This window comes from Lissotriton vulgaris, chromosome 1_1 (genome assembly GCF_964263255.1).
Source record: "Lissotriton vulgaris chromosome 1_1, aLisVul1.2, whole genome shotgun sequence".
NCBI lineage: Eukaryota > Metazoa > Chordata > Amphibia > Caudata > Salamandridae > Lissotriton > Lissotriton vulgaris.
This window is the reverse complement of record NC_141685.1, coordinates 1040957014-1041029102: the sequence shown is the minus strand read 5'-3', so window position 1 is coordinate 1041029102 and position 72089 is coordinate 1040957014.

Here is a 72089-nt window from a genome sequence, read left to right as displayed (position 1 = left end):
CAACATCGCCAAGGAATTTTCCAACCCTTCAGCCAACTCCAACGACATCACCCCCTCTCAAGCCCTCTGCAACTCCCTAGCTTCATTCTTCCACAACAAGATCGCAGACATCCACAACAGCTTCGACAACCGACCCGAAGACAAACCCACCCAACCCTCGGCAGAACCTCCACCCCCCTTGAACATCCTCAATGACTGGAACCCAATCTCCACTGAGGACACCATCCGTCTGATGAACTCTATCCACTCAGGATCCCCCACAGACCCATGCCCTCACCACATCTTCAACAAAGCAGACTCCACCATAGCACCGCACCTCCGAGACGTCATCAACTGCTCCCTCAACTCCGCCACCTTCCCGGAAAGCTGGAAACACGCCGAACTCAGCGCCCTTCTGAAAAAACCCACAGCTGACCCCACCGAACTCAAAAACTACCGCCCCATCTCGCTCCTTCCTTTCCCGGCCAAAGTCATCGAGAAAGCTGTCAACAATCAGCTCGCTGCCTTCCTTGAAACCAACAAATCCCTCGACTCCTCACAGTCCGGATTCCGAGCAAAACACAGCACTGAGACCGCACTCATCGCAGCTACAGACGACATTCGTACTCTACTGGACAATGGAGACACAGTCGCCCTCATCCTCCTTGACCTTTCCGCAGCCTTCGACACAGTCTGTCATAGCACCCTGCTACAACGCCTCAGAAACATCGGAATCCAAGGAAAAGCACTGGATTGGATCACCTCGTTCCTTACCGGAAGAACTCAGAGAGTCCGCCTTCCACCATTCAAATCAGAGGCCACTGAAGTCATTTGCGGCGTGCCACAAGGATCTTCACTCAGCCCCACCCTCTTCAACGTATACATGAGCCCCCTCGCGACCATCGCACGCCAACACAACCTCAACATCATCTCCTACGCTGATGACACTCAACTGATCCTCTCACTCACCAAAGACCCAAACACCGCCAAAACCAACCTACATGAAGGAATGAAAGAAGTAGCCGAGTGGATGAAGCACAGCCGTCTGAAACTGAACTCAGACAAAACAGAAGTCCTTATCTTAGGTACCTCCCCCTCCGCCTGGGATGACTCTTGGTGGCCAGAGGCCCTTGGAAAAGCACCCATCCCGACGGACCACGCACGGAACTTGGGCGTCATCCTGGACTCCTCACTCTCGATGAACAGACAAGTCAACGCCGTTTCATCATCTTGCTTCAACATTCTTCGCATGCTCAAAAAAACATTTCGCTGGATTCCCACCGAAACTAGAAAAACGGTCACCCACGCACTGGTCACGAGCCGCCTGGACTACGGAAACACCCTTTACGCCGGTACCACCGCAAAAAATCAGAAAAAACTCCAACGCATGCAGAACGCATCATCCAGACTCATACCAGACATCCCGTGTAAAGACCACATTTCTAGTCACCTGAAAAACCTCCACTGGCTCCCCGTTAATAAGAGGATAACATTCCGCCTCCTAACCCATGCTCACAAAGCACTTTACGAACTTGGACCCGAATGCCTCAACACACGACTTTCCTTCTACACCCCCTCCCGCCAGCTACGCTCCTCCAACCAAGCCCTTGCTGTTGTACCTCGCATCAACAAAACCACCATGGGAGGAAGATCCTTCTCCTACCTAGCAGCTAAAACCTGGAACTCACTTCCCACCCACCTTCGCCTCACTCAATACCACCCAGCATTCAGAAAGCAACTTAAAACTTGGATTTTCGACCAATAATTCCCCACCCTTCTTCAAGCGCCTTGAGACCCTCTGGGTATGTAGCGCGCTATATAAATTTTCTGACTTGACTTGACTTGACATGTACATTAATCCCCATCTTGTCAGAATGTCATTGTACCACCAAAACATAGGCCTGCATCATGGATGAAGGAGTCCAATCTATGTACATTAACTCATCATTCGGTTCAGTAGCCTATGTAATGGGTAGAGTGACTTGAGGGGCAGTGGACATTCACATCAATCATTGTGTCTTTCATGTCCCCACAGGGCAAACTGGGAACACCAGTGGAAGCAACCAGGACAGCCAGTTCCAGACTCGGGTCGACCAGGAGCTCTCCGGTGTTGAGGTCTCTCAGCCATCTTCGTTCGAGGAGGAACGACCTGCCCATCAGCTGGGGGTCACCCCACAGCACCAGCAGCGACTACCTCAGGATCCTCTGTGACCACTCCCACATCAGCTGACAACACCCACCTGACCCCTACCCTGAAAGACACAGCAGCCCAAGCCCCAACTGACAGCTCAGCAACACAGGGCACTCTGGAGTTGGCGGACAACAACATTCCAGTCAAAGAAGAAGGAGGCTCAGTGTTGACTGCGCAAAAACTAACTGTGCCTACTCGGGAGGGTAGGGGTGGTAGAAGGGGATTTGCGGACCTGCGCCGTCATGCAGCTGGTGCTGCTGATGAAGAGCACCCACACCTATCCAGATTCCTCCACACATATGAGGGTTGCACCAGAGATTTTGGCCAGCTCTTTGGGATCCACAGGACCATGCAACAGCAGCAAGTAGCCCATTTTGAAAAAATGGGCATGTACATGACCAAAATTGATGCTCTGACTGAGGTGCACACGGACATTCTCACCTGCCTCCGCCACGTTGCCACCAACATGTCCACACCTCCTTCTGTGCCCACAAGATCTTGTGCACCAACATCTGTACTAGCCACAGTTTAACCAGCCACAATGGCGGATGCGTTTCCTTGAGGCTCTGGTCACGGGCCAGACAAGCGCCATCCATCGCCAACGTGGGGGCTTCAAAACAGGCTAGAGGGCTCAGGCTGAGTCCATAAATCAATAGGGCACAGACTGGCACCACAACGGCACTCAGTGGAGAAGAGAAAGTGCCCAAACTCACTTAAGCGGCCAAGCGGCAGAGAAGCCTGATCCCAAGATGGTGGCCACTAGGCATGCACAGGTGGCGGCCGCCCAACGCTGACAGGCTCTGGGGCCACAGCATAAACGGTACGTCCTGCCTTCAACAGGTCACGGAAGGCACACTTGACCCCTGAGAGAGATATAGAGGGTCAACTACCAATAGACTCGCCGCAGAGAGTCTGTTGCAGCGCCCTGGTAAAGGAGCAAGAGCCGCGCTTCGAGTGTTGAGACGGAGCGTGATACCACAAACCTGGCCCCTCGCCTCGGAACTATGAGTGAGGACAGAGCGGTAGGAGCGATCCCTGCGGTGCCAAGAGGCCTGGTGACCCCCACTGACAACAATCCGCAATGGAGGAACTACACAAAGACTAGAAAGCGGCAGGGCCGTATGGCCCAAGAGCAACCGGTGGGTCCGGGTCTCTCCCTCTCGGCCTCCCCAGTGTATCCGCCAGCCACCCCCCCCCCAACCTCAACTACTGGAGGGGTCTGAAGCCCAGCAGAGCGTGGATACTGGGGGACCCCCAGGGGTGGCCGTAGGCAATTAAGTGGCATGGAGGCAGGGGGAGAGAAAGGACCCTCATCTCCCTGAGTCTAGCTCTTGCGTCCCGCCATGTAAGACGGGGCCACCAGTGCCCACGCACAGCCACCACCCACAGATCAGGAGCCAAGAAGTTGAGAAGCCCCTACGGACAGCCGCCATTGGTGGGGCAACGAACAGAACAAGGGAGGAAGACCCTCAGCAAATGGACTGTAACCTTCGCACCTGAACAGCAGCACTGGACCATACCAGTGGCGCTGGTCCCCTGTCTGGGAATGCATAGCAACCAAAGACATGTCGAGAGAAACCTGAAAACTATTGCCACTGGGGAGGACCAGGGGGGGCAGGGTACGTGGGCACTCAACCATCCGATCAAGGACCCAATGTCCTACCCCAGAGCTGGGAAAATTCTGATGCGCTAGACCCCCGACGGGAGCGCGCAACAACAGAAGCACATCCAAAAAGGCGCACAGAGGGGCACATTCTCCACTCACATCAAGCACTGGGAGCACGTGATACCACGTGATAAGCACGTGATACCACAAACCCGGCCCCTCACCTCTGAACTAGCAGTGAGGACAAAGCGGTAGGAGCGATCCCTGCAGTGCCGAGAGGCCTGGTGACCCCCGACTGACACCAATCCGCAATGGAGGAACTACACAAAGACTAGAAAGTGGCAGGGCCGTATGGCCCAAGAGCAACCAGTGGGTCTGGGTCTCTCCCTCCCGGCCTCCCAGGTGTATCCGCCAGTTTCCCCAACCTCAACCACTGGAGGGGTCTGAAGCCCAGCAGATCGTGGATACCGGGGGACCCCCAGGGGTGGCCGTAGGCAATTAAGTGGCGTGGGGGAGGGGGAAGAGTAAGGACTCTCATCTCCCTGAGTCTGGCTCCTGCATCCCGCTATGAGAGATGGGGCCACCAATGACCACGCACAGCCACCATCCACAGATCAGGAGCCAAGAAGTGGAGAAGCCCCTACGGACAGCCGCCACTGGTGGGGGCAACGAACAGAATAAGGGAGGAAGACCCTCAGCAAATGGACTGTAACCTTCGCACCTGAACAGCAGCACTGGACCATACCAGTGGCGCTGAGCCCCTGTCTGGGAATACACAGCAACCAAAGACAGGCCGAGAGAAACCTGAAAACTATTGCCACTGGGGTGGACCAGGGGGGGCAGGGTACGTGGGCACTCTACCATCCGATCAAGGACCCAATGCCCAACCCCAGAGCTGGGAAAATTCTGATGCGCTAGACCCCCAACGGGGAGCGCGCAACAACCGGAAGCACATCCAAAAAAGGCACACAGAGGGGCACATACTCCACCCACACCAAGCACTGGGAGGAACACACTCAGAGCTGTTGAGGACGCGGAAGAGGCCCAGCGGAGACCCTATGGCATCATTTGAGGGGCATCCCCCCGTATATCGTCATTGGGGCAAACTGTCTGGTGGACCCAAGCCACTCAGAGGAACCGATCGGCGCCTACCAGTGGCCAGCCATCACTGGGGCTGGGACGCCAACGAGGCATCGCGGACGCCCTGCGCCCGCAGGCCGTAAAGAAGAGTAGCAACCATGCAACCAATACACAACCATGGGACGTACAAAGGCGACAGGAGTACCCCAGCCACCCAACGAGACACGCTTTAAGTCCCCAATCCCGGACAACCAGAACTCAAACTCCAACTCAGCCATTTTGGACAAACTGGACAGGGCTCTGGCAGCCATAGAACACTCACGAGTCACCATGGAGGAGCGCTCCGGCACTCTAGCCACTGACCTCAATCTGCTATGGGACTACCACAGCAGATTGGCGGACAAGGTAGCGGTTGGAGAAAAAGCCCTGTCCTCACTGAAACCTCAGGCCAAAGCACAACAGGACTCCATAAAAGATCTGCAGGCCTGAGTGGCGATACTGGAAATAAAAACAGATGACCTGGAAGGGCGCTCCAGGTGCAGCAACCTGCGCATACTAAATCTGCCGGAAGGAGTGGAAGAGAGAGATCCTATAGAGTACACAGAAGCCTGGCTTTAATCCTTCACACCATGCGAGGAGCTTATCGCCTTTTTCTCGGTCGAGAAAGCACAGTGTGCAGGCAAGACGCCCGCCTCCGGGCTCTCTCCCAAGACCCATGCTAATCAAATTCCCCCATTTTCACGATAGAGACACCATAATCTGGGCAGCAAGGCTGAACAGCCCCATCATAGTGGAGGACAACAGGTCATGCTCTTCCCAGACTATTCCAAGGCAGTACAATGGCGGAGGTCGTTATTTCTGGAAGTTAAAAGGCTGCTGAGAGACAAAAATGTCCAATATTCATTACAGTTCCAGACGGGGGCTCAAAGTCACCCATAATGAGAACAAAGTCTTTATTATGGACCCGAAGGAAGCCCTGGATTGGCTAGAGAGGAACCCACAAATTTATCTAAGCCGGAGGAGCACCCGGACGCAATAGACAAATGCAAGTAGGCCCCCAAGGCAAAGGACAAAGGGCACCCAGAGTCGATCTGGAACACTACCGCAAAATAAGACACTGCAGCCTCCGAACTTAGAGCAAATAATTACGGAGCGGCGAAAGGCTATCCAGGCGAAAGGTGGAACTGGGAACGAATCTCTCAACATCGGACAATGAGAACGGTCTTCACATCTTCTCGGCCGAAGAACATCCAAATGACTTCAGCAGCTCCATTGGAAACTCGGAGACTACAGTCACCCCGCAAACAACAGACACACACATATAGAAAACATTTGCAGCGACTCACACCTTGAACCTCCACACAAGCAGCTCTCCGACTCCATAACCGCTATTACAAAGCGCACAGCATGGACAGCCGCAATACAAGACCACTCTCACCCAAGGCCCCGACGAGCCACACACGCACACCCTTAGGGCTCTTCATCCCCTCCACACAGGAGCCTCTGGGTCATGTGAGAGCCAGGAACACCTCCCCTCACGAAACACTAGAGGGTACAAGTTAGTACCAGTTTGGATGTGCTGTCCGTTGCAGCAGATCCCAAGTATTGGGTCTTCAGCCCGTAGTAGTTACGGTTCAATCCCCCATTACACTACAACCCCACACCCATCCCGATATGTAGGGCTATTACAACCACTGACCAGGGATGTGGAATTCCTATAGCCCGACTCCCGGGACATATTGTTTGGGGTCAAGGGCAACAAGTTTTCAAGTGTATTTTGTCCTTGGGACAAGTAGGCCAAACCCTCTACAGCACAAACCCTTTGGCTGCCAGTTTACAGTATCACTTTATGGATCAGGAAAGGGCAATGTCTGCAGTTAAGGTAATATTGGCTGTTCAAGCTTGTATTTATGGTTCATTAATGCAAAGCCTTTATTATTAGGGTGAGCACTAAAAGTAAACACTGTAAACTCGGCCTGCACTACTGACGGTGGTTTCAGTATAAATGTGTATACACGTTTTAAAAGTTTAGTAATATGAGGCTATGTATAATGCTCCCAGAATGCTCTCTGATTACATGCAAATATTTGCTGAAGCTTCAAAGCAAGAGTGATGATTCTTTGCTTTCAAAATAAAATGTTTAAAAAAATGCAAGTAGGAAAAAAAACATTTTGCTACTGTAAGATTTTAGGTACCATATCTTTGCAGCATCATTTAGCAACATGTTGATGTATGCTTGTATTTCCCAAAAAATATTCATAATGGAAAATCAGTGTAACCAGTTTAAATACGATAACCAGAAACAAAAATAAACAAGTATTGGCAAAGCCAGTAGGTCTGAAATTGGTGGTCAGCCTTTTGGTTTTGTCAATTCGTGACTTGTTCAGGCATGGTTTTTATAAAACCGTATCCGTGTGGGAGCTGCTGGGCCCTCACCATTCTAACAAGCATTGGCAAAAGCAAAAATTGTTTTTGGTCTCAAAAAGCACACATTGCCATAGCAGTTCCGGGCACTGAACAAAACTACTTTGTGTGCCAATATGCTCCTTGTCAAAGAGCAGAATACTGTCACTGACAGTGAAGCCATCTGACAGACGGAGAGAAAAAGAGAGCGAGAGAGAGACATCATTTTATTAAACACAATAGTTCATGGTTAAAGCCAGGCCTAATTAGAAGCCCAATTATTACTGAAAGTCTCAAAAGTGCATCCATGGTATATATCCTTGCATTAAGTGCATATATACAGTTTCCATGAATTCACAAGAATTTACAGAAGTAGGCCAAGAAATAGTACTCCTAGAAATTATTTGTGAACTGCATTTTAGCATGAGCTCATGTGCATGTGTAGATTGTCTCATGTGAAAATCTTAATGTTTCAAGTTCACTTTTCCTCTAACCATTTTTTTCCCAACCCTGGAAGAAGTTTTACGTCTGCGACTGTCAGGAGTAAATTTCCAACCATTTTCAGTACGGGAAAATATTAGAAAAGAGTTGGTGCAACCCAACACGCATGTTAGTAGGTTTGCACAGACTCAAAAGGGCATTCCAACCCTTGAACTATTTCTTACCAATGCCTTCAGCCCAGTATGCAGACCTGCAGAAAGGTGGCAGCATAAGGGAATTGCTAGTATGCAATCCTACTATGGTACGAGTCCTGGCATAATTAGAGAGGTTATATCATAACTCTTATATAATGAGATTGCTGCCGTAATTTGTCGCCGCATTACATGGCACAAAAGGGACAAGTGGATTTTGTTACAGGGCAAGTAGATTTATGAAGCAACCTGCCCCATGGACAAGTAGATATTTTATTAAATTCCACACCCCTGACTGACACACCCAGGACATGCACCAGGCGCAATAGATACCATTCAAGGGACACCAGCCGGGATCCCCTGGTCCCTCCCCCCGCTATGCAATCACAAAACTCCCAAGACGCCCGCAGTAGATATTACATTTCTCACTCTTAAATGCCTGGGCATACACAAAGCTCTGAAGCGTTACACTATTCATGCGTACATCAAGCATCAACAAGCGCAGATCATACTAATAGAGGAGACGCACCTCACAAAGGGGGAACTTGATAAGCTTTAAAAACATTGGCGGGCACCTTTTGTGCTACTACATACTCAGCGTACGCACGTGGGGCACTGATAGGCTTAGACTGGGATCCCCTTTTTAGAAACTAACAGGAAGATAGACACAGAGGGGAGATACGCATCGTTGGAGGGTCTATTAGATGGCCAACCAGTGTTAATCGGCAGTATCTATGCACCTAATACAGAGCAAGCGGCGTTCTGGGAGGCCTTATCTAAGAGCTTAGCTCAATTCATCACCTCACCATGGATCTTAGGAGTGGACTACAATTGCACACTAGACCTCCAATTAGACAGATCCCACCCTCCCATCCCGATCTCACGCGCCCATGAGCAAATAGCTCTCTTCCGCGCATGGTCGAACCACTGGGCGACCTCTGACCCTGACTTCAGGTTAGGTCGCCCCCAAGCCGCTGCCGCCTGCTATCCCTGGGCTCCTGCTGCCTCCTGCCGCCAGTTTTATCCCGCCGCTGCTCCCTGCGGCCCCGCCCCCCGGACCCCCCTGGGTCCCCATTCGCCGCCCCGCTCCCGCCACCCAGCTGCTCCTCCCTCACGTCAGCGCTTTTAAGGAAGGCTTGCAGCAGCGCAGGGAGCGACCTCTGACCCTGACTTCAGGTTAGGTCGCCCCCACCCCGCTGCCGCCTGCTATCCCTGGGCTCCTGCTGCCTCCTGCCGCCAGTTTTTTCCAGCCGCTGCTCCCTGCGGCCCCACCCCCCGGACCCCCCTGGGTCCCCATTCGCCACCACCCAGCAGCTCCTCCATCCCGTCAGCGCTTTTATGCAGACCACAGAGCGACCGCGCAGCGGACGGCGCGCCTAAGGCAAGCCCGTCCACGCCTGGACCGTGCCCAGCACCAGGACCCCTGGCCCCCGACGACACCAGCCAACGCAACGTACTTACGTTGCCGCCACCCTCAACGCCGGCCAGAAGCCCGCCTGCCACCGAGCCAACCCGAAACGCACCCACGGACCCTTCACCTGCCAAGCCTGCAAATTCTCCTGCCTCCGAACCAGCACCGCTCCTGCCAAGCCAGGGACCAGCAGCACTCACCTCAAGTGCATCCTGTTCAACACCTGCTCCGTCCACAGACACGCCATCGAACTCTGGAACCTCCTCGACACAACCTCACCGGACGTCGCCTTCCTCACAGAAACCTGGATGAACCCCTCATCAGCCCCCGACATCGCCATAGCCATCCCGGAGGGCTACAAGATCACCCGGAGGGACCGCGTCAACCAAACCGGAGGAAGCATCGCCATCTTCCACAAAAACACCATCCGAATCACGACCAACTCTGACGACACCCTCACCACCACCGAGTACCTCCACTTCCAGATACACACCGACCCCAAGACCACGCACACAATTTAGCGAAGCAGTCGCAGACTTCATCAGCCAGCACACCCTTACCTCCTCAGACTACATCCTCCAAGGAGACCTCAACTTCCACCTGGAGAACAACAATGACAGCAACTCCTAGACAACCTCACCAACCTGGGACTCAAGCAACTGGTGAACACCCCCACCCACTACGCCGGTCACACGCTAGACCCCATCTTCTCCTCCAGCAAGCACATCTCCTTCAGCCACTCCACCGGACTACACTGGACAGATCACAGCTGCGTCCACTTCAACTTCAGGAGAACCACGACCCACCACCACCCACAACAGGTTCCCCGCAGAAGCTGGAGCAAGATCACCACCGACCAACTCACCACCTCACTCAGCCAGAACCCTCCCACCAACACGAGGGACCCCAACGAAGCAGCCCGCAACCTCACACAGTGGCTCAACAACTGCGCCGACGACCTTGCCCCACTGAAGAACCCTCCCAACAGACCCGGCAGCAAGAAAGCCTCGTGGTTCACCAACGACCTCAAAAACTCCAAGAAAACCTGCCGCACCCTCGAGAAAGCCTGGCGCCACGACCAGACAACGGAGAACAAGACAGCCCTCAAGAACGCCACCCGCAAACACCACCAGCTGATCCGCACCACCAAAGGACAACATTCAAAGAACGTCTGGACAACAACACCCACAACAGCAAGGAACTCTTCAACATCGTTAAAGAGCTCTCCAACCCCAACGCCTGCAACAACGACATCACACCCTCGCAAGACCTCTGTGACCCACTGTCCTCGTTCTTTCACCGCAAGATCGCCGACATACACAACAGCTTCGGCGCTCAGACCACACACCCAACCACAGAACCAGTGCCCCCCACCACCACCCTCTGCAACTGGACCCCAATCAGCACCGAAGACACCATCCGCATGATGAACACCATCCATTCCGGCTCCCCATCGACCCCTGTCCACACCATATCTTCAACAAACCCGACTCCATCATCTCACCCCATCTCCGGGACATCATTAACAGCTCCTTCGCATCAGCCACCTTCCCGGAGAGCTGGAAACATGCGGAGCTCAGCGCCCTCTTGACGAAACCTACAGCGGACCCCACGGACCTCAAGAACTTCAGCCCCATCTCGCTCCTCCCTTTTCCTGTCAAAGTCAAAGAGAAGACCGTCAACAAACAACTCTCCGCCTTCCTCGAGACTAACGGATCCCTCGATCCCTCGACCCCTCGCAGTCCGGTTTCCGAGCAAACCACAGCATCGAGACCGCCCTCATCGCAGCTACCGACGACATCAGGTCCCAGCTCGACAATGGGGAAACAGCTGCACTCATCCTCCTGGACCTCTCAGCAGCCTTCGACACCGTGTGTTACCGCACCCTGATACAACGCCTCAGCAACACCGGAATCCAAGGAACGGCCTAGGAGTGGATCGTCTCGTTCCTCGCCGAAAGACCCCAGAGAGTCCGCCTCCCCCGTTCCGATCCGCGGCCACCGAAGTCATCTGCGGCGTTCCGCAAGGATCCTCGCTCAGCCCCACCCTCTTCAACGTCCACATGAGCCCCCTTGCAGCCATCGCACGCTAACACAATCTAAACATCATCTCCTACGCTGACGACACCCAGCTGATCCTCTCCCTCACCAACGACCCCACCACCGCCAGAGCCAGCCTCCAGGAAGGAATGAGAGACGTCGCAGAATGGATGAAGCTCAGTCGTCTGAAGCTGAACTCAGACAAGACGGAAGTTCTCGTCCTGGGACCATCTCCCTCTGCCTGGGATGTCTCCTGGTGGCCCCCGGCACCACCCCCAAGCCAACGGACCATGCTCGCAACCTGGGCTTCATCCTTGACTCCTCCCTCACGATGTCCAAGCAAGTCAGCGCCGTCTCGTCATCCTGCTTAAACACCCTGCGCATGCTCCGAAAGATCTTCCGGTGGATCCCCATCGAAACCAGGAAGACGGTCACCCAGGCCCTCGTCACCAGCCGACTAGACTACGGAAACACCCTCTATGCTGGAACCACAGCCAAACTCCAGAAAAGACTCCAGCGCATACAGAACGCCTCTGCACGACTCATCCTGGACATCCCCTGTCACAGCCACATCTCTGCACATCTGAGAGACCTACACTGGCTTCCCGTCAACAAGTGGATCATGTTCAGACTCCTCACCCACGCACACAAGGCTATCCACGACATGGGCCCCAAATACCTCAACAGTCGCCTCGCATTCTACACACCCACTCGCCAGCTCTGATCCGCCAGCCTCGCCACCGTCCCACGAATTCGCAGATCCACCGCCGGAGGAAGATCCTTCTCCTACCTGGCGGCCAAGACATGGAACGTCCTGCCCACCCGCCTACGGCTGACCCAGGATCATCTCGCCTTCACGAAACCACTCAAGACCTGGCTGTTCGAGCAGTAGTGACCCCCCCAGGGCCTTGAGACCCTAGCGGGTGAGTAGCGCGCTCTACAAATTTGCTGATTGATTGATTAATTGGTCGTTAGCAGACGCCTAGCGGCACAAGCACTCGACAACGAAACTCTATTCGTTCCACTCCATCCCACACAACTTGCTGGTAAGGCTTGATGGTTTTTTATGTACGTCCACGATTCTCCCCATGATCCTGCACTCGGACCACCTAAGTAGGGTGCTTTCAGATCACGACGCACAAGTCGTGACTGTCAGATGGCGCCTAGATCCCCACATGGCAACTCCAGAGGGACTGCCTTGAAGACCGGGTGTTTAATCACAAACAGAGGGAAAATACACAGCTCTACTTCACTGACAATGCATGTACCACAACTTCCAGGACACTGGAGTGGGATGTCATTAAGGTAGTCATGAGGGGAGCCTGCATTAGGCAAATTACGGGAGTGCGGAAAAAGCTAGAGCAGATGATTCAAACAGAGCTACACCTGGCGAAGTTGTCCAAAGAGGCAGACAAAAGTGAGACCCCCCACACAGTTAACAGAGGCAAGGACCAAATATGCAAAAGCCTGCACAGCACTGCGCAAATACAACTTCCGAGCCCATGCTGCTAGAACCCACAGAGAGGGGGACAGGGCAGGGATCCTGCTAGCCTGGCTGATCCGGCAGAACCAAAATACACATCCCATCACTAGTATTATAAACTCAGCTGGCGCAATCACTTACATATAGGCGGAGATCATGCAAACATTTCACTAATATTATACAGAACTGTATAGAGAGCGGATGCCAGACAGGAATACATATTCAGAATCCTACACCACATTACCATGACTCAATTTACCGACTCCGACAGAACCGCACTAGATGAGCAGAGCACGCCAACAGAAATTAATAGCACGATACCCCACCTAGCCACAAACAAAGCCCCTGGCCACGACGGCTTCCCAATAGAGAACTACAGTACATTCTCTTCACAACTAGCCGCGAAACTAGACTTAGTCTTCAAAGCAGCCTTGTAAACTGGGGCCCTCCCAAAGTCCATGCGCGAGTCCACACTGCTGACCTTCATTAAACCAGACCTAGACCCCCTGCCCAGGTCGTCACCCTGGCCTATCACCCTCCTCACAGCGGAATGCAAAATATTAGGCAAGATCCTAGCCGAAAGGCTCACGGGAGTGCTTGCCAACCTTGTACATCCAGACCAGTGCGGGTTCGTACCAGGGAGAAACACCTTGCAAAATATCTGCAGGCTCTTCCATGTCAAGGATGGGGTACAGGGCTGATTCCATCGTGCTGTGTGCCTCATACTGGACCTTCAACACCTTGGCATAGCAATACTTGCTTGTGGTCCTTTGGCGGGTAGGGGTTGGTCCCAATCTTATGGCACACGTCAAACTACTGAACACCGGCCTTACAACTGGGGTCCGATATCTCATCCCCACTCCAGGTGACACGCGGGACACCCAGGTGTGCCCACTATCCCCCCTATTATTTGCTCTCGCAATTAAGCCCCTGGCAATCAGGCTCAGGGGGAGGTGAACACTGGAGCATTCCACTAGTGGGCCGCACCCACAGTGTGTCATTATATGCGGATTACCGCCTAATCTACATCAGGGACATCACTATGTATCTCTCTCTGCTCTGAGCCACACTGATAGACTTTGGGAGGGCAGCGGGACTGAGGGTAAACTGGGGAAAGTCTACCATATACCCCTAACATCCGGAGGGTCCCCTACAGGAAATAAACGCTGGGGCGGTCAGGCTGGCATGGAACGGAGCATTCCAAGATTTCTGGGAATCAGGCTCTACCATACCCCCGAAGGATCTCCTCGAGGGCAACCACTACAGAGCCCTAAGAGGCATTAAAACCCAGGTGAACTTCTGGGGTACGCTACTCCTGGCCTCTATAGGAAAGGTGGCCCTATCAAAGATGGGTGTGGTACCCCACCTCCTCTACTACTTTGAAAATGTCCCAGTAATCCCTCCAAAAGCCTTCTTCCGAGAGCTAAACTCCCTACTTCTATCACTTATCTGGGAGAGAGGACGCCCAAGAGTAGCCATAGCGACATTGCAACTCCCAAGGGACCAGGGCGGACTAGGCGCCCCATCCTTTGAAGCCTACTTTCTCACAGCACAGCTGCAATGGCTGTCACACTGGACAGCCGGGCGAGATCTGGAGACAGATACACAGTCAGGGCCCCTGACGATCCCTGCGATACACCAAATTCTTCTCCCAGATACCAGATCAAACCCAACCCATCCCATCCATGTGACGGTAGCAAGGCCCTGCATGCTAAGACTCCACATCCTATCCCGAGATGCACCTCTCTAGTCCCCGCTACTGCCGATGGCGGGTTTGCCGAAGGTCCGCGACCATTATACATCCGATGACATGTATGTCTGGACTGAATATGCACTCACAGAGGCGGCATCTTGGTTCAGGGAGGGACAACTGGCCTCCTTTGAGAGTCTGACGGAGGGGAGCGGGCTCCCTGCCGGTCAGTTCCTCCTCTACAGGCAACTCATCTCTGACTGCAGGAAAACCTGGAACCTGGCAACGGAGAGCCAAAGACACACCCCGCACTGCACATGATACTAAACATGGGCACAGGGAGCCACCTTATGACATGGATCTTCAGATCCATCATAGAACTCACGGCCACGCCGCTCACGCGGCTCCGATCAAAATGGTAGGAGGAATTTGGTTGCGTATTACACGACAAAGAATAGCTCACAGCCATTGAGCACCATAAGAAAGTATCGCGAAACCAACTTTTCAAAAATATCCAGTCTAATCTACACGGGGCGCATCTCACACCAGCGCGGCTCAAGCGATTTTATCCTGAAACACAATTTGAATATCCACGATGCCACCTGCCCAGTGCCACATTTGTGCATATGCTCTGGTCATGCCCCGGGTTGCATATATACTGGTCAACAATACACACTATGATACAAACAACCTCCAGCTTGGCAGGCATTGGCACATGGGAGGCTTGCGCCCAAGGCATATTCAAACGTCAGAAAAATAAAACGATAGAAACGTGATTTGCAGTGTTAACTCTACTCCTAGCAGAAGGCGCCATCACAATATATTGGAGCTCACCCACAGATCCTCTGATAAAAGCATGGAAGTAGGCGGTCACCAAATAGGGGGCGGCAGCAGAAAAGGTCAGAGGAGACCCGCGGAATAGGTTGCCACCCTATATCCATGGAATGGGCAATGCTCCTCCACAGCTTTAAACAGGCACACACGACACCTACAGAATCCCCGGCAGCCACCCCAACAACTTCATGCCCTACAACACCTCAAATCACACACACACAACCGCCTTTGGGGAGCCCGCTCCCCTCCCTTCACAACACCTGCAACCACCACAGTAAGAAAGCAGGACATGGTGGCAACCAAGTCGAGGAAAACAACGCGCAGTCACAAGTCCTAAAACCCATCCCTAGTTCTACCTCCCAAGTTACTTCCTCAGTTGTTTTGTTGAACATAACACCAGAAGACAATCCAAACCAGCAGCAGAGATGCACCAGCGAGCCTCACGAACCAATCAGAATACTAAGCGCTCCAAGGCAAGCCCGAACGCTTGTGTTACAAGAGCTGGACACAACACATTTAACCACTCAGACTACCTAATCGCACTACACGCAGACAACACAATGTAACTAATGGTTTAATAATCGCGATTGATGACGTTTCTGTATATTCTGTCTGAACTCGAAAAAACGTAATAAAAAGGTTTACCAAAAAAACATCTGTACCAGCTAGAGGGAGGGATGTGGACTCTGGCGGAGAGACCCCTGCACCGCCGCTGCCTGCACCTGAGTGCCCCCCCCGTAAAACGTGGAAAGGGTCATCCGAAGAAGAATCCTTGAGAGACTGATGGCTATGAATCACCACCAAGAAGTGACAACCTGCTCCTGATAGCCTCCATTGTGTGTAAGCGTGGGCGTAAAATCCGTTTCTCGGGCGGATTTTTGGCAATTTCGTGATCCGCGAATCGCGCAAATTTGCCCAAAAATCTGCAAATTCGCAAGCTGTGAATTATTTTGCTTGGTCGCGCTTGAAAAATACACTATCTCGCACGCGGCGTTGACTTACCGTGATTCTGAGTCCGCCGAGTTGTTTTACTCCCGGTTTGCGCCATTTTCGATCTTGCTGCGTGATAGCCCGAGAGTTTTTTTAACGCATTTACGTCATCGCGGCTCGCCATCTTGCACAACGAGAGTTTGACAACGCGAGTACGTCATAAGGGCCCGCAATCACGCATTGCGGGAGTAAACAATGCCGAACATGTAGATGCGGCGCGCAGCTGACTTCCGGCGGGAGATTTGAACAGCTATTGTTCCCGAAATTGCAAAAAATTGCAATTCTGCACAAGGGATCCACCGCAGAAAGCATAAACCTTGTGAAAATGGTGATTTTGATCAGAATAACTCCTCAGATTGACATTTGGCTGCACTTTTTGGTGCACGGAGTACATTTTGGGGGGGGGGGAGTGAGTGCCCCAGAGTCTCCAACTTCCGGTTCCTGCCCAGCAGGCTCCTCCCAGTGCTTTGTCTATGTCCTGGTCACTTTTGATTTGGATCTGGAGCTGGAAGGATTACTTTTGTGGCTGCTGCTGGATATTTGTATTTGAGGACTTTTTGGACTTTGGAGTTTGGATCACTTTTGGACTTGAGATTTTAGAAGTAAGTTGGTGTTGTTTGTTTGGGGCATTGCAGTTGAGGCAACTACAGTTTTAAAACTTTTTTCACAACTTAAAAAAAATATATATTGTGGGTAGCCACAGGATCCAGTAGACCCAGGGTTAGTCATGGGTGCATGATACAACTGTTTCTGTGATTTTTTTTAAAACTTAATTCTCATTTATGTCATGGAATTTTAGCTCACTGTTATATGTTGATTTTGTTTTTAATTTTGGGGTTCCTGTAAAGCCTCACTAGCCAGTAGGCCCAGGTGTAGTGAGTGGTGCATGGACCTAGTCTTTCTGTGGGGTGTTGTGAATTTAAACATCATTGAGGGCATGGATGGCATTGGATTGTGGTGATTTGTGTATGTTTTTCGACTTTTTGGGGTGTTGTTGGGGCCTGGCCATGTGGGTGGGGGCCATTTTGAGGCCTGGAACAGGCAGGGCCTGGCCATGTGGTGGGGGTCAAGGGGCCATTTTGAAGCCAGGCAGTGTGCTCAGGCCTGCACCCAGTTTGCCTTGCTTTCAACCGTTATGCACAGGGGTACTCAGTGGTGCATGGACCTAGTCTTTCTTTGGGGTGTCTTGAATTTAAACATCATTGAGGGCATGGATGGCATTGGATTGTGGTAATGTTTGTCTTTTTTTACTTTTTGGGTGCTGTTGGGGCCTGACCACGTGGGTGGCGGCCATTTTGAGGCCTGGTACAGGCAGGGCCTGGTCATGTTGTGGGGGTCAAGGGGAAATTTTGAAGCTAGGCAGTGTGCTCAGGCCTGCACTCAGTTTGCCTTGCTTTCAACCTTTATGCCCAGGTGTAGTGAGTGGTGCAAGGACCTAGTCTTTCTGTGGGGTGTCTTGAATTTAAACATCCTTGAGGGCATGGACGGCATTGGATTGTGGTGATTGTTGTGTTTTTTGACTTTTCGGGGTGTTATTTGGGCCTGGCCATGTGGGTGGGGGCCATTTTGAGGCATGGTACAGGCAGGGCCTGGCCATGTGGTTGGGGTCAAGTGGCCACTTTGATGCCAGGCAGTGTGCTCAGGCCTGCACCCAGTTTGCCTTGCTTTCAACCATTATGCCCAGGGTTACTCCGTGGTGCATGGACCTAGTCTTTCTTTGGGGTGTCTTGAATTTAAACATCATTGAGGGCATGGATGGCATTGGATTGTGGTAATGTTTGTGTGTTTTTACTTTTTGGGTGCTGTTGGGGCCTGACCATGAGGGTGGCGGCCATTTTGAGGCCTGGTACAGGCAGGGCCTGGCCATGTATTCAGGGTCAAGGGGCCAATTTGAAGCCAGGCATTGCGCTCAGGCCTGCACCCAGTTTGCCTTGCTTTCAACCATTATGCCCAGGTGTAGTGAGTGGTGCATAAACCTAGTCTTTCTGTGGGGTGTCTTGAATTTAAACATCCTTGAGGGCATGGATGGCATTGGATTGTGGTGATTTTTGTGTGTTTTTCGACATTTCGGGGTGTTGTTGGGGCCTGGCCATGTGGGTGGGGGCCATTTTGAGGGCTGGTACAGGCAGGGCCTGGCCATGTGGTGGGGGCAAGTGGCCATTTTGAATCCAGGCAGTGTGCTCAGGCCTGCACCCAGTTTGCCTTGCTGTCAACCATTATGCCCAGGTGTAGTGAATGGTGCATGGGCCTAGTCTTTCTGTGGGGTGTCTTGAATTTAAACATCATTGAGGGCATGGATGGCATTGGATTGTGGTGATTTTTGCGTGTTTTTCGACTTTTTGGGGTGTTGTTGGGGCCTGGCCATGTGGGTGGGGGCCATTTTGAGGCCTGGTACAGGCGGGGCCTGGCCATGTGGTGGGGGTCAAGGGGCCATTTTGAAGCCAGGCAGTGTGCTCAGGCCTGCACCCAGTTTGCCTTGCTTTAAACCATTATGCCCAGGGGGACTCAGTGGTGCATGGACCTAGTCTTTCTGTGGGGTGTCTTGAATTTAAACATCCTTGAGGGCATGGATGGCATTGGATTGTGGTGATTTTCGTGGGTTTTTTTACTTTTTGAATGCTGTTGGGGCCTGACCATGTGGGTGGCGGCCATTGTGGGGCCTGGTACAGGCAGGGCCTGGCCATGTTGTGGGGGTCAAGGGGCCATTTTGAAGCAAGGCAGTGTGCTCAGGCCTGCACTTAGTTTGCCTTGCTTTCAACCATTATGCCCAGGGGTAATCACTGGTGCATGGACCTAGTCTTTCTGGGGGGTGTCTTGAATTTCAACATCATTGAGGGCATGGATGGCATTGGATTGTGGAGATTTTTGTGTGTTTTTCGACTTTTTGGGGTGTTGTTGGGGCCTGGCCATGTGTGTGGGGGCCATTTTGAGGCCTGGTACAGGCAGGGCCTGGCCATGTGGTGGGGGTCAAGGGGGCATTTTGAAGCCAGGCAGTGTGCTCAGGCCTGCACTCAGTTTGCCTTGCTTTCAACCATTATGCCCAGGTGTAGTGAGTGGTGCATGGGCCTAGTCTTTCTGTGGGGTGTCTTGAATTTAAACATCATTGAGGGCAGGGATGGCATTGGATTGTGGTGATTTTTGTGTTTTTCGACTTTTGGGGGTGTTGGTGGGGACTGGTCATGTGGGTGGGGGCCATATTGAGGCCTGGTACAGGTGGGGCCTGGCCATGTGGTGGGGGTCAAGGGGCCTTTTTGAAGCCAGGCAGTGTGCTCCGGCCTGCACCCAGTTTGCCTTGCTTTCAGCCATTATGCCCAGGGGTACTCAGTGGTGCATGGACCTAGTCTTTCTTTGGGGTGTCTTGAATTTAAACATCATCGAGGGCATGGATGGCATTGGATTGTGGTAATTTTTTGTGTGTTTTTTTACTTTTTGGGTGCTGTTGGGGCCGGACCATGTGGGTGGCGCCCATTTTGAGGCCTGGTACAGGCAGGGCCTGGCCATGTTGTGGGGGTCAAGGGGCCATTTTGAAGCTAGGCAGTGTGCTCAGGCCTGCACCCAGTTTGCCTTGCCTTCGACCATTATGCCCAGGTGTAATGAGTGGTGCATGGGCCTAGTCTTTCTGTGGGGTGTCTTGAATTTAAACATCATTGAGGGCATGGATGGCATTGGATTGTGGTGATTTTTGTGTGTTTTTCGACTTTTTGGGGTGTTGTTGGGGCCTGGCCATGTGGGTGAGGGCCATATTGAGGCCTGGTACAGGCGGGGCCTGGCCATGTGGTGGGGGTCAAGGGGCCTTTTTGAAGCCAGGCAGTGTGCTCCGGCTGCACCCAGTTTGCCTTGCTTTCAGCCATTATGCCCAGGGTTACTCAGTGGTGCATGGACCTAGTCTTTCTTTGGGGTGTCTTGAATTTAAACATCATCGAGGGCATGGATGGCACTGGATTGTGGTAATTTTTTGTGTGTTTTTTTACTTTTTGGGTGCTGTTGGGGCCTGACCATGTGGGTGGCGGCCATTTTGAGGCCTGGTACAGGCAGGGCCTGGCCATGTTGTGGGGGTCAAGGGGCCATTTTGAAGCCAGGCAGTGTGCTCAGGCCTGCACCCAGTTTGCCTTGCCTTCGACCATTATGCCCAGGTGTAGTGAGTGGTGCATGGGCCTAGTCTTTCTGTGGGGTGTCTTGAATTTAAACATCCTTGAGGGCATGGATGGCATTGGATTGTGGTGATTTTCGTGTGTTTTTTTTTTACTTTTTGAGTGCTGTTGGGGCCTAACCATGTGGGTGGCGGCCATTTTGAGGCCTGGTACAGGCAGGGCCTGGCCATGTTGTGGGGGTCAAGGGGCCATTTCGAAGCCAGGCAGTGTGCTCAGGCCTGCATTTAGTTTGCTTTGCTTTCAACCATTATGCCCAGGGGTAATCACTGGTGCATGGACCTAGTCTTTCTGTGGGGTGTCTTGAATTTAAACATCATTGAGGGCATGGATGGCAATGGATTGTGGTGATTTTTGTGTGTTTTGTGACATTTTGGGGTGTTGTTGGGGCCTGGCCATGTGGGTGGGGGCCATTTTGACGCCTGTACAGGCAGGGCTTGACCATGTGGTGGGGGTCAAGGGGCCATTTTGAAGCCAGGCAGTGTGCTCAGGCCTGCACCCAGTTTGCCTTGCTTTCAGCCATTATGCCCAGGGGTACTCAGTGGTGCATGGACCCAGTCTTTCTTTGGGGTGTCTTGAATTTAAACATCATCGAGGGCATGGATGGCATTGGATTGTGGTAATTTTTTGTGTGTTTTTTTACTTTTTGGATGCTGTTGGGGCCTGACCATGTGGGTGGCGGCCATTTTGATGCCTGGTACAGGCAGGGCCTGGCCATGTTGTGGGGGTCAAGGGGCCATTTTGAAGCCAGGCAGTGTGCTCAGGCCTGCACCCAGTTTGCCTTGCCTTCGACCATTATGCCCAGGTGTAGTGAGTGGTGCATGGGCCTAGTCTTTCTGTGGGGTGTCTTGAATTTAAACATCATTGAGGGCATGGATGGCATTGGATTGTGATGATTTTTGTGTGTTTTTCGACTTTTTGGGTTGTTGTTGGGGCCTGGCCATGTGGGTGGGGGCCATTTTTCTGCCTGGTACAGACGGGGCCTGGCCATGTGGTGGGGGTCAAGGGGCCATTTTGAAGCCAGGCAGTGTGCTCCGGCCTGCACCCAGTTTGCCTTGCTTTCAACATTATGCCCAGGGATACTCAGTGGTGCATGGACCTAGTCTTTCTTTGGAGTGTCTTGAATTTAAACATCATTGAGGGCATGGATGGCATTGGATTGTGGTAATTTTTGTGTGTTTTTTTTACTTTTTGGGTGCTGTTTGGGCCTGACCATGTGGGTGGCGGCCATTTTGAGGTCTGGTACAGGCAGGGCCTGGCCATGTTGTGAGGGTCAAGGGGCCATTTTGAAGCCAGGCAGTGTGCTCAGGCCTGCACTCAGTTTGCCTTGCTTTCAACCATTATGCCCAGGGGTACTCAGTGGTGCATGGACCTAGTCTTTCTGTGGGGTGTCTTGAATTTAAACATCATTGAGGGCATGGATGGCATTGGATTGTGGTGATTTTTGTGTGTTTTTTTACTTTTTGAGGTGTTGTTGGGGCCTGGCCATGTGGTGGGGGTCAAGGGGCCATTTTGAAGCCAGGCAGTGTGCTCAGGCCTGCACCCAGTTTGCCTTGCTTTCAACCATTATGCCCAGGTGTAGTGAGTGGTGCATGGGCCTAGTCTTTCTGTGGGGTGTCTTGAATTTAAACATCATTGAGGGCATGGATGGCATTGGATTGTGGTGATTTGTGTGTGTTTTTCGACTTTTTGGGGTGTTTAACTGATGTTCATCTGGCTTTCATTGCTTTTAGGTGCACAAGAGAGCCACCAGTGCCAGGAAGAAGTCCTGCAGCGGTGTGTTCAGCACAACGTCACGTGTGGCCACAGACAAGACAACTCTGCAACCCGTGCAACTGCGGCCTGCTGTTCTGACATCTGAAGAACATGGCCCCAAAGAAAGGTGGCAGTAGCGCCTCAGCAAAAAAAGTTGCCAGTGCCACTGTCAGTAAGAAGGAGCAGAAGAAGCAAGTGGCACCACCTACCAAGGAGACTGGTGTGCCCACCAACACCTTATTTGGGAAAAATAAACCTACGCCTGCAGCAGCAGCGGTGTCCGCCAGCGACCAAGCTGGAAGCAGCACCTCCGCTTCATTGGGCTCAGTGCCACCACGCCAAGTTAGGTCCAAGACCATGAGTGCTGCTGCGGCAGCCACTTTGGTTGTTCAATCACCATCGACCAGTGATGTTGGCTCATCACAAGAAAGCACCATCCAATCAACGCCGGGGTAACTCAGCTGACGAGTGTTCAACAACCACAGCCGCAACGACAACCACAGGTGCAACTAGTACAAGCACATGAGCAAGGAGAGGTGCAAGGAGAGGCGCAAGGAGAGGCGCAAGGAGAGGCGCAAGGAGAGGCGCATGGAGAGGTGCAAGGAGAGGTGCAACTAGAGGTTCATGGAGCGGCACAACTGCCTACAACGCTTGTTCCTCCAGAAGTAGGGGCACATCAGAAAATTGATATTCAAGCGTTATCATCCGAGGAAGCCACTCCTCCTGAGGATGATCCATTGTCTTCCAGATCCCCAGCAAGAAAAAGGTCAAGGAGGGCTACTAATACTACAAGTTCTTCTTCAAGCCCCCTTCATTCTGATGACCTTGATCCTGATTGGAACCCACAAATGCAGTCTGAGAGTGAGGCACGCCATGAGACGACAAAGGTAGCTAAGCCTAAAAGGAAGGTTCCCGCAAGGCTTCGACTTATGTGTGATGACGACGACCCAGTCATCACAGTCGTCACTCCCTTCCAAAGCGGGCATGCAGCAGACAGACATTTTGACCCTATCCCGAATGGCTGCTGAGCGGGATGTGGGCGGCGTGGCACTGGTACCACCACCAACGCAGTTGATTACAACACCAACACGAACTACAGCTTCCATCTTTTTTAGTCATAAGGGCCGGCAGGGACCTCCATCCAGCTCGACCTCAAGTAGTGGTGCTGTAAGTGAACAACAGAACAACATAAACAAATTCAGCCACGCCCATCCTCCACTTTATCTGGCAATAAAAGTCAAAGTAGCACCTCCACCACCAGCAGACATTTTCAGTCCCCAGTTTGGGACTTCTTTACTGTTAGTGAAAAGGCGGAAAACATGGTCGTTTGTTCGATTTGTAAAGTATTCGTTAGTCGGGGTAAGCTTGGTACCAACTATGGTACCGGAGGCCAGAGAGGTCATCTCAAAAAACACCACCCTATCCAGTGGTATATGCACTTACGTAAGATCGAGGAAGTCCAAAGTAGAACTGATCCAAATGTATCCATTCACATTGCATCTGATGCTGACAAGGGGCTGATTGTGCAGGGGGGAAGTCAAGAACCAAGCGACATTTTTTCTGATACACCCAGTACCCCTGGCAGCAGCACTGCAGTGGTAGCGCCCACACCCTCTACCCCTGAAACATGTATGAAGCACACTAAGAATCTGGGACAGACACCAATGCAAAAAAGTCCATCAATGAGCCTAACTGATTTGAAGTCTGCATCATCATCATCATCATCATCCCGTAAAATGGTCCAGCCCACCATTAGAAGCATACTTTGGTCGGAGCTGGCTAAAATGCTAGTGCTGGACCTTCTCCCTTTTTCTTTCGTGGAAGGGGTGGGGTTTCTAGAATTTGTGGCAACAGTCTGCCCTAAATGAAAGGTTCCTAGCTAGTCCTAGTTTGCCAGAGTTGCAGTTCCAGCACTACATCAAGATGTGCTGGAGGTGATTGGGGCAGCTTTGCGGAAGAGTGCTGTTCACACTATCCACTTGACACCAGACATGTGGACCAGTTGCCAAGTCCTTGATTGCATGTGCATCACTGCACACTGGGTCTCTTTTGCAGGGGTTAGAGACAAGTCAAGTGCAGGTGTTGACCCGGACACACTTTTTCAAGCTACTCGGAAACATGCAACATTAGCCATGTTTGCCATGGAGAAAACTCATACTGCACCTAACCTTTTAGAGGAGTTTGATAGGAAGGTCACTGAATGGCTGCATCCAAGAAATCGCATAGTTGGTTATGTTTCCACGGATAATGGCAGTAATATAGTTAAGGCCATGCAGCAAGGTGACTATTTCAGAGTGCCGTGTTTGGCGCACAGTATTAACATCGTGGTGCAAGATTTCTTGAAAAATGAAAACACAGTCAGCAAGTTACTGACCACCTACCGAAGAATCTGCACACATTTCAGCCATTCTTTTAAGGCCCGGAAGCAGCTGAGGGGCATTCAACATGAACGTAGACTACCAGTCAAAGAACTGATCCAGGAGGTGGCAACACGTTGGAACTCCACCTTTTACATGCTTGAGCGTCTATCTGAGCAGTGCATGGTAATCAATGAGTATGTCTTTTGACGGGGTTCTACTATGAAAGACATGAGGCTAGAGTTGGAGGAATGGAAGCTAGTTAAAAGCCTGACATACATGTTTCGTCCTTTTGAGGTCTTCACGCGTGAAGTCAGCAGGGAGGACTGTTCTTTGGGCAAAGCTATACCATTGTTGGTCATGCTAGAGCACCAACTGAAGGCGGTGTCTTCAACATTCAGAGATGCTGCTGAAAAGCAAGACGCATATCAGTTGGTGGAGAGGTTATTAAGCCGCCTAGTTGACAATGAAAGGCTTAAAAACATACATACAGAACAACATTACATTTAGGCCAATATTCTCGATCCACTGTACAAAAAGGCATGGGCCAGCAAAGCATTCATTCCTTTTGATGAAACAGATGTTTCAAAGTACAAACATTGCTAGCTGTGTCAGCCACTCGGTTCGAAAAAGATCGGCAGAAAATTCAAGGAGCCGTCAGACGTCCAACTGAATCAGCAGGCCATCCGGCGTCAAGTTCCACTTCTGAATCTGTGGGCGAAGGGAGTCACTTTCCGTCACAGCCGTTAACGACACCAGCTGCAACCGTATCATCATCCTCACCTGCACCAGGCCCAGCCATAAAATTGTCAGAAGCGGATTGGCTAACTCCTCAAGGGTTTGCTCGTTCCAGTGCTGCAAAGGCCACAGATGGTACGCAAAGTGGAGCAACCGTGGAGAACCTTGAGTCGATGGTGCAGGCCTATCTAGATGACCCAACAGAGGTCTTTGTTGATAAGAACCCATTTCTGTATTGGTACAGGAAAATGCCTCTATGGCCACTGATCACCAACCTGGCTCTAAATTATTTGTCTTGCCCACTCGCAAGCGTGTCTTCTGAACGTGTTTTCAGTGCTGCTGGTGCCATTGTAACTTCAAAAAGGACCAGCCTCTCGCCCAAAAACGTGGAGAGGTTAACACTGATCAAGATGAATCAGCACTTCATACCACCAGATTACAAAGTACGTGAATGCACGCAGGAAGAAGAGGACACCGACTTAGGTGACGGAAGTTCTTCTCTGTTAGCTGACCTACTCCCGTCTCAATTCATGGAGTTTGAGGACAAGCTCTACTTCCCTGACACGAGGCCTGAAAATGACTTCCTTTTTTTTGTCCTTATTCACTTTTATTCCTGTGTGTCTTTCTTTGTTTTGCAACTTTTACCACAACAAAACTCTAATCACCTAATCACAACAAGTCCATCAGCAGCACTGTCATCATCTTATATTCCTTATTGTTTTCAAGGTGCAGCAGTCTGCATTCCTGAGGTTCACAAGTTCACAACTCAATCATGCTCCTCTATACTCCTCCTCCAGACTCCCCCTATCCATTTCCCTCAAGGCAGATGGATGGATTACGACGAGTCCCCTCAAGTGGGACTGAAATTACTGACTGACTACATGCTTACTGATTGCTGACAGAGTTACTTCTGATATTGACAGGAGAGGCTGCCCTGTGGGCCCTCACTTTCCGAAGAAGATGCGGACAAAAAGTAGAACAGGTAATGAATAATTGGGAAGATGGCATGCAGTGGACAGCAATGGCTGTCTGGCTCTGATGAAACCAATTGCTGTTTGTTTTTTGTGCATGAAATGATGAATCATATGTCTTGTCTTAGTTATTATTTATTCTTTTACACAGTAATTGTAACTCATGTCAACTACTCTGTTTTTTTTACCTTGTTTAATTCAAATTGTACTTCAAATTCAGGGGCCACTATGTTGCATTTCACAATATGCAAAATGTCCTCACTTGCTAATATACCGTGATGATTGATTAAATAATATATATTTTTTCTTTACAGTCACTCACTGAGATGGATGGATCATCAGCGTTGGTTTACGGAAGAACTATGGCCAATTCGTGAGTGGCAAACAGGTAAACCAGTCTACAACAACTACTACAGCAGAACTACATATCTGTCTATTCGTGGTATGTAGTGGTCGAGGGCGAGGCAGTGTACTGTTGCTGTTATGCCAGGCAGAGTCCACTCCAGACAGCAGTTCATGTAAAATTGGGGCTATGTGGCTTGCTTCATACAATCAGATATGCTTTGTCAAAGAGCCTAGGTATGCTACATCAGGTTGCTTCACTCAGTGGTGCCTGCCTTGACCGTCTGCATGGCACTGCCTCAAGCTTGGGCCAAACATCTGTTATGCTTCGAAATTTGCTGTTTTTCGGTATTTCGCAAATCTCGCGAAATTACCGAAAAATCGCAAATTCTTGAGCGGAACGGATTTTTGGCCCATGCTTGCGGCAGGGCAATGCAGACGGTCAGGCAGGCACCACTGAGTGAAGCATCCTCCTGATGTAGCATACCTAGGCTCTTTGACACAGACAGACAAAGCATATCTAGGGTTTAGGGTTCAGTGCGATTTACTAGGGTTTTTGGGTTTAAGTTGGTAAGGTTCCCGCTGAGTCTAGGGCTCAGGGCCCAATGCAGACTCGTTCATAATGATGTTGGCAAGGTTTTAGGGGGGTTTGGTGTTCTTTGGTCCAGAATTGGCAGAATTTTGGCCTTTTTTGGTGTTTTGTGGGCGCGTGTGTTTGGGTGAAAACTAAGTGAAAACTAGTCGTAGACCTTCTTCTTCTTCTTCTTCTTCTTCTTCTTCTTCTTCAAAGAGCGCAGTGGTTCGATTTTGTTCTGCCTTGCTGAGATTCTTGGGAATCACTGGAACAAGTGTCCAGGAAAGATTCAAGAGGATCAAAGTACTGAAAGTGCTGAAAACAGCAATGTTTTGTGAACAGCGCAATTTGCCATGTTTTGAATATACCAGTATTGCATGTTTTTGGGGGGCTGTTTGGAGGTGTTCTAGATTTGTGGGGTTGGCCGGGGGGTCTGGGAGCACTGCTGGGATAGTCTAATTTTGATTGCTTTTGTTTTTCAGAAAATCCATGGTGGAAAAGGGGAGTTAGGGCCTAGCTGCAGAGCGCATTTGGACTGAATTGAAGGTAGGCCCATTTTTGCTTTTTGCCTGTTTGGGGGTGTTCTGCATTTTTGCGGGTGGCTGCAGGGGTCTGGGGGCATAGCTGGGAAGGTCTAATATCGGAATCCAGTGGTTTGGACAAAATCCATGGTGAAAAAGTTTTTCACTTTTCAGACTTTTCGCTCACTTTTGTGTTTTCGGGGGGCTGTTTGGGGGTTCTTGGTGTTGGGGGGGGGCGGGTTGGGGGGTCTTGGAGCAATGCTGGGCATGCCTAATTTTGATTGCAAATGGTTTAAAGAAAATCCATGGTTGGAAAGGGGAGTTAGGGCCTAGCTGCAGAGCGCGCATGGAGTGATCTGGGAACTAGGCCTACATTTTTCTAAGTGTTTGTTTTTGCATTTTTGCCTGTTTGGGGGTGTTCTGCTTTTTTGCGGGTGGCTGCAGGGGTCTGGGGGCATAGCTGGGAAGGTCTAATATTGGAATCAAGTGGTTTGGACAAAATCCATGGTGAAATAGTTTTTCACTTTTCAGACTTTTTGCTCACTTTTGTGTTTTCGGGGAGCTGTTTGTGGGGTTCCTGGTGTTTAGGGGGTCTTAGAGCAATGCTAGGCATGCCTACTATTGGTTGCAAGTGGTGTTCCTCATGGTGTACGCATCATGTGTAGAGCCAGGGAAACGTGTGGAGACGTGGGATATCAACATGTCAGCCAGACATACCACCTGGACATGACGAGATTTACTGTGCTTGCGCATTACGCATTAAGCGCTGGTGCTGAGTATCATAACATGTAGCCTTTGAGAGCGAGAAATTATGGGCAGATGTACTAGCATCGCTAGCTAAACCATGGTCATAATGTGTGGCTAGAGTTAATTGAACTGCATACTGCAACGTAATCATTGCCGTTTCAGATAGCTAATAAAGTTAGCCCTTTGCGTAGAAAAAACCCTTTCACGTACTCAACACCAGCGCTTAATGCATAATGCACAAGCGCAGTAAATCTCGTCATGTTACGTAAACCCGGAAGCACACACGGCGCGCAATAGGAATTACATCGGGGAACCCACAGCCGAGCAGCGAATTTGTATCAAGAAGGTGAGAGCGTTAAAAAGTCCAGAGAATTGGGGATGTAAGATCGTAGAAATACCGTAATTGCATCATAAGTAAGGCAGAGCGCCACCCAATTTAAATCACAAGTGAGTTCGTTTTGGGTAACGTTATTTAGCCACCAGCGTACCGGCAATAATGGGAGAATAAAGTTCCAGAGACATGGCGTTTTTTAACATCAACACGAGAATATAAGGGAGAATTACTGTAGTACCGAGTCCCACTTCTAAAGGGCTCTCAGCACAGGATGATTAGATACATCTTATCAATATATGTATGGCAGAGAAAATGTTAACTCGTTATTAGTAGGTTTCGATATTAATAATATCAGTGGTATAATTTGGATGCTTTTGGAAAGTTATAATATTGTGGATGTTGCAATACCGTATGTTTAGCGATATCATTGTTTGATTTTCAGATGGTTTCCCTGATGAAGGTGGTTTAACCACCAAAATGCATTGGATGGAATATATTCTTTATCAAATGAACAATAGTGTGAACTGAACACAAAACTCAAGAGAAATTAAATAAAACAGAACATATGTAACTAACAAGGAGTGAAACATTATTTATATACATAAAATATGCTGAATATTTCAGCAATCATCCTGTGCCCAGGGTTACAGTTGTACTGGATTTATAACTGCAATCTACCAATTCATTGAACACACTCCAGGCGGGGAGTGATACCCAGGAGCAAGGAAAAACTTAAAAACTTTAGGATAAAACGAGGCTGTGCACGACCTTAAAGCATTAGCAACATTACATGGTTGAAACGTACCCACAATAGGATCATGTAAGACCAGATATGTGGGACACATGATACACAGTGTCTCACAATGAGAATCATGCTCACCACTGTCACAGGGTGGACACTGTCATGTCTGCCAAACACATCCAATCATACCCACAGAACATATAAAACTTTCAAATTAAATACATATTAAATGAACAATGTAGGTGTACCACATATTACCCCATCATCCACTTAAGTCTGGAACACAAAGATACACCAGTAATTCAAATAGTAAACACAAGCTGACGTGGCTGATTAATGTCACAGTCTACTAATTCAAATCTAAATGCTTTATCCATGACTTCACTCACCCATCTTTTACAGTCAGGAATCTCACAGAATGCACATTGGGTCACACAGTCCACAAAAGCAGTGAACATGTAAAGAAAACACATGTGTACACCCCAAAACTTATTTGCACATCAAGTCTAAAAGGGTAAAAGGAGCAGATTTGTCATAATGTTGGTATTAGCCTAAAAACAGGTGTGTCATGTGCCCCTCAAGGTTATCTCCTCATGGCAGTGTGAGATATTTATTCAAAGGTCAATCTCATCATGAAAAAACTGTCTACACACATGTAATGCACAAAAACAAATCAATTACAGGAGCGTCTGACCTGCCGAACGATTATTGAAAGGACGCAGTAGCAGCATCCTAACCGATCCTGACTGAGCCATAGGCTGCAAGTAGGAATGCTTACTGACTCGGGAGAGTATTTAAAGGATGCGGCAGCCACATCCAAACCGATTCGGTCACAGCCATTGGCTGTTGGTTGTTATGATGAAAGACGCGGGTGAGTATTTGAAGTACACGGTGGCCACAACTGAACCGAATTGGTCACAACCATTGGCTATTGGCTGTTATGGTGTCCGACGCGCATTTCTGTTCGCGCCCTCATCGCGTGGAAACCAACTTAGTAACCTCCCATCACCAATGTATCAAAGTCAATTGCGGTTAGATGAGGAGTTTTTGAATGATCAGGGTTAAATATGGCATTAGGCAGGGTTGTGTCTTGGCCCCGTTACTCTTCTCCCTTTTTATAAACTCTATGGAGTCCGACTTGAAGAATGTCCAAGCTGACGCTCCTCAAGTCGAGGGACAACCAATCCCGGTACTGCTTTATGCAGACAACACGGTTTTACTTTCTAGAACTCCCATAGGTCTCCAGAAACTCATGAACCATTTTTACGATTTTATACAGGGGAAGAAATTAAAAATTAATAACTCTAAAACCTTCATCATGGCTTGCGGGAAAAAGGTGAACCAACTTAAATTGTTTTATTTTAAGGAAAATCGAATTGAGGTTGTGAACAATTTCTGTTATCTGGGTATAACCTTTAGCAATAGTGGGTCTTGGGCCCCGGAAATACTTAATGTCAAGGCTAAGATGGGCAAGAGCTCTTCAGGGGTATTTCGTTTTGCTGCTAAACTAGGCAGCCGTCGCATCCCTGACATGTTGAATGTCTATCGGCACAGGTGTGTTTCAATTGCCCTTTACGGCTCAGGAGTTTGGGGACACTATATCCAAGGCGATCTGCAAGTTGCTGAAAATATATTTCTAAAGAGACTCCTGTGCCTTCCACCTTCGGCATCTACCGAACGGATACACAATGAGGTAGGGATGGATTATTTAACCGATCTAACAGGATTGAGACCCCTTATGGCTTGGAGGTCTATTTGGTCCAAAGATGAAACTAGTTTTACCAGGCGAATAATTCAAGATTGTTTACGCCTCGACAATGCCCGCCAGATCCCGTGGTTAAACTATGTCTTAACATCCTTTAAGGATCTTTTTGACCTGGATGTCCACGGTGATCCCTCATGTGCCATTGATTTATCGAAGCAGGAGGTTAAAAGAGTTTTCCTGGGGCATAAATATAACAGGCGTAAAGAACAATGTAGCCACTATTCAACTCATGTTTACTATTTTTCCAACAAGCAGAAAGGGTATGGCATGCCTATGTATTTAAAAGTTATCACCAGACAGTCTCATCAGTATGTACTTACAAGGCTGAGATTAGGCATTGTACATAACCTGGTGGCATTCCCGAGGATGAAAATCTATACTTCCACTCCCTGTCCATGTGATGGAACCACCAAACAAAGCACGTTGCACTTAATGCTAATATGCCCACTGTTTAGGCATCTGCGTATTTGTTACCTGAAACCATTGTTTAAGAAATACTCTGTGTTTACAACTGTCAATGCCATGAGATTTCTTTTTGCACTCGCCACCCCAGATATTTTCTTTTTTACCGCAACCTTTATCTTAAAATGAATATCTGTTAGAAAAAGTCTGTTTTTTTAATACTGTGCTAGTCTAATCTAGTTGCTGCTAAGCCCATGATATTGCCCCTATTTGAGTTGTACCAATTTTTAGGTCGAGCCTGGAATAAGCATCCGAAGGATGCGTCCAGGCGGAGACTTATAGTTGGCAATTTATCAAAAAAGAGAAACAGACACTTGTAACACATCTGACCATTGGTAAGGAAAGTTTTTAGAGTAACCTCAAAAACCCTATGCCAGTGTGGTTTGTGCGGTATATCTGGTTCGTCCGCCCCGCATATGGGTTGTTGGCAGTTATCATTGGTTACTCCAAAATAGTGATGTTGCCAGCCTCAGCCCGAGGCACCTCTGGCCTGTAGTGCAGTGTCCAGAGAAGTGAAAAAAGTGTGTCGAAAATAAAGTCTCAAAAAAAGGGTTTAAAAACTGAAAAATCACCCAGAGTGATTTTAATTGTTGGTGTGATTTCCAGGTTGATTAAAATAGATACGGTACTACTGAGTAGATCGAGTTACTAGATCATAGTAGTTTCAATATAATTATTACACAAACGTCGACATGTTTCAGCTCTGTCGGCCCATAGGGGTCTATAGAGCCTTCGTCAGGACTAACATATAAACAAACAATGTACGTATTACTCACACCATTTGTGTTGTATTTTAGTAGTAACCTGTTTAAATTTCCAGGAATGAAGACTCCTCCAGTTTCTGAAATAGAATAGGGAGAGTACATATAGAGATACACACTTATTCAAAACATCCTGATTTAGGTTTGCGTATTAGATTGAATAAAAATATTATTCATTTATTCCAGAGACTTATCTCATTGGGGGAGGGGTAACAGGGTTGAGTTTATTTACACTGTGGACATAGTTGTGAGGATTGGAAGTCCATTAGTTTAACGCGCTGGCACATGAAAGCGCTAGTTCCACAAATTTATAAAGGAACATTGTGAAGTGGGACAGGGTTGAGTTTATTTACACTGTGGACATAGTTGTGAGGATTGGAAGTCCTTTAGTTTAACGCGCTGGCACATGAAAGCGCTAGTTTTACAAATTTGTAAAGGAACATTGTGAAGTGGGAAGGGGAGAGGAACTTTACCTTTACGCGCTGGCATGTAGAAAGGCGCAAGGGTAGGTATTTTCATAAGCCAAGCAAATGAACTATTTATACTCGCTGCGCGTTGTCATACCTTGAGACTGGAGGGCACTTGCTTGCGTCGGGGGGAACCCACTGGGCACAGAGCTGTATTTGAAATATATTACATTAGTAGATTCTATTCGCGGTCACCTTACCGGGATTCAGTTGTTTGTACAGCCTCGCTCCGCCATTACCCGCGTGTAATTGCAACCTCGTCTTGTGCTGACTCTGCCCCCGGAAATGGGAGACTCAAACTGAGCGAACATTTTTAAAGGGGCAGGCGCTACGTGCAACGTGTTCTGGGTGTGTCAGACGAAGTTTCTTGTTTTTTTGTTTGAAAACAAGCTTTATTAGTGCCTGAAGTTGTAAATATAATTCTTGCAATGTCCACTCAAAGAAAATACGGGGAATGAACAGTTTAGATCATTTTGCAAACTGATGCCACGGTATAAAATCATTGAGTCCGTTTTCATAGGTTTTAAGGCGTTCCACCCACCTCTGTTCTTTCTCAAATAGTGTTCTTTCACATCTCTGAGACTTTTCATTTAGCATTTCAATTACTGTCCAATGAATGTCATCACAGGAATGACCTGCTTGCACAAAGTGGGAGCACAACTTGGTGGTATTCTTTTTTAATCTAATATTGCTCCGGTGTTCACCAATTCTAGTTTTCACTTTGCGGCATGTCATTCCGATATAACGCTTGCCACAAGGGCAGCTCACCATGTAGATGACATGTGTCGAATTGCAGTTCGTATGTTGACGCTGCTGCCAGAGAAGTGTGTCAGAAAGTTGTAGTGTTTTGGAAGCAGTTGTTGTTTTACATGCTACGCATGACCCACACGGATAATGTCCAGTTACTGGTGACATGGTTATATCTCTGGTAAGGACCGTTTTCGCTTTTCTTATCGGACGGGTATGTACTAAGACATCCTTCATGTTTTTAGATCTCCGATTTGCGAACCTTGGTCTAGGCCAGTTGAAAGGTCCTGTATGGAGGATATGCCAGTTCTTGTTTACCAGTTTCTTTACTTCATAAGAAGCCTGGCTGAATGTAGTGACACAGGTGGTCAGATCTGGTGTTGGTTCTTTTTGAAATGTTTGGAGGAGACATTCTCTCGGCTGGTTACTTGCTCTTTTCTTACAGAGTCTAATTGTTTTCTCTGTGTAATCTCTCTGCCTCAGTCTGTCGCTTAGTTCATTAGCTTGCATTCTGTAGTCTATGTTGTTGCTGCAGTTCCTCTTTAAGCGTAAAAATTGGCTGTAGGGGAGATTGTCCCTCAGAGGTTTTGGGTGGAAGCTTTTATAGGATAAAATGCTGTTTTTAGCTGTTGGTTTTCTGAACGTCTTTGTATGCAACACATTGTCTTTTACGAATATGGTTATATCCAAGAAGTCAAGGTTGCAACTAGTAGCTGTGTGTGTGAAAGACTCAGTAATACTATCTCAATCATGGTAAATGAAGCAGAGACTAAAGGCTGGATTACATCCAGGGAGGCAGACTACCTGATGACAAAAGAGCCCATTACTCCCTATTTTTAATCTCTGCCTAAAACGCACAAGAACAGAAGCCCACCACCAGGCCGTCCGATAGTTTCGGGCATCGGTTCAATATTAGAACCGCTCTCTAAATTTGCTGACGAATATCTGAAGCCACTTGTCCAACAGACACCAGCATACTTAAAGGACACTCGTGACCTACTAGTACAAATAGAGAAAAAGCCCTTTAACCCGAAAACTATGCTACTTGTGGGCCTAGATGTGGAAGCTCTATTTACGAGTCTCCCCCAAGATGACACCATACAAGTCTTGGAAGATGTACTATTTACAAGAGAATGGCAATTTAAAACCCCGAGACATTTCATCCTCGAGTGCTGCAAACTAGCACTGAAGGAGAACTTTTTTGCCTATGGTGATGACCTGTACCTCCAAATTCATGGAACTTCCATGGGGAGCGCCTTCGCTCCCTCGGTGGCAGGGCTCTACGTCAGTCACTTTGAGGAACAACACATAACAAATAACACCAACATGTTCTCTTCCAGTATATTATACTGGAAGAGATACATTGACGATATCATCATGATTTGGGATAAAAAGCTGGACCTACAGTCTTTCATGAACTGGCTCAACAACCTTGACCCATGGCTTAAATTTACACACACAGCTACTAGTTGCAACCTTGACTTCTTGGATATAACCATATTCGTAAAAGACAATGTGTTGCATACAAAGACTTTCAGAAAACCAACAGCTAAAAACAGCATTTTATCCTATAAAAGCTTCCACCCAAAACCTCTGAGGGACAATCTCCCCTACAGCCAATTTTTACGCTTAAAGAGGAACTGCAGCAACAACATAGACTACAGAATGCAAGCTAATGAACTAAGCGACAGACTGAGGCAGAGAGATTACACAGAGAAAACAATTAGACTCTGTAAGAAAAGAGCAAGTAACCAGCCGAGAGAATGTCTCCTCCAAACATTTCAAAAAGAACCAACACCAGATCTGACCACCTGTGTCACTACATTCAGCCAGGCTTCTTATGAAGTAAAGAAACTGGTAAACAAGAACTGGCATATCCTCCATACAGGACCTTTCAACTGGCCTAGACCAAGGTTCGCAAATCGGAGATCTAAAAACATCAAGGATGTCTTAGTACATACCCGTCCGATAAGAAAAGCGAAAACGGTCCTTACCAGAGATATAACCATGTCACCAGTAACTGGACATTATCCGTGTGGGTCATGCGTAGCATGTAAAACAACAACTGCTTCCAAAACACTACAACTTTCTGACACACTTCTCTGGCAGCAGCGTCAACATACGAACTGCAATTCGACACATGTCATCTACATGGTGAGCTGCCCTTGTGGCAAGCGTTATATCGGAATGACATGCCGCAAAGTGAAAACTAGAATTGGTGAACACCGGAGCAATATTAGATTAAAAAAGAATACCACCAAGTTGTGCTCCCACTTTGTGCAAGCAGGTCATTCCTGTGATGACATTCATTGGACAGTAATTGAAATGCTAAATGAAAAGTCTCAGAGATGTGAAAGAACACTATTTGAGAAAGAACAGAGGTGGGTGGAACGCCTTAAAACCTATGAAAACGGACTCAATGATTTTATACCGTGGCATCAGTTTGCAAAATGATCTAAACTGTTCATTCCCCGTATTTTCTTTGAGTGGACATTGCAAGAATTATATTTACAACTTCAGGCACTAATAAAGCTTGTTTTCAAACAAAAAAACAAGAAACTTCGTCTGACACACCCAGAACACGTTGCACGTAGCGCCTGCCCCTTTAAAAATGTTCGCTCAGTTTGAGTCTCCCATTTCCGGGGGCAGAGTCAGCACAAGACGAGGTTGCAATTACACGCGGGTAATGGCGGAGCGAGGCTGTACAAACAACTGAATCCCGGTAAGGTGACCGCGAATAGAATCTACTAATGTAATATATTTCAAATACAGCTCTGTGCCCAGTGGGTTCCCCCCGACGCAAGCAAGTGCCCTCCAGTCTCAAGGTATGACAACGCGCAGCGAGTATAAATAGTTCATTTGCTTGGCTTATGAAAATACCTACCCTTGCGCCTTTCTACATGCCAGCGCGTAAAGGTAAAGTTCCTCTCCCCTTCCCACTTCACAATGTTCCTTTACAAATTTGTAAAACTAGCGCTTTCATGTGCCAGCGCGTTAAACTAAAGGACTTCCAATCCTCACAACTATGTCCACAGTGTAAATAAACTCAACCCTGTCCCACTTCACAATGTTCCTTTATAAATTTGTGGAACTAGCGCTTTCATGTGCCAGCGCGTTAAACTAATGGACTTCCAATCCTCACAACTATGTCCACAGTGTAAATAAACTCAACCCTGTTACCCCTCCCCCAATGAGATAAGTCTCTGGAATAAATGAATAATATTTTTATTCAATCTAATACGCAAACCTAAATCAGGATGTTTTGAATAAGTGTGTATCTCTATATGTACTCTCCCTATTCTATTTCAGAAACTGGAGGAGTCTTCATTCCTGGAAATTTAAACAGGTTACTACTAAAATACAACACAAATGGTGTGAGTAATACGTACATTGTTTGTTTATATGTTAGTCCTGACGAAGGCTCTATAGACCCCTATGGGCCGACAGAGCTGAAACATGTCGACGTTTGTGTAATAATTATATTGAAACTACTATGATCTAGTAACTCGATCTACTCAGTAGTACCGTATCTATTTTAATCAACCTGGAAATCACACCAACAATTAAAATCACTCTGGGTGATTTTTCAGTTTTTAAACCCTTTTTTTGAGACTTTATTTTCGACACACTTTTTTCACTTCTCTGGACACTGCACTACAGGCCAGAGGTGCCTCGGGCTGAGGCTGGCAACATCACTATTTTGGAGTAACCAATGATAACTGCCAACAACCCATATGCGGGGCGGACGAACCAGATATACCGCACAAACCACACTGGCATAGGGTTTTTGAGGTTACTCTAAAAACTTTCCTTACCAATGGTCAGATGTGTTACAAGTGTCTGTTTCTCTTTTTTGATAAATTGCCTACTTACCCTGGGGAATGAAACAGACATTCAAATCCCTAATCCCCCCCTTTTTTTGATCAATTGGGAGACTTATAGTTGCCTGACTCGGGGGAATGAGGGACAAGAAAGTGTTACGAGCTTTTGCTGCCAGATTTGGGTGCGGGAACGCGCACGTTCCGTCCCGCGCCGTGCACATGCGCGCGCATATACACAGACAGACAGACACTAGCTCACACACACACCCTCCCCCCCCACAGTCACACACACACACACAGACTCCAAGACACATACACACACGCACGTACGCACGCTCACACACATACACAGCCCCCCGCTGCCGCACGCGGACACACACACGCCCCCCGCCCTCGAAGCTCAGCAACAAGGCGAAGCCCCACTCACCGGCTTCCTTGGTGCGGCGGCGGCTCTCCTCTCATCAGCAGCTGCAGGGCCCGGCAGCAGGACTCTTCCTCCCTCCTTCGGCACCGGGTCGCAGGGTAGGCTCCTCCCTGCTCCGGTGCTCAAAACAGCCGCGGCTCTTCCGTGGGAGGCGGGGTAGGCTCCCGCCCTCCTACTTCCTGTTTCCGGTTGTCCCGCCCGGTCTGCCTGACTTCCTGGTCGCAGGCCGGCGGCGATCTTCGGTTTGTACCGGGCTGCAGCGGTGATGCGGGGGGACACACGAGGGGTGGCTCCCTCCAGAATTTAATTACTTAAGGCGCCAAGGCGGCCGCAAATTATGGGGCAGTGGCGCTTTTGCTCTCACGTGATGGCAATTATCAGGGCCGGGTCTACAGTACATGCTGCTGCACACAATTGACTTTCTTTTACCTCACTACTGGTACTGTAACTGAACTTTACAGTGTCACAGTGTTACTGTTATTTTAGGGAACTCGTTCGTAGTACCTGCTTCTGAGCTTGTCCATCTGTCTCATCATTAATCCACAGTCCCAGTCAGAGTCAGTGCAATCTATGTTCCGCGAACCGCGGCCGCGCGGCCCTTAGTTCAGTGTTCCCGTCCAGTGGGCGGGGGGATACTGATTGATGTGGGTTGGATAGGATTTTGAGTCTTTAATCTGAGGGGGTTGGGCGGCAGCAGGCAGCGTGCGCAGATTTCAGATTGCGCATTACCACGCCCCAGCACACCCACGCATGGTCCGGTCGCATCCCACCACCAAGTCATCACACTTCAACGGACATTCAACTGAACTCTCCAGCCAGCGCGACGATGACGTTAGTGGAGGACCGTAGGCTCACAGCAGTAGTAGTGTAGCCAGCCACTAGCCACCACTAGTACTGTAGTAACAGCCCAACAGCTGCAGCACCAGGTGAGACAGGCACTGCAGGCTATCAGGCCTGCCTGGCCGAGTGTGCCCTTATTTATCAGTTAATAACGCACGCACCGCAGTGCACTGTCTAAAGCACTCTGAGGTCAGTGTGTGTCGTGTATCCGCTTTCTGGCTTTGTTTCGAAAACTGACTAATGATGCCCCCCACCCCCCCACGTTCCCTTAACCCTACACCCTACACTCGTTGATAAAGTAAGTTGGTAGACTTGCTAAACTAAGTCTACTGCAGAAAGAGCACGCAGATGGTCACCTCTGGCCTGGATTTTGGTCCAAGGGTTGGTGCTGGGTGGCAGCAGGCAGCGCAGGGCTTTAAGTCGGGTGAAAAAACGGGGGGGCCTCTCAAAAGGGAGTAGCCAGTGTAATTAGGGGCGTGCCTTTAAAGCACAGGTTAAAAATCTGTGTTTACTGTTTCGCATAGTGTGCAGCCCGACTTGTATTTTGCTGTTTCTGTCATTGCATCCAGATATGTTATATACAACAAGTAACCTCATACGCAATGAATCTGTTGCCCGTTCCAGTAAGTTTCTGGGCTGCTGTCAAAAATTGACAGAAGGGTACACAGGTGTAAATGTGACTGACCTCACCATGTCATGGAAGAGTGGCTTGGCACTGTGTGCAATCATTCACAAATGCTGCCCTGACCTCATGTAAGTCATATGTTCTCTTCTGTCTTCTATTGTCTTAAACCTCCACACAAAAAGTTCATTTGATACCCTATGTCAGGTACACAGCAAACTATCTTGTGTTGAAATCTTTGATAATGCACTAGGTCATCATTTGCAATACCCTGTTGTACCATTTTACCAGCAGTTATCCCTTTGATGTGCAGTGGTAGACGCCACCTCATCCCTTCCAGCTGGCAACATGCCCTCAGTTACGTCCACTACAGGACCCTACTTACATTGATCACTTACGTGCCCAGGACCTGAGAGCCACCCATTATACAATTTTCTATTAGCAATTTCAATCATTAAGACATTTTAGTAATCATATCCAACTAATCTGACCAATGGAATTCAGCCTTGTCAGTGGTTATCGTCAGGGCCACTGGAATTACGCAATGGTGGGCTGTGCCAATTTTTCTCATAATTATAGATTTGCCACATTTGCAACATAATCCATCATCTACAGATTTCAACAAAAAATGTTTCTAGCTCACGTGGTTCAAATGTTACTAAAAAATACTGCTGCACGTGTTACTGCGTAGTGGAAGGCCCTTTGCAAAGGTTGACTGGACACCTTTCTGTTGCTTATTGCTATATTTGAATATTAAACTGGTACTAATGAGGTGCACTCAATGCCCAGCCGGTGTTAACAAGTGTAAAAAGTACAAATTAATGAAGTAATGCTATTATTAAACGTGATGAATTACACTGCATAATTTTCCTTTTCTTGCCGCATAATTTACTCAACCTTGTAGCAAAGTTGTCCCTCTTCTGGCGCATAATTCCAGTGGCCCTATGTATTAATAGCAGTTACTTTTGGTCATTGATGCATCGTGCAGAGACCTCGATTTCTTCTATATTACATGGATAAGGCCTGTTGTAACTTCTGTGTCAACATATAATTGCTGTAGCAATGATCATGTATTGTAGGTACAGATTACCAGCTGAATTTTATTAGATGCTACTAAAAGATTTTACAGGAAGGTATGGTATGGTATGGTTGGAAAGGGTCAGGGCAACTTCACAAATCACGTCAGGTGTGAGTGGTGTATTTAATCCAGGTACCACACTGCACTTACTAAAAAAATGTTTTTTCGTTTTGTACCATACATTTTCTTAAACCACTGCTCTTTATAAGGTATCACTAAAGGTGTTGCACAGGATATGTGAAAATCACTTATACCTGTCTTGAAAACATAGAAATGTTACTCGTGTGTACTAAAAACTTGGCAGCTATGTTTGGGCCGCGCTGGTGATAGTCGGGTGACACTAGTCAGTGGGGACGGAGATAGTGTCACTCACAGTCATTGAAATGTCACTCATAATTACACTGAAATTATGAATATGTCACACATAGCAATCTGAAACCTTGGAAGCTATGGCGCTAGGCAGGTGAATACTGCGCTCCCAAGCGCTATAAAACTTGTCGCTTCAGAGCCCCCACATCCTAAAACTCTCACCACACACTGGAAGGGAGCAGGCTCTGGGGTCATCGGTCTAAAGCACTTTTCTAGAAAAAAGATTATTCCACACAAACTGTCATCCAGAGACCCAGTACCCCTGATACTCTCCTGCAGCACTCTCACCACAGTGAGACTCGTGTGAAACCAATGACGTGTCAGAGGGAGAATGACACCAAAGGATGAAAGGTAGAGGCTGCCCAGCAGAGATGTGAACCTATAATGTGCAGAGAAACACACACACACATACATACACATACATACACACACACACACACATACGTACATACAAACACACACAAACAAACCCAAACACATAAACACACGCACACACACATACATATATACACACGCACGCATGCACACAAAGTCACTGGAAAAAAGGACAAATTAACACTAGGTATCAATTACATTAAACAATGTTCCATGTGTAGCACTTAACACAAAAACAAATGAATAGCCCCTGACAACTATCCAACACTGCCAGCTCTTTCCTGTATACCCGAGCATATTGTATAACGCTATTAAAACAGAGACTTTTTTGGTCAATCCTGAGCAGCGCATGTGCTGCTCTTCGAAGCACACTGTATTCAGGTATGGACTTGCTAAATGTGTAGCGCTTAACACAAAAACGAATAAATAGCCCCTGACATCTATCCAACACTGCCAGCTCTTTCCTGTATACCCGAGCATATTGTATAATGCTATTAAAACAGAGACTTTTTAGGTCGATCCTGAGCAGCGCATGTACTGCTCTTCCAAGCACGCTGTATTCAGGTATGGACTTGCTAAGATAAGCTTGCAGTTTTGTCCTATCGCTGAAGGTTGGTAGGTTGGGGAAGAAGTGTCTGGGGCGTCCTTTAAACAAGCATTTGCAATGCAATAGGTCTCACTTTTGCGAAAGTTTAAGCTATTATCATTGTAAATGACAATGCCTTTTATTTATGTTTTAAAAGCAAAAACATAAATAAAAGGCATTGCCATTTACAATGCCAATAGCTCTAACTTTAATAATGCGAGACCTATTGCATTGCAAATGCTTGTTTTGTACTGTAATTCCCCTATTCTGTAACAATTCTTATGTGCCTTTTTTAATCTGTATGCTTTTATGAATTTTTTTTATGAATAATTGAATAAAGTTTAAGAACTGAATGTTGCAGTAGGCATGTCGTCTGCAAGCAATGTTGTGCTTTGGACTGATTCGAGTAATGAGACCGATGCAAACCTCTTGCTTTGTTTGCAGGGATTTAAGACCGCCTCTGCCTTCTAGATATAAGTCTGTCTGTTCCCTATAGACTTCACTTGCCTGCACTACCTGCATTATTCCTGCACCTCTTCATCTCTCTGCTGCTGTTACCACATCCTCTGGGGGCTACTATGGCACCTACAGTGGACAGGGTCCCAGCTTTCAGCGAGGAGGAGAACCAGGCTCTGTTGAACACCCTCCTGTCACTGTACAGCCAACTCTAAGGCAAACCAGAGGAGCACGTGAGTGTTAATCACACTGCATTTTCATTGGACATGTGCAATCACCATGCTATACTACCATTGGGAATCTCATTGGCAAGCATGTAAACTGTTTTATGTAAGTGTAAAAGTGTGTAGATAACTGTGTGTAAACATCTTATCACTGTTATCATGAGAGCCTTTATTGAATCCTGGACAACTACACAGAATGCCATATGCTTAGCCCTTAGGCATTGTTGCCAAACTGACCTTCACCGATATGTACAGGTGTCTGACTCAGAAACATTTTGCATGTGAGTTAAGGTTCTGTCACCATGCCATCCCTACAGGTCAACCCTTATCAAAAGGTCAAGCTGTGGAGGATCATCGGCCGGAATGTGCACTTTGTGGGGTTGGGGCTTTGGTGCGTTCGTCATTGCCACAATAAGGGGCAGAACCTTCGTGGCTGGACCAAAATGATCGCAGAAGTCCAGCTGGGCCTGTCACGACCAGGCAAGAGGGGCGGGCGCCCAACACACTAGCGGTAGCCTTGCCTGACCTGGATGGCCAGTTGCAAGAGAGACAGCAGCAAAGTTGCACACCTTTGTTAAACACGCATGTTACAGTACCTTGGCCTGCTGCCCTTTTTACAGGTTGTAAGTCAGCAAAACCCACTCATCAGTTTTGAAAAATGCACATGCACAAGGTTAATTCGATGCCCGGTAATTGCCCGTTCATCAGGGAGATGTGAGTCAGTTATGTCCAGTGACGTGACAGTAGTGCCATGCTCATGTAGTCACCAAAATTCACAACAACATGTGCATGGAGGCAACCTTCTAGAGTAATGCAATTGACCAACATGTGCCAGCACAGTGACTAATGTATGACCTGTTCTCAGTGTGGTTTCCACAAATCTGTGAAGCCTGTTGTTATTGGAGCAGGTGACATCAATATTGAGGCCTTTGCGAGTTTTGCTTGCTCATAGTGCCAATGTTATGTCTCAGACGTGGTGCTCAATGTTATAATATGTATCCAATGGGCCTATTACAGGTATGCCAACTCTGGTCATCTGTCACACTGGCCTGTCACATGATTGTGTGGAAGATTTCATTCTCTCAATTCAACCGAGTGAGTCCATGTGTCTGACTCTGTAACACTGACAACACATGCCATTCATTGTCAGACACAGGTGGTCACTGGTTGAAACATGGCTGAAAATGTGAGGTATGATGTTAGATACACCTTCACAACAGTTGCCATGTGTGTAAATGCTGTTGACTATACATACTTGAATCGTTGTAAACCATGTGTATGATGCATCACTGTCAGCCTGAGAGGTGTAAAATATGCACCATTTGCAGTAAGTCACCAAAATTAGATGTAAAAGAAGAGCAATCTGAGCTGTAAGAAGTGTGCAATATGTCTAATGGAAGTGATGGACATTTAGACTTGGTCCCCACAAATGGGGACAGATGCAGGCTAGACAGGATTATTACATAGTTTTGACTGGACTCATGAAGGATGGTGGTTCAGTAGTGATAGTCTGTACAGACAATGCACCCAGACGGGCCAGTGGCATGGTGTTCCACCAGGAGCATTGTGCAGATGCAGTCATCGGACTTGGAAGTGTGTTGACCATTGTTCACATCTGCAAATGGTGAGTTGTTTACATTGTGCACTACATCTTCATGACACTGCATAGATGGCAAAAGACAATGAGACACATGTCTCTCACCCTAGCTTTTCCTACTACCTTACAAAAGGTGAGCTGTTTACATTGTGCACTACATCTTCATGACACTGTGCATAGATGGCACAAGACAATGGCCCCTTGCCTCTCATCCAAGCTATTCCTACTACCTTGGTGTCTCCTCAATAAGAGTCTGATGTGTGACCCGACAGTAGAGAACTTGAGTTACAGGACAAATGAGCACAATCACTGTTATCTGTGTGACATGACTCATGCAATGAATACCAATTCTTAAAGTTTGACAAGGATGTAATTCGACCTGTGACATTGGAGCCAATGGTTACCAATTTGATGACCAGGGATTGCAGAATGGATACCATGCCTCAATTCAATTGTGTGAATCCTATTCCTATTCTAAGCACTGAACTACCTTGAAGGAGATGAGACTGGTACGTCATGACACATGACTGTCAAGTGCAAAAGACAATACATCAACTGCTACATAGTGGCATATTTGACACTGTGCTAATGACATTTGATGTTGATAGACGCAATGTTGCAGATAACATCATGTGTGAGGGAGCAATGGTTAACTTGCACACTGACAAGTGCCATGTATGTAAATCAAAATATGAGAGCACTAGTCAAAATTATGTAGTTGTTTGAACTGTGAGCATCTGTGTTGTTGCCTATGTGTCAAGTACATAGAGAAGACTTTTTTTTTAACTTTAATATAGTGCAAACTAGCCTTGAAGATATCAGGTATCAGAGAGCTTTACATAAGCACCAGTTTTGATACACATGGGCATATGTGATTCTTTTTGTTTTTAGTCCACAGCATCAGCACCGGCCAGCGTAGAAGGCAGTGCCACGGATGTAGGGGGAGTAGTTTGCCAGTCAGGGTCCAGTGCGGAGCCGAACAAGGATGGATCCACTGGCGGGGAGGATGATGGGGACCACACTAAGGGTAGGTCTGCAGCAACATCTGCAACATGTGAAGACCACTCAAGCTCCAGTGATGACTCCCTGGTGGTGGAGGAGAAATGGGAGGATTCCTCAACATAGGAGTCCACCACTACTATCTCCACCCACCCAGCTGCTTCTAGGCCCAGTGTCTGTGGCCAGTACTGTGTCAGCACCTCACCCTCTGTCCCTGTCTCCCCGATGCCCTCAGTGTGGAGTCCATTGACATCCTTAGTCAGATCCCTGTCAGGCGGACATCAGTGCTGAATTTCCTCCATGCACATACCACTCTTTTAACACAAATGGTGTCATTACTGGAGGGTATTCACTCTAACCTGTCTGTCCAACACAGATCTAATCAGGCTCTGGCCTCCACACTGTCACCCCGAGTGGGACAGGTATGCCCAGACATGTGTCCCGTGCTGTCCATGCCACTGGAGTCAAGCTATCCTGGCTGATAAGGGCTGAAAGCCTGAAACCGGTCCTAGGATGCTTGTTTCCAGTCCAGGGAGGACCTACGGGCTGGACTGTTCGCATTGGGCGCAGGGTCATGATTGATTTGCATATGGCTGGGTCCAAACTGGGAGGGCATGGTGAGAAAAAAACAATGGATTTTGGCCCAGTTCTCTGTACTGGAGTGAATGTATGACATCGTTCTGCATTCTGTACATCAATTGTTATTTTTGCATTTGTCCACAATGATGACAGCAGTGACCCAGCTCTAGCAGTCCCTCCCCCCTCCTACCTCTTCCCCATCCACTGTCCCAACTACCCTCCCTGACCCAAGCGCACGCAAACACACACATGTACACACCTCAACAGCAACACCCAGAATGAAGACACAAGGGCAAACCCACACACAGGCACACTCAGGAGACAGACAGCACATTCACCACCACAGACACACCAGAAGACAACACGCATTCATTCACAGACACTCCGCATACCTCACAACCCTCTTCCTACACGACCCCTACCCTTTCCTCTTCTGTTCCCCCCTCTGCCCAGAAAGTCTTCCTTTGTGACCTTGTACTTTTCCCTACCGACCCATCCAAACCCCCTCCCAAGAAGAAGAGGCGACCCACACCCCGGCCCTAACTTCTAAACCTGCAGCCTCTACCCCAACTAAAAAGTCAAGCCTAAACCCCCCACCCATAAATTCTCCAGGTCTCCCAAGTCCCAAAAACCTCCACCAACCCGTACTTCCCTAGGCTAGCCCAGTACCTCCAGCACCCATCCCCGCCCCCCCCCAAAAGGCAGAGTCCTTCCCTTTTACTATACTTACCATTAAGGTTTATACCAACGCCAAAATGTTAAAACCAAGTCCATCCTATTCTCCATCAAGCCCTCCCACTACAGCTGCCCCCGCCCAGTCTGAATCCCTTGCCAACCCCACATTTTGTAAAAAAAAAACATTTTCCTCACATTTCTGTGATGAAAAGTTTGGGAATCTGCGTGGATCCATAAAATTCCACCCACCCCGTATTCCCCAAAGTCTTCCGATAAAAATGGTACCTCACTTGCGTGGGTAGGCCTAGTGCCCGCAACAGGAAACAGGCCAAAACACAACAAGGATACACCACATTTTTACAGTGAAAACTGACCCTTTCTTTTGCAAAGTGCCTAGTTGTGGATTTTGAACCCTAGATCTGCCGACAACTAGGGAAACCTGGTAAACCTATACATTTTTTAAAACTAGACACCCAGGGGAATCCAGGTCTTCATTACTTTCCATTCTGTCCAAACAGTTCAGGGAACTGATGTGTCCATTTTACCTGCATATCCTGAGGTTACTGCCCAGCACACAAGATAAGTCTAGGGCAATGTGAATTAACTCTCTCTCTATAAGCTCTAGCTGAGCTAGGTAATTTAACCACATGGCTGCTGGGCGTTTTCCCCCCCCTGTGCTGGAAAATGCCATTTTAGTGGCACCATGACGAGCTCAGCTCGTCATCAGCACACGACACCCGTGGGTGATGACGAGCTGAGCTCGTCATCAGCATCGAAAGGGTTAAGGCTACTGGAATGTGTCTCATTCAGAAGGGGTTGTAGGCTGCTTGCTGTGTATTACTACTGTGATAATGCCTATTCAACATGGAATTATCTCGTCCTCATGTAGCTAAACCTCGCGGCCACCCTGGGTTGGGCTGTAGGCAGCTTGCTGTGAAAGTGTTTATCCTTTCAGTCTGTTAATAAAAAAGCAACTTGATCATAAACTGAGTAACCTATAATCAATGTTTACTATGTTAAAATTGATATTACATGAGCGTAATGATTTGTAAGGAGATAGAGCATACCTTTATGTAATGCTTTCCGAATCCGATTGCTTCATTTAGAATAAATATTTATGTAATACACAGTGCAGTTATATTATTTTGCTTAAAAATGCACTGAGCCCTTTTTTTTGCAGCACTGCAAATGGTATGTGTTATGACCCGTTACAATTTGGCACCAGCTTAAACAAGCATTGGCATAGCCGATAGGTCTCGCCTTTGAGACCTTATAAGTGTTTAGCCATGCAACAGTTGATACAGTTGCACCAAGGACATTGTGCTCGATAACAAAACACTTATAAGGTCCCAAAGGCGAGACCTATTGGCTATGCCAATGCTTGTTTGCTTTACAGTGACAGTACTGCTACTAGTTCTGAGTCTCCATACTTACCTCTTGACTGGTTTCTTTTTGATGAAGCCCGTTGCCCCTTACTTTATGGAGTCACAATATTCACAGGAGAACCTTGCACTGACAGTAGCACAGGGTATTCTGCACCAGATCAATGCCCTCCCCTACAGGAGACGCAGAGAATATATGGGCCAGCTGTTGCTGACGCATGGTGGCACAAGGACGGCTTAAAACTAGAGCGCTTTGGCATTGCCTACCCAAGCAGCAGGAAGCAACCAGAGTGAGAAACAGCAGAAATATATCAAAGTAAAAACTATATTATCTAAACTACAGCTCTGCAGAGAAAGTGGCTGAACGCGAGTTTTGGTCCTCGCTGTTGGACTGTAAAGAGGTGCATGTGAAACTGTGCACGCGCAAATGTGAAAGAGAAGCACCCACCAATGATTCATGATATTTGCACGTCTTATAGCCGGTGTGCAGACTCCTGGATGAAGGCGTAATATATACCTTTGTTAGGCTCACCACATATTTTTTATTCCTCAAAAAGGATCTCCCTAACCAGCTATTCTGACATAATGTACTGACATGCACATATATTATATTAGCTCCTACGCAGACAACGGTCTCTACGAAAACCTGCAATGTATATAGTACTGTCCTAACACGACTTTAAGGGCAAATGTACCTTGGTCGACTTTCTGTAATTTATGTGTGCATGTCTGTGTCTGAAACGCAAAAAGAAATACAGAGTGCATTTTCAGATAAAAAAAACCCACAAGCACGTTTGCCATTCAGCTTTTTGCGGCACTGGACAGTTGTATGGCCACGTCAGGCTAGACCTCTGCATCAAGGTCTGCCGCTCTAACCATTGAGCCACACTTCTCAACAATCATTAACCCTAGGCGGAGTTCGCCTAGTCGTGCTAAGTGAACTTCCGCAAAGTGGTAAAAAAAACTCTGCAAGCTATGCGGAATTCTGCGAACACGAGGAGTTGCTTGTTCCGCCCGTTCGCGAACGCATATTGCATGTTCGGGACGCTGTTTACGTGCTCGGGGGGAAATATCTTGCGAACTTGCCCATGCGGTCGGCAATTTATTTATGGTCGCGGACATCTTGTTTTTCACTTGTTCTTGTTCCAGAACGTGTATTGCGTGTTCCCGCCCGTTCGTGATGTGGATTTCCTGTTCGCGAAGGCTTTTTGTATGTTCGTGACTGTTTATGCGTGCTCGGGGGGAAATATCGCGCAAACTTGACCATGCGGTGGCAACGGGCGCGGCCATCTTGTTTTTCACTTTTCTGCTGTGATTCTGGGCCTGCTTTTCTATCCGCCCTCTACCTTTTCAATCCTTTGTTTCTGGGAACTTTTTTGGGATCTTTTTTATTTATTATCTATCTCTCAATTTTCCTGATTCTATATTTTGATTTTTTTTCTATTTTTTGTGCTTTCACTACTTTTTCACTCTTTTTCTACTACTTGCTTTTTTCATTTTCAGAACAATGGCAAAGGGAAAGGAGAATCACCGCAGCCAGAGCCGTGACCTCCTTCCTTGCGGAAGGCAGCACCCAATAGGGGTGCAGGCACGGGCCTTATTTGGAGAGGTGGAGGTCTCTGCACTTGTTTTTTTTGTGCAGCGCCACTACCCCTTAACCCTGGCAGCAGGAGACAGGCCTGGGTCCAAGTACGGGCTCCAAGAACGTCACCAGCAGTGAGGAAGGGTGCACTGGGAAGTGTTTCGCTGCTCTGGGCTCCAGCGCACCCCTAACCAGCTCACGCACCGGTGGTCTGATAGTGGTATTTAGGCTTAGTTAGTATTCTGGAATCAGAATGGAACACTGGATTAGTGTTCATAAATAATAACTAGACGGTTCGCGAATCCCGCGATACTACTAGTCAACCAGATTAGATAGGGCAATTTTATGGTTTTTTGCGCATTTTTTAAAAATATTTGATTTGTTTCACACCAATCGTCAATGTTTCTCTCTTTCTCTCATATCTTTCATGATCAGCATCCAGAGGCATGAAGACAGGGTTGTTGCAGTCGGCGACAGCAGCTGCACAAGATGCCGGCCAGGACCGCTCCTCTAACGAGGGCTCTGCTGCTGGCCCCAGAAGGTCCTCCTGTTGTTAATATTAATAATTATACTTCCCTAACTTTTACTGCACCTTATTTTTCTGAACTATTATTTCCGATTCCTAATTCTATTCTATTTGTTTACCAATTCTTCTTCAGTCTAGACTATCTGTTTCTAAATTCTTGTTATCCCTGCCTCTAACTGCCTATGCTATGACTCTCTGTACTACTACTACTATTAGTCTGTCTGTAGCTAAGCTTGCCCAGTTGGCCACACTTTATTTAAAAGGTTTTAAAACTCAGATTCACCAATAGCTCTAGCCACTGAGTCCAGTCCTTTGGGTTGTCCTCTTTCTATTCTTCTTAATCTTGAGGCTTTTCGACAATTCCCACCAACAAAATGCCCAACCAGATATTTTACTATTTTTGATAGGATAGGACATACTACTACTAGTCTACTCTACTCTAGTACCCGATTTGTACTAGTGATGTATGTTGTATATGTACAATCTTGCTAGTAAAAAAGAACAAATAGGGGGAGGTGTACATGGCATCTAAAAAATGTGTAATGTTTTTTTCTAGGTGTACCGACCACCAGTGCTGGGGCCAGCGGCGAAGGCGACGCGGCCAGTAAGGAGGGGGCAGAAGATGCGGCAGCTGCAGGGGGTGAGCCAGCAGCAGTGGCGGGCGGTGGTAAGTTATATTCCTTACTTATTCACATTACACTCGCTGCAAGTGTGTACACTGTACTGTTGAGAGAGACTAAGTTGTTGTGTATCTGACTTCAACTCAGCTGTGAAAGTTTTATGGAGAAGACTAAGAGTCAGATCAGATGACCTTGATGGATGGGTTGAAAGAAAAGGGAAAGGAGGGTGGAAAGACGAAGGACAGGTGAGATGTAATATTTATGACTGGCAGAGAAGGATAAGCGGGATGCATGCATAGGTGGCTGATAGGAAGGAATCAGAATCATGGGTGGTTGAAGGATTGGTGGAAGGTGAAAGAAAATATGCCTGTCAGGGTGGGTGAATAGCAAGAATCCTCTGGGGTGTTTCATGGGTCAAACGCAAAGCCAAGCCAAGCAAGGAAAAAAGGACGCATGGGTGGTGGTTTAAAAAACAAGCAAAGGTTTGTTTGAGAGATTAAGAAGAATGATAGACATGTTTAGTTTGAATGGATGGATGCCTGGATGGTATACTATTCATTATAGATAGCATAGGTGGAGACTGTCTCTAGATGAAGAGTCTTAGTTTGAAGAGAATATAATAAAAAAGCACCAGAGTAGCAAAGCCAAGGAGAATAGAACTAAGTTGTATTTTCAGAATACACCCTTGACTCACAGCAGTTTGCAAGCACAGCAAATATACTGTGTATGTATGTTGTTATCAAGTGCCTCCCTCTGACTCCGAGGACCACTCCCTACCTATTTTAATTTATTTTCGACTGTGTCACCCTGCTATGGGTGGCTTATCGGCTTCATGTTTATTGTTTACACAATCAATCAAAACAAAGTACCTCATGCCGAACCCATAAATAAGCAATGATTATTTGGATCAGATATCATCTACCGTTTTGTAGTAGTCAGGGCAGGGTGAAAGTGAAATTGAGCAGTTGCCCTTGTTGTAACAGAGTATGGCCACCGTAATAGAAAAATACGATGATTGAGTAGTCAGCTTCCCCACCTGCAGACAGTAGTAAATAAAACTAACTTGAGTCTGCGTCACAAGTATGTTTGTCTTATGTGCAAGCTGACTGAGCTGGCATACCGGCTACAACAAGGTTACGTAATTTAGCTAAACAAGAGACAAGAAGAAGACTGCTGTACTGGGTACTCAAATCCATAGTGCTAGTATAATGCCTGAAACTCACACAAATGTTAGAGGCCAAGGAAGTGGGAGAATAGATACATACCACAAATGTTATGTACTGTGCTTGCTAGTGATACTGTGCCACTGTGTGTAGAATTAATTGCTCTTACTGTTTTGCTAAGAGTATATTGTTACCATAGTCTTTTTGTTCTTCTTGATATAGCTACTCCTTCCAAAGGAAAATCAAAATCAGACAGGAAGGAGTTGACCGCCATGGCCCGGCACCAGAAGGTGGAGGCCATCCGCACCGAATACCGGCGGCTGGTGGCTCTGGCGGAGGAAGAAGCGGCAGGAGCTGCAGCCTCCTCCAATGCCCGGGCCCCAGCTAAGCCAAGGACCCTCCAGAGGTACGGCGCCGTGGTCAGGCAGCCACCTGCCGCCGCACTACATCCAACACTGCAGCCCCCTGTGGATGCAACTGTAGGGCGTTCAAGCGCTGCATGCTCCTCCGAATGGCACGCCTCGAGGAGCACCTAGAGGAGAGGGTAAAGATCCTGGTGGACAAGCAACTGAGAGCCTGCCGAATTCCTTTCTTTGGTGGGTGTGAATTAGGCGTTGGGGTTATATTTATTTACCGGACATTGGTAGGACTTTTTCTTGTTGAACATTGGTTGGGGTTAGGGAGTTGTGGGATTTTTTACATAGTTTATTTTTGTTAGGGGATGAAATTATTTTTATACTTAAACTTTACATACGATGTTAATGTTTTGTGGGGGGGGGGGTTACTGTTTTACGTCACACGGTTTCCTTGATGCTGCAGGGCCAGTGTTTGAGTTAAAAATAATCTTCTGATTTTGTAACACATAAACAGATATATGCGGTGCCCCTCACTGAGTGACTTGTCCTACTTGTACTGTCAGTCTCTCCTCCTAGTCTATGCATTCTGCCACAGGAGGACTCAAGGGGTGTATGAATTAATTAATTAATATTTTTAATGATACTTCCCCGAAACCTCTTCTCTTACCTGTGATTGATGTTTAAATTAGGCACAGCGATGGCTGCATGGCGATGATGGTTTGGTTTCCCTAGATTCCATGATTGTGGTGGTAGTAGTAGAAATTGGCAGTAGCATTTGCAAAAAAAGAAAATGAGACAGTCAGTGGCCTGAGAGGGACTTTGGGAGGAGTAGTAGAACAAAGTACAGTACGTACACAAGAAGACTGCCAAACAATAATAATAATGCTGATTAGCAATGCTAAAGTAAAATAAAACATAATGGTGGTGGGGATAGCCTAGTACAACAAGTTACAAACTGTAGTTGTGTCGAGTCACTCGACACAAGCGTAACATTTAGTGCTGTGTAGGAGGATGATTAATCCAATCAATGCCGGCAATTAATTATAATGGTTTAGGTTCCTGTGGAAAAAAAATTGGCTTGCAAATATACTGAGCATGGGTGGGCAAGCAGAAGAAGATTCTCGCCCTGCCTTGAAATTGAATTAGTGTTGCTTTCACCACATCCGCTCCAGCAAGCGTGTGATCAATTATTGGTGTACATTAGATTAAGTTACACCTCAATATAAATAACACACCCGGGGAAAGAGAGTTAGGGTTTGATGAATGGTTGGGAAGGGGGGTTTGGGGAAAGGTTTGACACAGAAAAACACTGCGCATGGACAAACAACAAAACAATCTTGGCAGACGACCATCATATCCATAAATCTGTTAAGGGAGAAAAAGGAAATGCATGCATGATGATGATGACTTGATGGTTAAGATAAGTAGTACTTACTAACTAGACTAGTAGACAGTACAGGGCAGCAGTATAATATTAATTATTATACAATGTGCCATGCCTGTCTGCCCTCAGAGAGTCCCAAATTAAATAAATGTTTACTTCTGTTGTACCTTCCTTACTTTTTAAAAATAGCTGTAGGGATCAATTATAAGCAGAGAGCAAACAACAACAACAACAACAACACACAGTCGTAATGAATGAAGAGAAAAAATGAATCTAATTATTTAAAGATGATGAATGTTGATATTAAAGTATTACTGTATGTCATCCTGGTCAAATTGGGGTGTTGCATCTCGGCATTCCTCTTGGTCCTCCCTTCCATGGATGCTACGTCCGTCAATTGTGAGTGCCACTTCCTGCCTGGCGGATGCGGATTAATAGTTGGGTTTGAGTTGTTTTTCTCTGTTTAGCACAGGGTAAAGGCGGGCCTGTAAGTGTAGATGGAAAAACAAAAGGGATATTTAAAAATTAAGGCGAAAAAAAATGCATAAATTACGGAGGAGTACAAAACACTTTCAGAGCGGCATGTTTAAATCATGTCTACTCTGCTGTCTGTTTCCAGCATTAACCGCTTAACTGCGGCGCAACTTCTGCTGCGGTGCAGCGGTTTGAAAGAGTGGGCGCAGCACTAGCCAGGTAGTGCTCGCGACAGCCGTTGGCTGACAGAAACAGCGAACGGGTTAACCTACAACAGCAACAGGACAGAGCAGGCCCACAGCGCCCACCCAACCTCCATTTAGCTTAGATTTTGACTGAGGCAGACAGAGCACACATCACATATAAAGCAACACAGCATTTTCCAAAGTAAGTAACTAAATCAATGGCATGCACAGCTGTCAGTCCTACCACCACTACTACACTCGTGGCTCGACTCCACCACTACACAGACATCTAGGTCTGCTGTGGTTGTTGTTTACTTGTTTACCTTTTATGCCACTCATGAAATGCCCTGAGTTATTCCATCAATCATCTCCGATCCTACTGACTGACTGCGAAGATATTATGTCACTGTGGTCATCATCATGGTGCTGTCCAACTCAGTCTGCAGTCTACTGAGTGAGTACAGATTCTATATTAAAAAATGCAATGAATCGGCCTGCAGTAGAAGTTCAATTTTGTTATTATTGAGTCACTTTAAGTGTGTAGATTAAATAATAGTACACAATGAATTCACTTCATGCACAACTAACAACAACACAAACAGCAATCACTCAGAGTCAGAGTCCAATGCGTGCCATCATTACCTCTTCCTTCTTCTCATCTTAAGTTAAGGAGTAGTCTCTCGGCTCGAAATGGAGGATAGCTCTAGTAGTCATCAGGTTCTATTTCTTTTGGAGGCAGGGGTGGCTCTAGGCTCATGGCGGCCCTGGGCAAGGAGCGTAGGTAGGGGACCCGGGAAGAGGGGGTCCGGGCAGGGCATGGCGCGGAGGCCAGTGAAGAGGGGGGGGGTCAGGGTGTTTGGAAGTGGAACAGAGCAGGAGGCCACCAAATCCCTGCCAGGGCCGCCATCAAAATATGTATCCATCATCAGAGGATTATTATATTAAGGATATATATTGGCGTGGTGGCCCCTGGGGTTTGGTGGCCCTGTGCAGGTGCACAGCTTGTACATGCCTAAGGTCGCCCCTGTTGGAGGAACTCGATGAGGCAACATTTTTTTGTGCTCTTCTCCATCCAATAATCATCCAACTTGAGGGAAATGGATTTAGGGCGAGTCAGGAGGATGAAGCAGGACTCGGAGGAGTGGACTTCAGGTAAATGCACAGAGCTGCAACTCCAATATGGCAATAAAAAACTACAAGACAGTGGTGATGGCTTTGTTGTGATTGGAAGTTTCGAACCAGAAAGACAGAGACACTCACAAATTAAAGTAAAATAAGGAAGAAATAAAGAAATTCAAAGCCTAGTTGTCAGGGAAGTATAGCTCGTCCTCAAACTGATGGTTCAACCAAAAGGAGGTAATCATCTAAGACACTACTTCCGTCACCTAAGTTGCTGTCCTCATTCCTCTGCGTTGATTCACGTATTTTGCAATTCCGTGGTATAAAGTGCTGATTAATTTTGATCATGGTTAACCACTCCACGTTTTTGGGCGACAGACTGGTCCTTTTCACTGTTACAATGGCACCAACTGCGCTGAAAACACGCTCAGAAGAGACACTTGCGACAGGGCAAGCCAGATCGCCAGCCTGCTGAGCACTGGACATTGGCCCCTTTTCCCATACCAATAGAGCAATGGGTTATGATCAATGGAGACCTCTGTTGTGTCATCCAGATAGGCCTGGACCATCCGCTTAATGTTCAGGGGTGCTCCACTTTGCTGGGACTCTCTTGTCTTTGCATCAGCACTGGACTTAGCAAGGGCTTGCTGTAAATACAAATCCTGTGCCGATTTTACTGGGGCGGCTGATCCGGTTCTTGCTGTTGTTAATAGTGTTGGTGACAGCTCTGAGTCAAACGCACTGCCCTTAGGCTCTGAAGTTGAACTTGACCCCGGATGCCCTGATGCAGTACTTGCTGTGGGTTTGAGTAGTGGGCCTTTAATTACCAACTATTCATTTTCCAAGACACTGGCTGCCTCAGCTATCCATGTTTTGTACTGGGCAGCATCCACTTCTGAAAAAGGAATGAATGTCTTAGTGTTCAGTGTTGATTTGTACAGTGGATCCAGAATTGTGGCACAAATGTGATGTTTTTGTGAAACAATTCGAGTTTGCACCTTTATATTTTCAGCTAAGCGACGGGATAAGCTCTCTACCACCTCATATGCTTTATTTTTTCCACCACACCTGCGTACGTTTCAGACACCTCCTTCAGCTGTTGCTCTAGCGTTGGCCCATAGTACAGTCCTCCTTGTTGACTTCACGTGTGAAGAGCTCAAAGGGAAAAAGCATCTCTGCCAGGCATTTAACTAGGCCCCATTAGTCCATCTGCAGGGTCATGCCTTTCTCAGTCTCATCCCTTATTCTTTCCAAGGCATCCTCATTGATTGGTCTGTACTGATCAAACAGACAATCAAGCATGTAATAAGTTGAGTTCCAACATGTTTGCACCTCCTGGATGAGTGCCATCCTCCAGGCAACTCCAACGAATTTGGAGCTCAGCTGTCAGATTTGATCACCCAATCCGCACTCAACAGCGACCACTGAATCATTCTGGGCGACCTCAACCTAAGATGGAATGAAACTAAAAACCCGCTCATTTAATCTCTCAATACCCTTCTGCAAGGCAACGATATGATCCAACACTGTTCAGAGGAAACGCACCATAGAGGAGCGATCCTGGATGCAATCATTGCGGACAAAAATGCAATCACGATTGATCACATCATTCCGGTGGACTGGTCAGACCACCACATCATTCTCTTTCATATCAACCATTCAGCCCTGTCCCTCCCACCCACTCAAGCCTCCCCTAAGTGGGTCAGGAACACTTCCAGAGTCCCCCTAGACAAGCTAGAAAAAAGATTTAGCTCACTCCTCCCGAACACGGCGGAGCTCCTTTCAACCACGGAACTCACCTCCCTCCACCATTCCAACCTGGAGCTCACCCTGGATCAGCTGGCACCTCTGAAACTACAAAAACCCAGAAGCATCCCCTGTAGGTCTTGGTTCTCCAGTGACATTAATGAGGAAAGAAGACACCTCAGATCCCTGGAAAGAACTTGGAGGAACAACCCCACCTCCCTCCACCGGGATCAACTCAAGGCAGCACGCAAAAACTACTATAATCATATCAAGAGCAAAAAGTCATCCTTCTTCTGTTCTGCCTTAGACAATGCTAAAAACCGGCCCAAAGAACTCTTCATATCATCAGGAACCAAACCTCCAATCCAGTGACAGCCAACTTGGCGGCGTCCGAAACCCATTGTGACAACTTTGCAAGCTTTTTCAATGAAAAATATCTCCAAAATTGATCGATCATTCAGCATTAAGCCCTCCTCCCGCACAGAATCACGGACTCCTGCAACTAACCACAACACCCCAGCAGCCTCGTCTATCTGCTGGTCATCCTTCCGGCCTGTCTAGGACAAAGTGATAAGCAATCTTATCGGCTCCGTAAAACTTTCGTCACACTCCCTCGATCAGTTACCCTTGAGACTGACCAAAGAGCGGAAGCTTACTCTAGCCCCAATCTGGGACAAGATCATCAACAGCTCTTTGAGCGAGGGTTCCATTCCTGACTGCCTCAAATTAGGACAAGTCACTCCACTTCTAAAAAAAACTGTCCTTGACCCCAAGGACATGAACAACTTCAGACCGGTTTCGAACCTTCCGCTCTTATCAAAAATGTTTGAAAGATGTGTGCTCTCACAGTTAACCCAACACCTAGAGAACACCAATCTACTTGACCCACACCAATCAGGGTTCAGAAAGGGCAGCAGCACTGAAACCGCAATCCTAAATGTCCTAGATGATCTGCACAATTCACTCGACTCCAACCAATGTAGCCTTCTCATCCTCCTAGACCTCTCGGCTGCATTCGATACAGTTGATCATACCCTGCTACTCAATGTCCTCCAGGAGAGAGCGGGCATTGAAAAGACGGTTCTAAAATGGTTCTCCTCATTTCTCAACAACCGCACTCAAAGAATAAAAATCAACAGCTTTGAATCGGACCCCCTCCCCATTAGTAGAGGAGTTCCACAAGGGTCAGTACTCTCCCCGCAACTTTTCAACATCTGCATGGAACCACTAACCTCACTTCTGAGGAACTCCAACATCCCCTTCCACCTCTACGCGGATGACACACAACTCTACCGGGAAACCACATCGATCGCAGCCATTCACAGACTGAACAGTACACTCAGGGAGGTCCAACATTGGCTCTCATCCAACCACCTCAAACTTAATGAAGAGAAAACAGAAGTGCTCCTCATCTCGAATAAAGATGAAAACCCCCAACTAGTAGAATGGCTCAAAGCCTTAAACGCCCTCAATGTTTCTCTGGCGCCAACGGACTCTGCAAAATCCCTAGGGATTACTCTCGACCCCAAACTGGACATGAAAAAGCAAATCTCAAAAACAGCCAAAAGTGCGTTCCTTAACCTGAAACTTCTCTACAAAATAAAACCCTTCCTCCTTGCAAAACAGGCCACTCAGGCACTGGTGCTCTCCAGAATTGACTATGGCATCGCAGCACTGAATGGAAAAGCCAAATCTCACCTGGGACCTCTTACCACTACCCTCAACGCCGCAGCAAGAATGGTCACAGGAACAAAGAAATATGAGTACATCTCACCGGCACTCAAGGAACTGAAGTGGCTCCCTATAGACCAACGAGCAAGCATCCGTACAGCGTGCCTCCCACACAAAGCCCTGCATACAGGCAAACCCGGATATCTGGCCACCAAACTCAAAAGGGCCGGTCAGTCCAGGAACCTCAGAAGCTCCAACTCGCTCCTACTCATCCCTCTGAAATCACAGAAACAAAAAACCTCTAATAAATCCTTTGCAGGTTATGCTCCCAGGATCAGGAACTTTATCCCCCCATATCAGAATGACCACCTCCTTTTCAAGATGCTACTCAAAGCCCTCTACCTTGAGTGCTCTGGATCGTAACGAGAACCCCACGTCTGACTGTGAAAGACCGATCTCTCTTTGATCACCATGGCTCTGCGTCAGAAGGCTGGGGGTGAGACGTAGCCTCTGATGTGGTACCACGGATAATTCCAGAAACGTGGTGTACCATGGCTGACGACCCCATGTTGGAGCAACCAGGATGAGAGTCAGTGGGGTCGGCTGATGGCTTCTTTAGTAGAGCGCTGAGTTCGGCGTGCTTCCAGCTCTCCGGGAAGGTAGCGGTGTCGAAGGAGGTGTTGATGATGTCCCGCAGGTGGGGTGCGATGATAGCGTCGGCCTTGTTGAAGACGTGGTGAGGGCAGGGGTCGGTCGGCGATCCGGAGTGGATGGAGTTCATCGTGAGGACGGTGTTTTCGGTGCTGATCGGAGTCCAGGCGCGGAGGGTGGTGGTGGGGGGCGGTGGTTCGGTCGTGGTGTTCGTCGGTTGAGTGCTGAAGCTGTTTAGCAGCTGGCTTTGGAGCGGAGAACGAGGATGCACCCTTCGGGGTCGACGCACCTGGCGAGGCGGAGAGGGACTTCGGGCCGTCCTGCCGCTTCTTCGGTTCGAGAGTGGACCTTTTGGGGTCGTCGACCGTTTTCTTGCCTTCGAGTCGAACCTTGCCGGCGTCGACCGTCTTCGGCGCCGATGCGGCTGCGTCGGACCCCTTAACCTTAGGCTTCGAAGCAGTAGGCTTGGGGTCGGCCATTTTGATATGGCTCTTCGGCTCGACGGCCATCTTCGATTTCTTCGGCGCCGAGGCCTCCGAAGTCTTCGACGCGACCAGTGCGACTTGCACTTTCGTTTTCGTTTTTACTGGCGCTGAGACCGTCGGTTTCACTTTCGGTTTTGGAGACACCGGGAGTGATTCTGTATAAATGTCCGTGGCCGGGCCGGAAGGCGGAGCCGTGGAACGTACATCAAGGTCTCGGGTAAGGCCCGAAGGCGATCCCTCGACCTGGGCCTCATGAGTTTGGACGGCCCCGGAGTCAGTCTGAGGAAGCTCCTCGTCCGAGCTATCCTCCACGGTGGCAAGGGCCACATCGTCGTCCCCTACCTCCTCGACGACTTCATCGAAATCCTCGTCCTCAGCGTCGTATTCGTCCTCGACCTCCGACGCGGGGTTAGATTCCGTGATCTCTTGGATATCGTCGTCCTCGACATCCCCGGCCTCGAAGATGTCTGTAGGTGGTGGGGCTGAATGCTGGGCCTCCAGGCGCGCAGCTCGACGGAGCTTGAGAGTTTTTTTGGACCGGAACCTGGAACAGGCCATACACTTGGCCTCGTCGTGGTCCGGTGACAAGCACTTGTTACACACCGGGTGTACGTCGATATGTGGGTACTTCGAGGCACACACCGGGCATCGTTTGAATGGACTACGGTCCATGATGGATGAAGAGTATGGAGCGTCGAGTAGGCCCCTCCGCGCCGAAAGCACGCGGAAGAGCAACGTCGGTTCGGAGCCGAGAAGATACGAACCCGAACGAAAGACAACCCGACGCGAGTCCTAAAGACCTTTTGGTCTTAAGCAAAGTGAAGTTAATAACTATCGATTCCGACAGGAGGGAACCGAACACATCCGAACCCAATGGCGGAAAAAAACAATCTGAGGATGGAGTCGATGGCCATGCGCACTGTAGTCCAGGGGAGGAGCCACCTATCTCGTGATACTTCGAAGACTCTTCCCGGACAACAATGTGCAATCATCCGGACCCAACACTAGGTGGCGATCTATGCACAGATATGAATTCAGCAGCCCACATGCCTCGAACCTTCTTCTACTTCTTCATCCCCACCAACAGCAATGGGTGCAGTTTTACTTTTTTGTACGCTAAGTAGGTGAGCCTCCCACTGGATTATGTGGTGTTTTTTCAGATGGGTTGTTTGGCCTCCGGTACCATAGTTTGTACCAAGCTTACCCAGACTAACACCATGCCGACAAATTGAGCATATAGCAACATTCTCCTCCTTACTGCTGACCTAAAAGAAGCCCCAAACTGGGGAGGTAAATATTCTTGTGCTGCTGGAGGTGCCGCTTGCAATGTTGGATGAACTGGAGGGTGTGTCTGGAATTTGACTCTGTGCAGTTACAGTACCACTACCTATTGAGGTGGTGGTTGAGCCGGATGTAGGTCCCTGCCGGGCCTTCGCAAATGCAAATATGTAAGCTGGAGGTCGTGTTGGTGTTACCTGTGTTGGTGGTATTCGGGCCACATCCCTCACAGCAATTTGGGATGGGGCAATAATAATGTCGGTCTCCATATACACTGGGGCGGGAGTGATCTTCATGATGACTGTCTCGTCATCATCCTCCTCTTCTACATTTTCCTCCATAACTCTAAGGTTTTCTGGAACCTTCCTTTTCCTTAGCCTTGTTGCGTGGCATGCCTCACCCTCAGGCTGAGCTGGTGGGTTCCAAATGGTATCTAGATCATCAGAAAGGGGCTTGAAGAACAAGTTGATGGACTAACCCACCTTTTCCTTGCTGGGGATCTGGAAGACAATGGATCTTCTGAAAGAGTGGCTTTCTCTCCGTCTGCAGGAAGCTCTATTTCATGAACTTCCCCTACTTCGGGGGGAACAACTACTATTGTGGGCTGTTGTTGCGGCTGTTGAAGCTGTTGTTGCCCACTTATCTGCAGAGTTTCCGCCTGCGTTGATTGGGTACTACTTTGCGATAATGACATTTTAACATCACTGCTCTTTGGTTTTTGTGCAGGTAGACTGTCTACCTCTGCAACACTCATGGGCTTGGGCCTAGGTTGGTGGAGTGGGCACGCTGATGCGGAGGTGCTGCTCCCAGCTTGGTCCCCGGACACTGCTGATGCAGGCGTAATTTTTTGTTTCCCAAAAAACAAATTGGCAGTCACACCAGCCTTGGTAAGTGGCAGTGCCACTTCCTTCTTCTGTTCCTTCTACTCACTGGCAACTTTCTTGGTACTGGAGGATCTGATACCTTTCTTTGGGGCCATCTTCTTCCTTCCGATGTCTGCAGGACGCAGGTGCACAAGTTGCAGAGATGTCTGTGGTAACACGTGGAAGTGACGTGGTGCGCAGCAGGACTTCTGTCTTGCAGTACAATGGGTGATGATGACACCTCCTCCTCAGTCTTTTTGTGCACCTAAAAGAAAAGACGCCAAGAAAAGAACATCAGTGAAATGTTGCATTTGTTGTTGTGGTTCAATTACTACCAGTACAAACACACAAATATAATATAAAACTTGTCATGCTTGATGGTGTTATATTATTACATTTTATTAACCCACTTTTAAGTTATAAAAAAATATAACAGTGTAGCCATTTGTGAGACTTTGACAACAAGGGCTTTCATGGTATACTGTGTACACTCAGGAAGGATAGGAAAGAAGCAGAACAAAGACAAAAATACAAATGTAATGGAAGGGGAACCTGTTTGGCATTAATTTGATCATCACGTCAAGCTGCAGCTTGCAAAGGGGATGGAAACAGTAAGCCAAGAGGAACAAAGGAAAGACATGCAGGCCTATGTGGCAAAAGCAGCACACTACGAAACTATCACCGAAAAATGGCCACCAGCCACATTGTCACTCACAGTGACAACAAGCAGGATGCCTGGAAAACAATGAACTCAAGCAGGCCTGTATGGCCAGCCAAAGGAGGCAAGCTAAACAACCCAGCTTTAATGCAAGAATGCAAAAACAAAAATCCACAGGGCTAAAAAAGGTTGGAAAGTTACGCAACAACCACACCACATACACATCCAACAAAGGCATTTATTTAACACACACCCAAAAAGTGAAATACCCCCCAAAAATCACATTTTGCAATTCAATCCAATGTCATCCATGCCCTAAATGATGTTTAAATTCAACAGACACCACAGAGACAGTTGTTTCATGCACCCATGAGTAGCTCTGGGCCTACTGGATGACTAGGCCACAAGCTTGCAGGCCTATGGCAAAAGCACACTGGCTGGCTCCACAAAATGGCCACCCACAACAACAAGATAGAGAAGACAGACAATGCAGGCCTATGGCAAAAGAACACTGCCTGGCTTCAAAGTGGCCACCAGCCACATGGCAAGGCCCACAACAACAAGAAGCAAAGGCCAAGAGGAACAAAGGAAAGATATGCAGGCCTATAAGGCAAAAGCAGCACACTACTAAACTACCACCACAAACTGGCCACCAGCCACATGGTCACTCACAGTCACAACAAGCAGGAGGCGGGCAGTGGGAGGAACATGGCGGCCGACAGCTAAACAGCCGCGGTCGCACTCACCTCAACTCGTAGCAGTGCTTTGAATGACGATCAAACATCGACTGTAGACTGCTCCCGGATTATTTGCCTGATGTTTTTTTGATAGAGTGCCTTTTGGGAAGTTCTTTTTTTTTTTTTTAAATACACGTTATTGGCATTTCAAAAGATTCATGTAACATCATTGCCGAGCATAGACTGTACATTAGCTCTTCCAACTGGTTCCTGATCCGCCAGTCCTTTTACATACTTCTGCACCTTTTTTTTTAATTATTATTTTTATTATTGAAATTAACACCAAAAATCGGCCATCATGGCCACACAATAGGGCTGCAAAGGCGTACAGTGGGTCTCACAAGGAACAACACATTACATTGGAATCATATCAGTGGGACTACAATACATCAGGACATCTAAACATCGGCCTCAGGCGTCGATCTTCGAGGCTGGGGAGGTACACATACAGTGCCCCTGTATTCATTCCATTTGTCCCATATCTTCGCCCATTTCTTGGGGCACCCACGGGCAACATACACAGTTTGTTCCTGTAACATGCACCAGTCCATGTCACGTTTCCATTCCGCGAGTCGCGGATGCGTGACTGCCCCCCAGAGTCTTGCAATGTTACGCTTAGCCACCATCTGGCCGAGTGTTACCCAGAGCCTGCCTCTGGCTGATAGGTTCGTCAGCTCCCATATGTTCAAGATATATCTCTTAGCCTCTGGGTGTAACTCTACCCTTCAAACGTCATACAGCGCGTCACTTTCACCCAGTAGGCCTGCAATAGCGGACACTCCCAAACATGTGAAAGAAGGAGCCAACCATTCCGCACCCCCTACTGCACCTGTCATCGTCACTCCTGCCCATCCCTTTCAACCGAGTGATGGAAATGTAAACCCTGTGTAAAATTTTAAGTTGGATGAGCCGCAGCCTAGACGAAATAGCTACCTTCTTAGGGGAGTCCAACGCACTCCTCCACTCCTCGTCAATTTCTAAACCATCAGCCTCCCACCTCTCTTTGAGCCCTAAGAGTAGGTCAAGGAGGTTATTTATCAACTTCTTATACAGGAGTGAGATTGCATGTTCTTGTATGGGGCCATCTAAAATCCTATCCTCCAGGGGGGAAGCCTGAGGAGGCAACATACCCTGAGGGATATTTTTCTGCAGTGAATGGCGGACCTGGAGATATCTGAAGTACTCTGTGTCTGCGAGCTCATATTTAGTTTGTAGGGATGGAAAGGACTTGACCCCGCCGGAGTCCCTGAGATCCCCGACCCGAGAGATGCCAATGAGGTCCCAATTACGGAACCCCTTTGTACGACCCAGAAGGCCAAGTCGCTCGAACACCCAGAACGTTGTGCAAGCCCATCTTCCGCTGGACTATGTGCCATACCTGCACAGAGTGGAGGGTCGGCCCCGTGAGCGCGAACCTGGCAGGCCGTGAGTAAAGTGCTGCTTCATAGTTCCCTCCTGGTAGGAGCCACCTATCCATGCCATACCCTGGGTCGTTGCCGTCGCAATAAGTACCTTGATTGATAGCGGAAAGGTGCGCCGCCCAATAATACCTGCGGATGTCAGGTAGGGCAATCCCTCCATCGTACCACCCCAGAGTCAATTTCTGCAGAGCTATTCGAGGTGCCCCAGACCACAGGAGGTCCCTCTGCGCCACCTCGACAGCCGTGAAGTACGACGAGGGAACTAAATCGGGGTAATTCTGGAGGGCGTAAAGGAACCGGGGCAGCGCCATCAGTTTAAAAAAGGGCTGCCCGGCCCAAAAGGGAGACCGGGAGCTTGTTCCATGCAGCGGAGTCTCGTTTGAGTCTATGGAGTGGCGGGAGTAAATTCCTGTCGTACATGGCGGCTTTGTCCTTGGACATAAAGATGCCCAAATACATAAAGCCCTCGGTGACCACCTTTATGGGACAGTCACGTGGAAGTATAGGATTGCTGCGGTGGGGGACATAAAGGAGAGACTTGCTCCAGTTGATACTATACCCGCCGTTCTTACCGAAGTTGGTGAAGATGTCCAGAGCTACGACCAGTGGTAGCCGGGGCCGCGAGAGATAAAGGAGGATGTCGTTGGCGTATAAGGAGATCCTGTCCTCCCAACCATTGGCCCACCAGAGCCCCCTCAGTGAAACGTCCTGTCTGATCCAGGTGGCCAGTGGCTCGAGGTAACGGGCAAATAAAAGGGGCGAAAACGGACACCCCTGGCGTGTCCCTCTACCCAGGGTGAATGCCTCTGAGACCTTATTGTTCACAACCACCTGTGCAAGCTGTTCTGTATAGAGGAGTCACACCCAGGAGATAAAGCCAGGGTCAAAACCCAGTTTACGTAGGACCGCCATCATGTATGGCCATTCGAGAGTATGGAAAGCCATTGCGGCATCGAGCGACACCACCACGGCGTCTTCACTGATCGTATGGCATCTCACCAACACCCCGTTTAATCGACGGAGATTGAGTGCCGTGTTGCGGTGGGGCAAAAACCCTGATTTGTTCGGATGGACCAGAGTGGTGAGGACCGGCTGGAGCCTATTGGCCAAGACTTTCTGGGAAGTTCTTTTTTGCAACTACGTGCGGTTTGTTCAATGCAGTTCGGCTCGACGAGTGCGACAGGCTCTGCGGACTCAGCGGAAGTGGTGAGTGACTGGAGGTGGGAGGAGGCGGCGTGGCTGCGGAAGCATCGGGACGCCGCGGATGTATGATGTTACAACGCATGCTTTTACCACGCATGCCTGGACAACGCGGTTTTTACAACGCATGCCTTTACAACGCATAGTGCTTTGGGGCGCTGGATAGTGAATAGTTTAATTTACTATTCCAACTCCAGTCCCCGTGGATAGTAGGGAAGGTGTTGGATAGTACATTAAACCTATTCCCTATCCTAGAGCGCCCCCCAGCGCAATGCGTTGTAATGGTTTGCGTTGTAAAAGTTGCATCGTATAGGCACTGCGTGGTAAAAGTTGTGTTGTAAAGGATGTTCCCCGGACGCCGCCTGCCTCTGCTTTCGGTTTGGAGCAGGAAACAGCTGAGCTGTGTGCGCTGTGTCGGCTCCTGTGAGATCGCCATTACCCCTGAAACTGAAGCTGGGGGATGTCTCCTCGAGCTTAATAACAAATCGTTTTCTGAACCTGGAGCGGGTGAGCCGGTCAGCAGTAACTTTTGTTTTATTTGGCAGGGGGAGGCTTGGTGATACAATTGTCCCGCTATATGGGCATTGTGAAGCTGGCTTTTTTTTGTCAGTTTTGCTCAGTATATGGAGGAAAGGAGAGGGGGCCACGAGGAACCAACATTGTTTGAGGAGGGTAAAGGGCCCATTTTACCACCAAAACAGGGAGTTATACTCTAAGAACACGAGCAGCACATCTAGTACCAAATCTAGATATAATTCAGCCCATAGTGACCCCAAAGAAATCTCCTCCTATTATTGAGACCAGTATCAAGGGGCATCAGAGGAGACAGAACGCCACGAAAGAAGGGGAAATAAGGTCAAGGGAGTTCCCGAAAAGCAGAGGGAAGAGTAAGGGAAAGAAGGGGGCTGCTTCAAAGATCAGAATAACTCCTTAGCTGAAATCAGAAAATAATGTCCTCCACTACTAGTCCGAGTAAGGTGGCTGAAACAGGTAGTCAAGGAGAGCAGGAAAGTGGGTTCTCTAAATCTAAAACCAAGGCTAAAACCAAATTATCAGATGCCGATAAAGATTCTACATCTCTTCTGACTCTGTTTCAGCAGTGTAAGCAGAGGGGGGTTAAACAACCTAACGTAACGTTCCTTGTAAGTCCATCTCCAACTTTTTCTGAATCCCAGCCTCACCCGGAAGTTTTGCTGTCCAATAGATTTAAGGCTTTGGAAGTTCATGATCAGCATATTTCCCTCTTGGACCCCCATGGTGCACAAGGAGAAGTGAATGTGGCATTACATTTTGGATGGGTTTCCTCCCAGGACATGACTGTTATTACTGAATCTGAGCCTGAACTCGAGCTTGGGGGACCTAAACTAGCAAAATCTGGAGCGGTTGGAGATAACAGGTCTGCGGTGCACTCCTTGTCCGACATTCTAATGGCAATGAAAGGGGAAATGATAGCGGGCTTTAAGATTTCAGAGACGAATCAAGCCGATCTAGCAAGCAGATTCTCCATCTCCGAAGCTAACCAAGCTGCAATTAAATCCTCTTGTGAGGTGTTAGCCCAGAAACTGAAGGAGGTAACAGCAAGAACAGACAAAATTAAGGCAGAGATCCCAGTTATTAAACAGGCAATAAGCTCTGCTACATCGGGAATGGCACAGCTGGCAGCCGAGAATAAGATATTGAGGGAAGATCTAGAAAGATTGGAGAACCATTCCCAGAAGAACAATTTGAGACTCCTGAATGTCCCGGAAACCATTGAAGGGGCCGATCTGAAGGGATTTATCATTTCGCTGTTACAGGGGACAGTACTTAAGAGCTCTCCGGATATAAACTTAGCCCAAGAGATTCAAAGGGTCCATCGGGACCCTTTTAGGAAGAAGCAAGGCCAATTTAAGCCCCGGAAGATTCAGGTGAACTTTCTCTCCTATGCCGTCAAAGAACAAATATTGTGTGCAGGGCTCAAGGAGGGTTCTGTCTCCTTTTCTCTTACAGGGCATGAACCAATTATTTTTCAAATAAGATCAGATATATCCCATACTACAGCTACCAGGCAATGGGAACTTGGGAGCAGATTAGAAGAGCTTAAGGGATTAGGAGTCAAGGCCCAAATGAAGTTCCCAGCTCAGTTACGAGCTATGTTCAATAATAAAATGTATTAGTTTCGTACTACTGAAGACTTTGATGACTTCATAGCAGAGATCAAAGGTAGGATGCCTGGAAATTAACTGAGGGAGCGTGCTATTATGAGGGTACGAAGACAGTAGGATTTACTCTTTATTATGGCAGTTAAGATCGTCTATTCATTCTTTTCTTCTTAGTACGTTTTCTTTATGCTTGTTGAGGTGGGTGAGACTAAATAGGCTTAGCCGATCTGGAAGGGAGGGTTCCTCAAGGGAATGAAGGGGCACAAGTGGAAGGGTGGGAGGGGATGGGGGCACTGGGTGGGGGGTAGGGAGGAAAAAATGGAAAAATACTCATCTCACTTTAGGATTTCAGGTAATGGGCCGCTGGTTCTGGGTCAAAGAACTCTGAAGTTATGGCGGGAGTAGTGACTCAGCGTAGTAAGAAAAGTTTCGTCTCCTGGAATGTCAATGGAATGAGATGTACTAGGAGACATAGACTAGTAATGAAATATCTTGAACTTTCCGAGGCGCAGATATGTATTCTGCAAGAGATACATCTGACTGCTGAGGAATCTAGAAAACTGTTTACAAATACTTCTTGGGTTGAGAGCTTCTGCACCTCTGGTCAAACAAAAAATACTCGTGGAGTTGCAATCCTAATAAAACTAGGGTTAGTGTGTCCTGTAAAATCTTTTCAGATGGACCAAACTGAGAGGTGGGTCATTGCACTTTTGGATCTAGAGGGTATGGATTTGGTCTGTGTATCTTTTTATGGCCGGAATGTGGATGACCCTACTTATATTTCCAAACTTTATTCAAAGTTAATTTTGGAGAATCCTCCTATAATTGTAGGGGGGGACTTTAATGTCCTCTTGGACTCTCATAAGGATAGATCAAATCAGTGACAGTATGTTGATGCTCCTCATATTCGGCGTGCAATGAAAAATCTGATGCACGACATAGGGTTGGTAGATGTCTGTAGGGACGTGATGGGAGATGCGGCTGGGTTTACGTTTTATAGTAAAAGACATCACCACTTTTCAAGGATCGACTACATACTTATGAGTAGGGATATCTTGTCTAAAACCTCCGCTATTTCTATTCTCCCTAGTCACCTCTCGGACCATGCCTATGTTTTATTTCATGTAATAGTACAACGAAGGCAACTCAGACGTGATGGACTCTAAATAGGAGAATGTTAACTGACCCGGAAATCATCTCGGCCATTAAAGCCTCCTCTTTGGAGTTTTTTTTAGATTACCATCGGTTCAATGTCCATAGGAGTTGTATGGGACGCCTTTAAGGCTAATCTTAGAGGTAGGCTACATGGTCTTATTTCTTTCAAAAACAAAATTGAAGGTCGTGAGCTAAAACAGAGAAAAGATAGAATTAAGATACTAGAAGCCGATCTTCTTTTTTCAGGGGGGGTCCTCCCGAAAGGGTTGGTAAAGTACAGGAAGATCTTGAGACAGCTAGGTTGGACTATAGAGGTAAGCTAGAGGAGAAATGTAGGGCCCAATGGTTAAATAAAGGAGAACTTTGAATATGGCGAGAAGGCTGGCGCTTTGCAGGCATGGAAGGGCAGAACTGACCGCATTAAAAATAACATAAGCGAGTTAGTTATTAATAGTAGTGTGGATAAATCCACAGATTTAGATGACATAAAGAACTGCCTTTTCTCCCTTTTTACAAATCTCTACAAGGAGGACTTGAAACCCTCAAAAAAACAAATCCAGACCTGGCTGAGCACTAAATTACTTTCATCGCTAACGCAGGAGGGTAGAGACCTTTTGGACTCCCCGATCCCGATGGAGGAAATTAAAACTCAAATAAAGTTATCTAAAAACAAGAAAGCAGCAGGCCAAGACGCCCTCCCGAATGAGGTATACAAACTTCTGGAGGATGAGATAGTGCCAACATTGGGAACCTTATTTCAATCAATCTACAGTCCATCAGGGCAAATACCAAGTTCATGGAGAGAGGCAACCATCATATTAATACCTACGCCTGGGAAGGATCCTCTGAGGGCAGACTCCTATCGACCAATCTCCCTGCTTAATTCCGATTATAAAATCTTTATGGGTATTTTGGCAGGGAGATTGGTCAAACTGGCTCCTGGGTTGGTCAGTTCTGATCGAAAGGGTTTCATTAGCGGGCGTTTCATTCAGGAACAGACACAGCTCCTTATTGGCAATATTGATCTGGCCACAGCAAGATCCGAACCCATGGCGGTAATCGCTTCAGATGCCGCCAAGGCGTTCAATAGGGTCTGTTGGTCCTACTTCTGGGAGGTTCTGGAAGATATGGGCATTGGCCCGGTGTTTATTCATACTCTCAAACAATGTTATCAGGGAGCCTCTGCAAAAATCTTGGTAAATGGGACGCTCACTTCTAGTTTCGAGATTCAGAGGGGAACTAGGCAGGGTTGCCCCATTTCCCCCCTGCTGTTCGACATATATATAGAGCCGTTGGCCCAGTCAATAAAGCTTGATGATCAGATTCTCCCTTTTAATTCACAGCAGTATACATCAAGAATTGCACTATATGCAGACAACATTATTCTCTACACCAGTGACCAAGAAGTTTTAATGCCAAGGGTTGAGACCCTCTTGGGGGAGTTTGGCTCAATTTCTGGATATCTAGCCAACTCCTCCAAGACGGAGGTAATGTGCTGGAATATAACACACTGGACGGGGCAGACCAGTACTGAGTTTAAATATCTAGGAATTACAATAGTCAGTGAGTTAGACAGAATTGCTCCCTTGAATCTGAAAAGAGTCATCCACGAATTAGATTGCTTGTTCGCAAGGTGGAAGAATCTTCCTTTGACTATTTTCGGTAAGGTAAATTTAGTTAAAATGACTGTCCTCCCTAAGCTGACATATATTTTTAATGCTGTTCCCCTGAGGTTCCCTCAACATGATATCTCTAAAATACAGGGAAAGATCGGGAGTTTTATATGGGGGGGGGGGGGCAAAGGAGTGAGGTTGTCCTGGAAGAAATTGAGGCGGAGGTTGCTCAAAGGTGGGTTAGCTCTTCCGGATATCAGGTAGCATTCCAATTTAAAGCCATCCGGATGCTTTTAACAAAACCAATACTTTCAGCTTGGGGGCTTCTGCTCAGTGAATTGACAAGCAATGTTGAAGGGGGCAGAATAGAAGGGTTCCTTTATAAATTCGGAGCACCAACATTTTTTAAGAAGGTGCGCCTGAATGTCCTGAAAAACGCACTAGAAATCTGGTGCAAAGTAAGGACTAGGTGAGAGATAGGGTACTACTCTGACCACGCCCCCATTTGGGATTCCCTGGGGACTCCTCTTTGCCTTAAAGATAGGTTGGCTGCTCCTATTAAGGAGGCTGGAGTTTCCATTTGGTCAGATCTGGGGGATATTGATGGGGTGTATTCGTGGGAAATATTGAAAGCTAAGATAGGCCCTGGATTCTCCAAATTCAAGTTCTTACAACTGAAATCCTGGTTCGAGGCAGAGAGCCGGGGTATAATGGGTGACTGGGAAACCGAGCTCCTCTTTATGTCAGACAACCAGATAAAGAGAGAGGTATCAATTTGGTACAAGAAATTGGTTGAAGCAGACGACAAAGATATTCCATCTCAGGCTTTGGTGTGGAGACAATCCCCCTTTGAATCTGTTATAGAGGAGTTATTAGAGCCCTCCATAAATCTTTTATACAAATATACTAAATCAGCTAGTCTAAAGAAAAAACATTTCTTTGTTACCAACCGCATCTATTATACCCCAGCTAAAATAGCAAAATTTGCCCCATCCCCCGAACCGAAATGTTATAGATGTATGGCCCCTAAAGCAAATGACATCCATGTCTTTTTTGAATGTGCAAAGCTTGTAACATTTTGGGAAGGGATAGAGGGCTACCTGCGCAAAATCTTTGGTATAAATATCACGGTTAATGGGACTCTAGTCTTTTTTGCCGATGACTGCTCTTCAACAAAGAACATGGCAGGGAAGGACAGAGGTCTTTTACTGTGTCTCATTTTACTAGCGCGCAGGGAAATCTGCCTGAAATTGAAAGACCCCAAC